The sequence below is a fragment of the Polyodon spathula genome, chromosome 9 (assembly GCF_017654505.1).
Source record: "Polyodon spathula isolate WHYD16114869_AA chromosome 9, ASM1765450v1, whole genome shotgun sequence".
In the NCBI taxonomy this organism is placed as follows: Eukaryota; Metazoa; Chordata; class Actinopteri; order Acipenseriformes; family Polyodontidae; genus Polyodon; species Polyodon spathula.
This window is the reverse complement of record NC_054542.1, coordinates 11,647,847-11,719,935: the sequence shown is the minus strand read 5'-3', so window position 1 is coordinate 11,719,935 and position 72,089 is coordinate 11,647,847.

The window sequence follows — 72,089 nt, the reverse complement described above, 5'->3', positions numbered from 1 at the left end:
CTGTAGTTGTTTTTTGATTGTTATCGTTACTTGTTTTATTGGCTCTATTGAATTACTTTCACATTTTTTTGTGGCGATTTAAATGAGATCCTAGTGATCTCGTTCTCTTCTAAAAGTAATTTATCCTGAAAAACTCTGCTGAAGCTCTCCTGAAAATCCATCAAGTACATTCCCTCTATATTATTACTTCAAGAAGACATCGTGGAATCAAGAAACTCTGCTCGTGAACTTAAAAATCTTTTCACCAGAAACTCTGAGAACATTTACTTCACATAGCTAAATTGGTACTTATAAGACATTGGTAAAGACATTAGTAAAAATTGCAACTAAAAAACTATAACTAAACTAATAATTGCTGGAAAAAGAATCCTTATATCTACTTGAAGACAAAGACTTTGGTTAACTTTCTTCAAGTTAAATTCTTCAAAACTGCTACGCTGTTTATACAGAACCTTGGTTTGGAAGGATAAAGGACATCACCTTTTATTCAACTTTATTTCTACAAAGATCCAGACAGGATCAGATTGAGAAACAATGGTGGATTTGTTTTTACATCTGAGACTCCTGTTCATTTCCCCTTACATAAAGTATGGTAACTATCCAATTTATTGAATTTAACACTGTATAAAATAGGAATTAATTTTGTTTAAATGTTTCTGATGAAATGTGCTATTAATACATGTTTGAGTATACTTTGAATGTCAGTTCTGACAATGCTTATATACATTTGTATTGAATGTTTGTATCTTCTGAATAAACAGTCATTTTGTTTACTTTTCAAGATTTGTCTGTTAATTTTTGTCTGAAACATAAAGCACTGATATTAGCATTTTTGAACCAAAAATGTATTGGTCTTTGTATTTACATTGAATTGGTTTACTAAGACACAATATTTATTTGAAATACTTATTACTGTGTTTGAATTTAGTTTTCCCCTTGACATTTAAAATTAAATGTTAAAAAATACCTCACACTACAATTGGGCATGGGTGAAATTACAAAACATAATTGGCAACTCTTAAAAAAAAATGCTTTGAACAAAGCATTTGGAGCTATGTATGAAAATACATATCACTCAAGGGATGGAATGGTTATTCAGCGTGGTCAAGGTACCGGTAGCCTTTGGAAAATAAGGTACAATGAAATGAAAAGATGCTCGGTTGACACACTTAGTTTTTCCTCCATATTACACAAGCTATTTACATCTGGTTCATTGTTTACAAGTCATGCACCCTCTCTGGCTACATCTAAGTTAATTTTGAATTTACCAACTAATCCATATCTTGCTCCCTCTGCTTTTAACCAACTCTGAGGACACCTGTTTTTTTATTCCCTGGGAATCGTATTGTTTAAAAGCATTTGACTGATCAATCTGATACACAGTGAAAACTAGTCAATTAGACACTAAATAGAATACTTTGAATCTGACATGTACCTGTGGCCGTGCGCCCTGCCCCTGTGTGTATCTCTGATGTTGTCTGTTAATATAAATGGGTCTGTGTAGCACAAGTGATTTAAAATATATAGTTTTATTTAGGCACGATGATTGCACAATCACTTCACGTGCAGATAAAGTATGTAATAGTATGTGAGCACGGGGATTGCACAAATTAGTTCACGTGCTGGGATTCAAGTGAATAATTAATTAGTAATTGAATCCCAGCACAACTGTATGCTTAGTCACTCACTCAGGGTTGGCTGTTCGGTGAGTAGAGAATGAGAGAAAGAGGAGGAGTAAAATAAAGTAAATTAAAAATAACAATTGTTAATAATTGTAACATTTTGTGCTGGAAGCACCTGCACGGCACTTGTTTCTTTGTGTCACTGTGTTTGTTAGTGTCTGTCTGTTTTGGCCACCCCGTCATTTAATTTATCAAAGTGTTTTTGTCTGTTTAAACCTTTTATTTTTGTTCATTTATAATAAACCAGTGCAATATCGCCATTCACCATTCACTTCCTACTCTGTGTGTTTCTGTTCCGGGTCTGACGTCATCACCACCACCAGTCATCCTGTTCATAGCACTGTATCTAATTCTAGACATCTGTAACCTTTTTTTTAACAAAAAAGTTTTTTTTTTTTTTTTTTTTTTTTTTTTTTTTTTTTTAAGTATTTGCAACTTCAGAAGTTAAAAAAATAAACAATACAAAACACATTGACAATAACCCTTAGTGGCACAGTATAATATGATTTTGTAGTTAAAAAATATGGTGCAGACCCTCACATTTTTGCACTTTTTATGGTAAAGATGCAGTAAATAAGTTGAGAAATTTATAACATTATAGTTTGGAGAGAAATAGGCCCCCGGTTGTCATGACAATTTGATGTTAGAAATAATGAAATTACCTGGTTACCATAGTAACACCAGATAAGTTTTGGGGGAGACAGCTCTCCTGAATTCCTAAGCTTTGAAGGCCCCTGAATAAGCAAAATATAGCTGAGCATGCTTGCACCTGGTTAACAAGGTTGAATGTTGGAGAAGCTGTTCTTTAGTCCAGTGAGTTGTACAGTCTGTAAGAGAAGAGGGAGTGTGTTATCAACACCTAACAAGCAGAGTCAGAATAGCGGAGAGCTCCCTAGAATATTTGTTAAAATTGTGAGAAACTTTAATAATACAAAAAGATGTAAAGAGAACTCGACCAACTGGATCGCCGCAGAAGAAAGAAGGAAGGCCAACAAACTTATGCCAATAAATTAATGAACTGATTAGGCCTGCTGACACTGGTCAAGTTTACAGCAAGATTTCCTATGTAACGAGTGAGGCTCGGTTGCCTAATCAGGAGCACAGACAATTTTACAGCAAGTCGGCCTCTGACACAAGTGGAACAACAGATGACTGACTCATACCCTGCATCGACTCTGCAAGACAAAAATTGAGTATTCCCAGTTCAACTTAAAGAGATTTGATAGAATCTATATGTGGGAATGTAATGTGTGTGTGTGTGTGTGTGTGTGTGTGTGTGTGTGTATATATATATATATATATATATATATATATATATATATATATATATATATATAATCGTAAATCTCGAAAAACTACTCACTTCTAAATCTTTTGTAGTCATTTTTGTATTACTTTAGTATAAATACATGTTCATTTGGATTCACATGTTGTTTTTTTCTGACTTTATGTGAACGAAAAGACACACATTTGCCTGTTTTCCCATTGGAATAGTGATATTTTGAAATATCACTGTCCTGGTCACAAAAGCAAAGTTTGTGGAGAATAATAGCCATTTTCTATACTTTTGAGACATAAGCAACTAGGAAATAACACTTACTACCCAGGAACAAAAATTGTGTTACATAGTGTTATCTTTCTTATTTTTGTACCATATTAACTCACTTTGATAAAATGTATAGATTATATAAACATGTTGTGTTATTATTCAACTGCGTTTCATTTTCTGGATCTTCAGCTTGGAAGTAATTGATAATTAAAAGTGCTAATGAATTAAAATCATTACACATACCAGCTGGTTACTCTTGATTGGGTATTGTACATTTATTTACTTAATTCTTCCTAAAGAATATCATAAATGTCTGAAAACGTAATAAAAGCAAAAGGACGACACAGGAAATATTAAAGCCGTACTGCCAAAATTTCTCATGAACTTTAAATTAAATAGGTCTGTCTGTTTTTGATGAAGATTGTTTGCTAAATTACTAGCAATTTTGTATTTTGCTTTGTTTTATTTGACATTGTTTAAAGTTTACTAAATGCATGTCCCTAATTTGTTACCTGTGACTGACTGTAGTTTTCCACTGTAAACCAATTTGTAGAAGTGATGAAAACGAATTTTAAGTCCTGCCCTAGCTGAAAATTGCATTTCAAAGAATGCATGATGGAACTAAGTGAAGGAGGACCATGTGGTGTCCCACGTTGAACTCTTGGTTCAAAGCTGTTAGCTTCCACAATGAAAAATTTAACACATACAAAAAGTTCACACAAGAAGAGACTGGAGATGAAGAAGGCGTGCTGATCCAGACCACAAGACAATGTCTGGTTGAAGGTTAGTGGTGGCAATCTCAGGTGGAAAAATAAGCCGTTGACCAACATCTGCCAGCATCTTCCAGTTGTCCTGAATGAGGGTTGGTTTTAACACCTTTTCTTGGTGGTTGCTCTCCTGGATGGAGGAATATTGTCTTATGTGTGTAATGCTTTGATAGAACTGGTGGCAACTTATTGGTCAAGTTACGTTTGTCTTCCAATGCTAGGGCCAAACATTGCAGCACCTGGTTATGGCACCAAGTAAACCGTCCTTGGCTAAGACCCTCCTTAGATTCCTGTCAAAATGTGCCTTAATGTTGCAGGTGATGAACACAAAGGACAAATATGTTTCATGAGTTGTATGCCTTATTTTTTTTCCCAAAAATTTGTGTGTGTTGTTTAATTGGCCAGGTATTTTTCATCAGAGATACATTGAATGTCACTTTCCAAAGTTTTTTGAAAACGTGGGTGCATTTTTGAGGTTGCAGATTTAATAAGCAGGCTTTAGCCTAATATTGAAAAATAATATTTTCTTTTTTTTCACCTCTACATTACAACAATTACCTAACATCCACAAATAACACTGAACTAATAATAGTATGTATTGCAGATTTGTTGTCTTCTCTGTTTGATTTCAGCATACTTAGCTGAGCTCATCATGCTTTACTATGCACTGTATAGAAGTAGCCCCCACCACAATAATCCCCAAAAGAACTAGTAAATAAATAACAACAAATAAATACATCTTGAAGATTTGCTATTTGGTCTGTGATCTCCACTTCACTATGTATATTAATTAGGGATGCACCGAATCCAGGATTCGGCTCGAATACCTACATTTTCAGCAGGGTTCGGATTCGGCCGAATACTTAGGAATCGGTGACCCGAATCCGAATCCTACATCCGCCCAAACACATTTTTTCCATTTTAATACATCCCTACAATGTGTGCAGTTCTTCAAATAAAAGACACAAATCCAATATTGAATGTAAAAGTTGTATTTAATAACAGGTATTCAAGAACAAGAACATGTATGATGAACTCTGATACATAATTTTAATGTGCCAATAAAAGTTGAACCATTTGGGAACTGCTGCATTTTATTAAAATAATTTTAAAACAATTTTGTAGTCTATTTGATAGGTGTTACACACATGGTGCATTTAAATCAACGTGGGGTTTGTTTCACAGGGATTCAGGTCACTAACAGTTTTTCTTCATAGTTCTGAGATCAGTTGACACGGATTGAAACATAATAAAATAGTGGGTTATAGCAAAGATGCAGCTCTTTCTTATAAAGGTAAACTGTTTTATATTTTGACATTTCTCTTGTGGGGGGAGGGGCTAGCAGTAAATTGTGTAAGTTTCAAAGTAAAATCTTATTCAGGGATTGTTGTGTGAAATTTAATTACTTTAAATTTAAAAGGAAGTTGATGTGGAAGTAAATAAGGCAATTACTTCACAGAGTAATTTTAAAAGGTCCTTTATTATTTCACACACACACACACGCACGCAGTTACATACACAGATGCTATACTGCGAATAACGATATCCCTAACGGGACACAACCCAACAAGGTTACATACAAAGATTATATTAATCACAGATCAATACAATCCATGAGACGCAACTGAACTAATTCTTACCCTTCCAAGCGGATCGGGAGAGCCCTTCGATCCTGGTAAGAGAAAGCAGCTGTCTCCAAGAAATTACCGAGCAGGACTGCGCGCTAATCCTCACGGCTGACTCTCATCAGAGCAGGGGAGAACCCCGTCCTTTATAACTTACCAAGTTAGGCTTTTGCATGCGAGAGAGTATTTGGCCAGATCACTCCCTCGAGGCTCGGCCCTCTGAATAAACTATTCCTTTCCCTAGAACATTCTAACCAAAACAAGTTATATAAACGTGACAAAAACAAGTTATATAAGATATGGGGTTATTATAGGGCAAGGGCAAAGATGAACTCGAACGCATTTCTAGAACTTTCTAAAACACACTTTTTTTTTATTACAGGGATATATTTCCATTCGGTAATAAAAATACTATTAACTAAAAGGCTCAAAACTATAGATTCTGCACATCCCTTGTTAGTAGCTGCCAGTGTGTTTTTTATTCAATGGTTTCCTTCAGTTTTGTTAACAATTTTTGTAGGATTTAGTATTCGGTTCGGTATTCTGCTGAATCTTTTGAGATGAAATTGGTATTCGGCTGAATCCTAAAAAAAAAGATTCCGTGCATCCCCAATATTAATCACCCCATTTCATTCATGTGATAATAAATACATTCTTGCGCTACAAGAATTAAATTGACACTGTGGCAGGCTGGTGAGTGGATAGAGGCCCAGAGACAGACTGCAGTTCACAAAAAATACGAATTTTATTATAAATACACAAAATAAACATACACAAGGGCAAAACAAAGATGTTTAAACACAAATACCTAAACAAAAAGCAAAACTTACAAAAAATAAAGATTCCCAGGCTGGGCAATGCCTTCACTGGATGTAGAATTCACAAAACCAACAAATCAAAACCACCAACCTGCTTCCTCAGCTCCCTCCTCCCAATAAGAAGTAGAGGCCTCCTTTTTTATGTCAGGTGGCTGGGCGCTGATTGATCATTAATTAAGTTAATCATTTAATCAATTAATCAACCCCAGCCACCTGAACATAATAAACCCAGGCAGGGAGGGGAAATTAACCCCATCACTGCCAATTTAAAAAGACTTTTGTTAGAGTTCATGACATTTTACTTTTGTTTGAGAAAAAATTATCTTGTTAGATAGAACATGTTTCATTCACACAGCGCACAGGGAGTAAAGAATTTAAACGGCAATGGAGAGTCAAGAAGCTCAGCTAATATTTCTTAGTGTTGTGTGTATGGTTAGAACTTTTCTTGGGCTATTCAAGTTCTTTTCTGATAATGTGTTAACAATAAAACACAATAGTGTATCTCATGGGCAATAATTTTAATGATAAATGTTATATTGTACCACTTACCATGAAATGAAAATACTGTTGTTCAGTGTTGGAAAATTGTGTTTTCATTTGTTATACTGGATTACAATACCACAGTTTTATTACTAAGTCCTATTAGAAAACTACATATTTTGTGCATATTTTTTGTAGTTAAAAAAATATAACCTCTAGTACTAACTAGCTAATTCTTACATCCATACACTTTATGGATATACGTTCCCAAAATACAGATTATTGTAAAAGTTTTTGTTTCATATTAGGTTATTTGGGGATTTTAGCCTTTTTTCAAAGTTATTCATTGTGTACCTGTGCGTGTATTTGTGAAACTAAATTTGTTAAAAAAAAAAAAAAAAAAGCAATTAGCATACACGTTTTTAACCACTTTGCAGACTCCATGGGCTATGTTCAATTCCCTTAGTGGTAATTGGTTAGCCGCAATCAGCCATGTTTGATTTTGCATTATACAACTGGCATTCCATCATTAAACTGCACCACACTCCATACACAGAGAGTCAGGTCCTTTGCAAACCTGCCAGACTTGTCTCTGTTTACTTACACAGCTTGATTGATAGGCTGTTTGCTTTGAAGAAAGTGGCTCTGATTGGTGTGCCGATGTCACTTTCTCACAGACCCACATTCCTGTTTTTTTTTTTTTTTTGGTAGAACACAAACTTTCTATGTGTAGGAAAACACAACTATCTAATACATGTAAGTAATGAATTTTGTGATATTCTAGATTTTGGAAATGTGTTTTTTGGACAGACATATAATGTAATAATCAAATGTAGAAAGTAGGGGATGACATTGTTTATATGCATATTTGATTCCTTTATACAGTTAGATCTATATTATAATAAATATGTAAATATGCTGAATGGCTATTTTTGTATATAAGCTAATTTATATAATGTATATGTTTGTATTGTTAAAATGGTAATCGCACTATTTTGCATTGCCAAAGGAAACAGTACTAGTGGTGTATAGTTTTTTAAAATACTGAATTTACATTTTGCATTTGTTGTTCCCATGAAGGATTTCAAAATCAAATACGAGCTCACTTTGTATTTAGTCAACTGGTTATTTATTGCAGCCAGTGTTACATTTTTGTAATGTTAGTTTAAACAGGAGTGGGAGTAAAGAAAAGCCAAGATGGAAAGTGTATGGTGCCGAGAACACTTTTAGCAGTTTATATATTAACAGTAGCCTATATACTACAAATTCAAAGCAAATATGCGTATACAACCAACATAAACAAACACAGTGTGTACAATAGTTTCAAAAAACATTTCTTTATACATCTGACAGAAATACAATGAGTTCTGGTTGTAAATCTCCCTCTCGACCTGTGAGGGGGCTAAATAGCGAAAGGAAAAGTATCTGGACGGGCTGGCCTGACAGTTCGTTTCCGAAGTCAGGAGGTCGGTCAGCCTGGATGGAAGCGAGACTCTGTTGCGGGAACGTATTGACCTGGAAGGTAAATGAGGTAGCAGCTGCAAGCTATAGATGCAGCTGGAATCATTTACCAAGGGATCATGCAAAGTAGCATAAAAGAGGCTAGAGAAATGCAAATCTTTTCCTTCGCTTGTGTTTGCGCTTTAACCTGGAAGGACCGAGAGAGCTGCAGTAGTGACTGCCGGAGAAATAAAAAATGAACATAAAAGAATATTTGTGAGTGTTGTGCTTGTTTGCATTGTCTGTTAGTAACTATCTGTGTTTATTGAACCACCAGACAGCTAACACGTATCTGGAGCTGTCACCTTGGGCCAGCAAAAGCCGGATCATCACTGCACCAATACAGTCACGAAATAACATTGTTTATCACCCAAAACGAGCACGATCACACACAAAGGACTGGAGACCGTGTGCCGTATTATTCTGGGGCAGATATGTCTGTGATTATTGTTTGGGATTGTAACCCTGTTGTTTTCTCCATGCAATACACATTGTTGTGTATTGCCGGGATTTATTATTTGGTCGCCAGACCCGGATTACAATTAAAACTACTTTCCCACCAGATTACAATTGTTTGTGATTTCCTTTGCATGTATCACCTATACAGCTGGTCACAATCACCGGCCAAATTGCCACACATGGTGTCAGAACACAGGATGGATCGCAACACACTGGCAGGACATAGATGAGAGAAGGAGGGAGGAGCGCTACACTGAGCTCATTGAGCGGGTAGGGCTGGCAATGTCCACAGCGCCAGCTCCTACCGCAACACCCGTTCTGTCGGCACTGAAGGCTCGGGCGATGAAGATGTTGACGGAGGACGACCCGGAGATGTACTTGGTGGCATACAAACAGCTGGCTACTGCGGCTTGGTCAAGAGAGTTCTGGGCGAGCCAGCTGGGTTCCTGTTTGATTGGGGAAGCTCAGGCAGCCTATCAGTCTATTAGTGACCTCAACCCCGCCAACTATGACCTGGTTCGCGGCCTCAACAAGGAGCGATTACTGTATAGAGTAAATCTAGCCGCAGGCACAGGGCAGCCTGTAACACAGCTGTAACACAATTATTGGTTCCCCCGTCTTGTCGGACCGAGGTCATGAAGCTGGCACATGATATTCCTTTTACGGGGCACCTCAGAGCTGAGAAGACAAGAGAGTGGATATTGGCTTGATTCTATTGGATAGGTCTTCATACTGACGTGTCGAGATATGTAGACAATTGCCCAGACTGCCAGCGACTAGCACCAGGTCGAGTGTGCCCTGCCCCTTTGGTTCCACTGCCGATTATTTACACCCCCTTTGAACGCATTGCAATGGACATAATGGGCCCTTTGCTACCTTCTGACTCTGGGTATACGCATATGTTAGTAGTGGGATATTATGCAACACGATACCCAGAGGCAGTTCCATTGAGATCCACTAGCGCCGCTGCAATAGTCAACAAATTAGTACAGATTATGGCCAGAGTAGGGATCCCCAAAGAGATTTTGACTGATCATGGAACCAATTTTCTGTCTAACACGTTGCAGTAGGTATATAAAATATTGAAAATGCGTCCCATCAGAACGTCTGTTTATCATCCACAAACAGAAGGTTTGGTGGAACGCTTTAATCAGACCTTTAGGTCGATGCTGAGACGATTTGTAACACAAGAGCAAAAACATTGGGCATCACTTCTTCCCTACCTCCTTTTCGCAGTGAGAGAGGTGCCGCAGAGTTCGACAGGGTTCTCCCCCTTCGAGCTCCTGTACAGCCAACGGCCTCGCAGAATCCTCGATCTGTTGAAAGAGGGGTAGGAGGAGCACAAAGGCTCGTCCAAAAATGTAGTGAAGCATGTGCTCCTACTAAGAGATTGCCTAAATTGGGTCGGTCGTTTGGCCCAGGTCAACCTCAGTTCGGCTCAGCACGAACAACAGCAGCATTACAACAAAAATGCACTAATTTGAACCTTTCGACCAGGAGACAAGGTAATGCTGCTACTTCCCTCATCAGAATTGAAATTGTGTGCTAATTGGCAAGGGCCATATGAAATGATTCAGGCTATAGGGAAAGTGAATTTTGAAATTAGACAGCCCGATCACCATAATGAACGTAAAATTTATGATGCAAATTTATTAAAGCCCTGGCAGGCAAGGGAGGTCTTGTTCATAGCCCCAGGCAATATAAATGATGATTTAGGCCCCTGTCCAAAGACTCCTAGCACAAAAATCATTTTGATGGGGGAACAATTGGTTCCAGATCAGCAACGGGAGCTGTGTAAGGTTATTGAGGAGGTCAGCGATGTTTTTTTCTGACTTGCCCGGCAGAACTAATTTGGTTGAATATTACATTATCTCTCCACCAGGTGTCACCGTGCGAGTGATTTCCTTTGCACTGCATCACCTCTACACCTGTTCACAATACAAAACAAAGTGCAAACAGAAACTAAAAAGAAAACAATTTAAAAAAAACCCAAAAGCTGTTTTGCTTGTTTCTTAGCTTATTGTAATAATTTGTTACCTCTAAGTCACCGTGCATAAGGGCAAAATATAAGCAACTTATGACTTAGAGGTAACAAGTTATTACAATAAGCTAAGAACCAAGAAAAACAGCTTTTGGGGTTTTTGAAACAATCTTTAAAAATGTATCTATAAATGTGCTGGCTGCAAAAAGAACGTAACAAGCAGACAAAATATGTTTATATTTTTTTAAACAACCTTGAGTGACAAATTCAGCGAAATTTTCAAGTTTTATAAACCTTTTAAAATTGTTGACATACTATTGAAAAGGAATATGAAATTTTCATATTTTGTTGCCTTTAAATCAATAAATAGTATACACGACAAACCTTAAATGACAAATTTTTTTTATTTTCTTTAAATTTCTAATACTGCGTAGAAATAATTATTAATTATTAGTAAATTGTAACAGCATATATGCCACTGACTCGCTAGGTCAATGTACAGACTAGTATAAGCATAACTCGAACACCAATCATGAAGTTGGTATTTGTTTGACTGTTGCCATATAGAAAACAAATGCATGGCTCTGATAAAAGTATGACTTTATAGCGTAACACTGTAAGGAAAATAAAATGCATGTTTTTCAAGGAAAATTGCAAGAAGCTGAAAACAACTTTTCGTTTTTGCTTATAAAATCAGCTCTTGGCTCGCCAACACTTGCCATTGCTACAGTACACATTCCAAACACACTCATTTTTCACAGTTCACAAAATATTTTTAATAAGACAGAAAATCGTCTATAGACAGAACACTCCCACAGCTGTTTAAAGTCTTTTGATTGTGTAGTGCCAGGTTTTTTTTTTTTTTGTAGTTTGACTAAATGGAGTTCAGGTTTTGCGTGTAGCTTTCTCTGTTCTGTTTGAGTAGAGCGCATCCCAGTCCCAGGTTCTGTATATGGTATGTGTGTGTAAGTGCAGACAGTCTGTATGATGTGTTTGCTGTTAAGTTTATACTGTGCATTTTAAACTTCACAAAGTGAGTGTGTTATTTTGCTATGTCTCAAACACAGCTACACTACACAAAGTAACCCATTTATAATGACTTTTATCTGGTAATATATTCCCTGTTCAATGTGGCTACTATATTTGAATAAACAGTGCTTTTTTTGAAAATCGTGAAATAGTTTGTTTTATAAAAGAGCTATTCAAAACAGTTGTGACCAAGTTCAGTTATAAGGACAAGCTGTGGCTGTAATAAATTAGATTACAATTAGATTGTAATTGATTACAATCCACACACATTATTGTTGTAGTTATATATATAATAATATATTATATATTATATAATCTGTTCATATTAAAGTGAGAATAACCTTTATAATTTTATTTTTATATTCCTTTAAAGTTAGAATATCTAGGTGAATATAAGCATTTGCTTTTAACTGGTGCTTATGAGCCAAATCCTGATCATGTTAATCTGTTGTATTATGTTTTAGTGAATAAGGCTTCCATCCTTACTTTTTATATGTTTTATTAATGTATTAGGTTTGTTTATCCATTCAATAACTGGATCAGTGTTCCCAATTGTATCACACAGGTCTAAAAACACACAATCTGCCTAGTATTCTGTTTTGTCACAAGATTTATTTGGGATGGCTGTTAGGAAACCAATTTTATTTTGTCATTTACTTGAACTAGAAAATAACCCACAGAACAGAATGTCTGACATTTCCTCTATCATATGGTAAAATTGCCATCAGCCCCTTAGTAGTGTAGATTGCATAAGTTTGCAACACAGTTGTAAACTTTTAAAAGCAGGAAAAGGGAAACGGATTTTGGAAGATCCAGCACAAGGAACCTAGAACGCGAATTCAAACAGAAAGAAACTATGGACGAAAGAAAGGAAGAATTGGTAGGACTTGGAAAAGGAAACAGATATGGGACTCTTGTTGTAGGGTAACTACTGGTGGTTGGTGGTTAACCTATTGATCTGGACTGTGTTTACATTCTGCCATTGTGTTTATTTTCCTGTTTTTTTTTTTGTTCTCCCTTTTTGCTTTGGATTACTTTTCTCTTTTTACTTGCTACGCTCTTCTTACGCACCCTTTATTTTTGTGGACATTTATTGTTTTGTGCTGTTTTTAGAGACTACTTTTACAAACCACACAAGACGTATTGGAGGACTTTTAACAGTTGTGATTTTGTTTTATTTTTTTGAATTGTGTCATTAGTTAATTGCTGCATAAAATTACATTATCCTACACGGTTAGTGTTAATTGGACTGGAATGTGTTGGAGGGATCTTTTCAGGGTCGACAGGTGGCCCCAGGAGTCCTACAACCTGTGGAGAGAGAGAGAGTTTATACTCACCGGTTCCATCATCGAGGGTCTTGGTCCAGGCTTCAGGGTTTCCAGGGCTTTCATCCAAGATTGCTTTCAGTGGTCCAGAAAGTCGCCTGGTCCCGGATATGGAGAAAGATATGCAAGCGACAAAAGCATCATCTTACTTACTGTTGTATGTGGTCCTGACAGCCTCCTTCTTGTCTTTTTCTTTTTCTCCTAGACATCTCTGGGATCCTCATCATCAGCTGGTGGCCAATCGCAGACTTTTCTCGGCAAGGAGGATTAGCAGCGTTTCTGGCATGTGGGATGGTTAGCAGCAGGACAGTACTTGCCTTGGATTACACACACTTTATTTCTGGACTTGCTGGTTCAGCTAAAAACGAAAAAAAAATTTGTATTACATTTTTTTAGAGGTTTTACCCACGGTAAGGGAATGCCCTGGTTTTAGTTTTTGCAGTGTTGTGTGTTTGTCTCTTTTTTTTAAATACTTTACACTGTGGAGAAACAAAAAAACTTGTTTTAACCTATTTGGTTCTCCTGAGTGTGTGTTGGATCCCTGGGAATCAAAATAACCTGTCTAGGGAAGGTTGTACTCATTCGGTCACAAAGGCTTTCCTTCATGGCGCGTTTTTACTGCCTTGATGTTGCAAACTGAGTGAGACCCTTTCTGGGCTCTAGGGTGTTGCAGGCAGCATGCCTGTACCGTCAGTAATCTGGAGCCACGACAGCTTTGGTACAGCTTCCCATTTGTTAATGGTTGTCATTCCATTGAAAGGGAACGTTTACCATATTACCATAACCCTGGTTCCTTGAAAAAGAATGACAACTATTACCCTTCGAGGTCGTGTCCCCAGCTGACCTCTGATTTCAAAAGAAAATGGCAATATGCTACTGTGAGGACGTCACTCTTTAGCAGGAGGTGGGAGGGACTCCCTCCTCACAGCAGGGCCCTGATAGGGCAGCATTTTTATATATGATCAGTGATTGGCAGTCAGAGAGACCTCTTCACAGTCGGTAATGGTTGTCATTCTTTTTCAGGGAACCAGGGTTATGGTAATAACCTCAGGCTTAAAGAGCATGGAAAGCAAGAGCGAACATGTGGGTCTTGAGAGTTGATTTAAAGTGAGCAACAGTGGTAGCATCACGCACCAAAGCTGAGAGAGTTCCAAAGAGTCAGAGCCATGAAGCTAAATGAGCGTTCACCAAATGTGGTGCACTTTTGCTTGGGGATAACAAGCAGGCCAGAGTCGGAGGACCTCGGTTTGTGGGCAGGGTCATAACGGGTCAGCAGGTTGAAGAGGTACTCAGGACCTGTGTGATGGGCATTGTAAGTGAGCAGGAGAGTTTTGAAAATAATCCTGAACTTTAAAGGTAGCCAGTGCAGCTGGACAAGACGGGGGGTGATGTGTTCACGTTTTTTACCTCTGGTAAGGATCTTGGCAGTGGCATTCTGGACTAGCTGCAGTCGGTTTATGGTGCATGCCGGAAGACCAGCATATAGAGAGTTGCAGTAGACGAGTCGAAAGGAGACAAATTTATGACAAAGTATCTTGGCATCTGGTTGGGAAAGGTAAGGACGGACACTGGAGATGTTTCGAAGATGGTAGAAGGAGGATTTGACCACGGAGGACATGTGGGCATCAAGGCAGAGGTTGCTGTCAATAAGTACACCAAGACTTTGTACTATGAGGCAAGGCAGCAGTAGATAGTTTCTGAGGTTCAGGGCAGTTATATTTAGATTCTTAAGTTGAGTTTTAGATCCTACTGGAAGGAGTTTGCTAGTGTTCAGCTGAAGAAAACTGTCAGACATCCAGGCCTCGATATCTTGAATGCAAGCCGAGAGCTGGACCATGGCAGAAGGGCTTCCAGGGTCAATGTCGTCAGCATAGGAATGAAACATGAGGTTGTGATGGCGGATAAGGTGACCCAAGGGAAGCATGTAGATATTGAAGGGAAGGAGACCAAGAACAGATTTTGGGGGACACCACAAATGACTGGGTTTGCAACACCACTGCGTCCAGCATAGAAAACAGACTGCATGCATCCTGATAGGTATGAGGACATCCAGGAGAGACAGGTTCCAGAGATTCCAACATACTTCTGAAGGCAGTCAAGAAGAATGCCACGATCTATGGTGTGAAAAGCAGCTTGCAACATATAGCTACACTGGTGCAGGACGCTGTGACTGATCTGATGGTTGGAAGATTTCCTAGGCACCGTCTCCCTGAAAATAAGTTAGCAAGGCTTCGGTTAGCAGTTCAACAATAACAGAGAGAGATGGGTTAGAGATCTGAGGGAGTGTACAAATGCAATACCTATTGCTTACTACAGCTCCCAAGGGGATTGTTTGCTTAAGACACAGGAAATTCCAGCGTGTGGAAGCAGTACTAGAATGCTCTCATTTGTTTAAATGGCAATCATCAAGACATGCACTGACTGTGCACTTTGATTTGCCAGCTACACCGTCTGTCATTCTAAGCGCCTACTTTGAAATGAGCGTGTTAAGGTGTAGGCAAGCTTTTGCTATAGGTGTACTGTGACAGTTACTAGTGGGATGCAAGAGGAAAACACAATGGGTATTGTGCACAAACCCCTGATCGAAGGCTGAAGTCTCCGCAGCAGGACGAAGTGGGTCTGTCTGCAATGCCTTCCAGTGAGTCCAGCTGTGCTGAAGCAGGAGAGGGACGGAGCTCAGACTCGAAATAATAAGTGCAAGTTAGTTCTGTTCAACTATCTAATGTTTTGTTCTATGCATATAATTTTTACTCATAAATGTATGCTATACGTTTATGTTATACACTTTTATAAGTTGCTTTTTCTACGGTTTATTTGAGAGAATTTGTGTATCTTTATCTTTACAAGGTATAGTTCTGCTATAACTAAACCTTATTTCAAATAGAATGTTGGTAACCATGTTTTGTTGCATGTTGAATATGACAAACAGGTTTTTGCTAAACGAGGCGTTTCTCAAAGGCGTAAAAAGTCCTGTTTGTTTAAAGCATAAAAGTCGATTTCACTGCTTGAATTGAAAAATAAAGATTGAAAAAAAAAACCCTGGTGAATTCTTTCTAAAATATATGTCGATATTAATCATCAATTTCACAAAATAAAAATCGAATAGTAGCAAGCCTAATTTTAATGTAAAGACGCAAACTTCTGTAGCTATGTATGTCGTTGTGTGTAAAATAAACACTGGGGGCTGAATATGCCTAGACGCCAGCACCATTATCGACCATTATTAAGTTCCACAATCTTGCGGTTTTTATATTTATCGCTTAGTTACTAAATAACAGGAAGAAAATGTAATTGTGACAGACTGAGCATAGTTATGAATGCACTGCAGCTCGTATATTACGTGACACAAACAACCTGAACATTAACCTGTTAGATTTTTTAAAATTGAATACCTTTATAATTAAAGCTGTATGATGTATTAATAATTACATTTCAATATTGATCCATTGCCGTCTTGCCTATCACAGGTTCAGCTTTCACATGCTTGGATGTGTTTACGGAGTTACATAACCACATTGGTAACATGATACGAAAAGCCGGCCCTAAATGTGCTTTGCGTTCATATATATGTAAAGGCTGGCCCCGATCGGGGATTGCAGGCCCTAGGCCACATCGAAAAGGCGGCCTAAATCTGGGGCTGCCTCAGATCGCAAGTGTGAACAGGGTATTTGACAAGGGTGTGCAAAGGGGTGTGATAATACAAGGTCCAGACCAAGGTTTTACTCCCAAACTGTCCGTGCTTATTAAATTCCACAACAAAAAGAAATAAACCTTTTAAAAAATAAAGCAGATCCCCCCTGTACCAGCAATGCTATTGGTGAAGCAAAAAGATGGCAGGTTTCAGCCACAAACAAAAATAAACAAATCAAAACAAGACATTGATTACCACAATTCCTCCGTGTATGACACTGCGCCCTCGGTGCACAGCCGGCTCTATTGTACAGCAATATCGGCACTATGCTTTAGTGCGAGAGGTCCCAGGTTCCCCCCCCCCCGCCCTCCACCTGTGTGTGGATTGCCTCGCCCTGTGTGATGTGCCTGCCTGTGGGAACTGAGGTTACCTACATTGGTGTCAGAGTGGACGCAGGTACCCTGGAATGTACTCATCGGACTGTAGCTTGGTGAACAAGTCTTGTGGCAGGCAGGGGAGAGTGTAATGTGCACAGGGGAAGGCAGCAGCAGGGCTGGTAGGTGACGTAATCAAAGACATAAACCCGATATACGCTCCTTACATGTGTGATTACATCTCCTAACAGTCCTGCTGCTGTCTTCCCCTGTGTACACTACTATATTTTCATTTAAATGAATTTCAAGGGCCAGCAAAAAACAGACCTTTTAGGAATTCGTAAATAAGCCAAAAACTATACATTGATAAGGTCCTGTACATTGATAGTAATGCATATGCAGTTCCACTGCGGTGATAAATCAGATTCTATTACATGAACAGTAGAGATACTGTTTGCTAAAATAAATAAAGTTTTATTTAAATAGTAATACTTTCAAAACAGTAAAGCCCATGCAACATCAGGAATTTTTTGACCAAGTTATTTGTAAGCAAAAAAACAAATTTGTGTCAGCCAGAAATTATACAATTGATAGAAATGAGAACTGTGTAGCATAATGTTTTGCCTTGCACCTTACCAGAATTTGCACAAAAGTTTCTAAATTAGCAAGTGGAAAAATAGCTCTGTCTGTATTACAAGTGACCAAATTGAGTGCTGCACTTTTTCCATTGATTGATTGATTTGCACTGTTTGTTATATTTTTGCTGTGATTATTTGGTTGTTTTTATTTGATATTCATTATTATGTTCAGTTTTTGCTTTGTGTGTTGACTATTTTGTTATTACTACACTGGTAACCAAATGGTAGACAGACATCTCATGTCTCAAGTCTCATGCATTGGGCATGAGACTCACACATTAGCACGCTATCTCACGATCACACGCATTCCTAAGCTTATATAATGCGTTTTCAGTACAGTACTGTGGCAAAGTGGTTGATTGTGTACAGGTGCAGAAGTAATGCAGTGCAGGAATAAAACAGACAGAGATTGTAATCTGGTATGGAAAAGGGTATTTTTATTTTATAATCCAGATCTGGTGACCAAAACAATGATTACACAGCAATGTGTAATGCACAGGTTAATAATAACGGGTTTGCACGCTATCTCACGATCACACGCATTCCTAAGCTTATATAATGCGTTTTCAGTACAGTACTGTGGCAAAGTGGTTGATTGTGTACAGGTGCAGAAGTGATGCAGTGCAGGAATAAAACAGACAGAGATTGTAATCTGGTATGGAAAAGGGTATTTTTATTTTATAATCCAGATCTGGTGACCAAAACAATGATTACACAGCAATGTGTAATGCACAGGTTAATAATAATAATAATAATAATAATAATAATAATAATAAATAATAATAATAATAATAATAATAAGTCCCAAACAATAAACACAAGTATCTCTCGCACAATATACAAACACAGTCACCAGTCCTGGGTACGTGCTGTAGTGCTCATGTTTGGTGATACAGTTGAATGTGCAACAATAATGTAGTGCTGTTCCAGATTTTATGCTGGCCCTTAGCGACAGCTTCGGAATGTGTTAGCCGTCTATGAAAACACAGATAACAATTATAGACAAGACAAACACTCACGATATTTCACAAATACTGCATGGGTCCTTCCGGGTTATTTTTTGGACCCAAAGCAAGGAGCAGATTATGCTTCTTCATCCCCCTTATATGCTGTCATGCATCACCCCTTGGTAAACAAGTGCAGCTGCCTTTACAATCTGCGGCTGCTACGTCGTTTCCCTTCCAGGTCAATACTTTCTTGCAACGGCGTCTTCTTCCAGACTGACCGACTTCCCAACCCAGGGAAAGGACTGTCAGTCCGGTATATCCAAAGAACTCTGTTCTCGCTGATTAGCGCCCTCACAGGTCGGGAGGGAGATTTACAACCAAGATTCATTGTATTTCTGTCACAAGTACACATTTCATTGTCCCGGTAGCAGGCAAGCCATCAAGGAGAAAAAGATGTCACTCGTCATCTGGAAAGTGAAATACACCACACAAATAGCAGAGCAGTGTCTTAACAGCCACAAATTCCTTTTGTACCTGTGGCAAATCCCCTCACTTATAAAGTAAATTGAATATGTTTAGTAATTATGATTACTGTTGTCATGAATTTATTATTGTTAAGTATTAACCCTATTCAGGACATCTGGGTTCCCCAGCAGTAATTTGTTTGCTGATTTTTGTTTTGGTAGTACAATAATTTATCTTTTAAATTTTATGAATTATTTTTTTATTGGGTTCAAGATTTTCTTTTTTCTGTACAGTTAAATATTAATGAATTAAATTTAGCGGATGCATTTTTCCAAGCCAAAAGCATTATTAAAATGCAGTATGTTACATATAAAAAGTTACAAAGATAGAAACTTGAAATCCTTCTATCACATAAACATCAACTCACTATTTGCATTATATTAACAGACATGCTTGTGAAAATCTGGATACTATTTGCATGTCTTAATTGTCTATTAATTTCACATTTTTATATTTAATTTTAATCAAATATTCAATCAAATATATCTATATATATTATTTTTATATATATATATATATATTATATATATATATATATATATATATATATATATATATATATATATATACACCTTGTTTATGTACACAACATAAATGTTTTTTCCCTAGATGACACGTGCAGAAGTGAAAAGTACAACCCTGCTTGCACAGCACAGTATTCCTCTTGTGGCTGCAAATCACCTGAGCCTACTGTTTAAAGATATCTTCCCCGACAGTCAGGTTGCCCAACATTATGTATCTGTGCAAGTCAACACGTATGCTGAATGGTGCCATTGCTCCCTAGTGTCTTGTGAGGCAAATGAAGATTGAAGCCTTTTCTCTTTCTGTTGATGGCTCTAATGACGCAGGCTTAGAAAAAATGAACCCACTGATGGTGAGGATTTTTGATATCCAGAAACATCTTTTTGTGACGGCACAGTTACCTGACTTACGCCTCACTACTGGCATCATGCAGCCACTGCACAATACATCTTTTCAAAAATTGATGAGAGAATGACATTACATGAGATACCATGGGATAACTGTGTTGGGTTTTCTATAGACAATGCCAGTGTAAACATGGGTAAGAATAATTCAATTAAGCCTCGGGTTTCAAAGTAAGAATGCATTTGTGTATTTCATGGGATGTCCGTGTCACATCATCCACAATACTGCTACTGCTGGTGCTTCACAGTTTTTTGGTAGTGAATCTCACTCTTTGGGGCTGTAAATCTCATTCAGGCAAACCTTGGCATCTCTGGGTAGAACCGATTGACATTCTGAGGAAGCTAATTTTATCACCTGTTACCCATTGCCTCATTAAATTACTAACTATCCTATAAAAGCTGTGTTGTTAGCACAGTGCAGGCAGAGAGCAGGGCAGATTGTGTTGCTGGAGGAGGCAAACCAGGAACACATATATTGACTTTACTACTATATTGGAGTTATGAAGTGTGTCAAATAACATTATACTGATTGTACATTATTATTGTGGTGGTCTGTATATAAGACAACCTGCTGAAGTATCATTAGAAACTCAAAATTGGGATACAATACGTTGCAACACAACTGCACTGACAGTGGCTTTTGTTCTTTTTGCGTGTTACAGCAGGTACCAGGGCCTGGGGTTTTGGGCTGACCCCGAGTTGGAGAGTAACAGTGGGACAGCATTTGTGCCAGGGAGAAGCCGGTCCCGGGTTTTGACCGGGCCTAACTGTGTGGGGCTAATCTATAGCGAAGATGACAAGGGCCATTTTTGGCCTGGAGTGATACTGCGAGCCAGGACACAAGGAATACAAGGTCGAAATATCGTGAATTAGCCGGGCTAACGGGGCCCTCCCTGGCTATTTGTGCAATTTAACTTGTTTTTAGATAGTGTTAACATAAGCTAATTTTAGGAAGAATTGCTATTTTAGATAGATGTCATATTTATAGTTTTAGTTGGGATTGTATTTTTATTGTGTAGATTGTTATTTCAATAAAGATTGCTGTGGCCATTGATTGCAATAAAAAAAGGAAGCTTGCTCATCTGCGTTGTGGTCCTTCATCTGTTCATCTAGGGGGTTGGGTTGGTGTCATGGAATCCCAAAAGAACCTGTGAAGAGAGGGTGGAAAAAGGAAGTGTAAACTTACGTACATATAGTTAAGTGTTTGGTTTACTGTCACCCTGCCAGTTTGGTGCATTAAAGCATGTGATGTCTCTGTGGGATTTCTATATCAAGAAACTGAAGATCAACACAGCCACCCTAGGTCCCCTATTTATTCTGGCTGTCAAAATTCAGCATTTTAAACAGTGTCCAGTAGAGGATGTGCATACAACACACAGTGCCAAATAGTGATAAAGAGTCAATCAGAGTCTGTTTCTGCCTGCCACATGGCACAGATCAGGTACATCATCCAGAAAGCCTCACATTTTCCAACTCTGGCCCATCTTGCAAAGAAAATGTCTTGTATTGTGATCAACTTTTTGTTTCTTTTATATTGCGACCAATTGCCTGAAAGGGTTTCCTGGATGTTCCATAGTGTTTCTGGGCTTCAGGAAATTGTAATTTAAATTGCACTGCTAATGCATCCCATAGAGACATATTAGATTCAGAGACACAACCAGGAAGGAGATGCTCTCCAGGGATGCTACCTAAGTAGTTGTCTTTCTTTTAAAGACTGCTGTCTCTGCATGTTTCTGTTTTGTGTGAACTAATCCACGAACAGTCCTGTTCTAAAAAATAAATGAATGCAGAATGATTGCAGAATTAATGTCCAACAGCATTTATGAATACTGCATGCATCTACAGTATATTTCATTGACAAAAACAGACTTTGAATAAAACCTTTTTGAAAGGTTTGCACATATATCCAATTTATGAATGCTGAGTTTTCAGAACTCTAGTATTCTAGACAGCATATATGTTCAGAACCTCAGACTGCTGATTTCTAAATGCTATGCACTGTTAGAAATAAATGTGACACCTGTTAATCTCCAGAAAAAAGTGGCTGTATATTTGTAATGGAATAATAGATGCTTAAGCACACCCTGTACTAAACAGCAACGAATAAAATTGACAAGTGACATGCTGTCTTGAAATATTCCAGAAACGATTGAATCATTTAGAAGTTTTACAGTCTGTTGTAAATGTAAGTAATTTGATGACTACTGCAGTGTGCTAGTCTAGGACCTGTAATCAATCAAGAGAAACAGAGAACTTTCTCAGCCCCACACAGCAGGTGGTGTCACTTGTCTTGGTGATGAGGTGATTGGTTACTCTTTAGAGTCTGTGGGAAATTAACGCAGCTCCTTAGCTGTCATCTACACAGCTGGCTACTGCTCAGCAGTCGACACTGGATACAGTCAAGTCTCTGGCTTCTTTAACCCAAGTGCTCCTAACAGGAGGTGACTGAAAAATGGGCATAAAATGCTAATTTTAATATGTTTGAATCTGACATTGACGAACAAATTCTGTTAAATTGCAGGGTTTTTCACTTTAGCTTAAGTAATTTACTTTGTGTCACTTTTTTGTTTGCAGATGTTAGTTGTCATTTTTAAGCTTGCTGCCGTGCTTGTACATAAGTTATGCTAGACAGGTAAAAAACAAATTGAATGCTTCTAATGGTAAATGACAGTGCAAAACTACTTTGGCATCATGCAATGTTTTTATCTTGCCATTGTCTCCTATTCTGTCTAACTTTCTGTGAACAAATATTTGTCAATGCCTCTACCATTCTGCTTTATTTTACATATTTTTGCAAAATATGATTGCAATTATTTTGTTGTTTTTATTAAGCTATCCCTGGTCAGTAATCAGTTTTGACTCTTTATTTTCATTTCACATTGGTTATGCTTCGGGTCTTCCTTTAAAAATATCTTCTGAATTCATAACATCTGCTGCTAAATTCCAACCTGTTCAATCAGAAACATTTAATTGCTTCCTGACTTCCAAAGTTCATCATTTTGATTGGTTCAACTGTCCTCTCAGCAGGTCAGGTTCAGAAGGGCAAGAGCAGGTTTATGAATATGTAAGACAAGCCCCATATAATGACAATAAATTAATAAATAAATAAATACTTAATTTTGGTGGGGTAATAAAACCTTAAGCAAGAACTCTGCACGCTAAGCAACACAACAGCATTTAGACAGACAACAGATTTCACTCCCTAGGTTATCAAGTATTCAGTGTGGCAATGTCATGCACATTTTGAGTACAAACATAAATATTGATATGGTTGGAGGTACGCCCCTGTATATCTTGCATCTTTGCTCTTACTGGGCAGGAGTCTGTAAAGAGGATGTTATGATAAAAAATTGCAATCATGTTAAAAAGATATTTCAAGAATACATTCAACAAAGCAGAAAGATAGGAAAAGTAAGTGTTGTGTTTTAAACCCCACATCCTGTTTCCTAACACTTTCAGATTTATAAAGAATCGCAATATACACAGTTGCAGAGGACATGTTCTGAAATGTATTCTTCAATTTTTTTTTCTCTTGAAATAATGAACTTAAATGGCTCTAAGCAGTAGTTGTTAAATGATTAATGCATTGGTAAATGCATAGATTTACAATTAATTTGCATGTCTAATAGATAAATAGTTATTTGCTTATTACAATTACAACTGAGCAAGGGTGTATTACTATAGAGGATGAAGAGACCAGATGTACTATTTATTTAGCTTCTTAATATAATGCACTGCTTCACATTGCAAGACAGTAGCTTAAAGAGAATATTGCGGGGTTCCAAAAAATATAGCATTATACGTCCCCACGTGTTGCTACAACTGTTTAAATAATGTACCTGTATTTTTTCATGTAATTGTTAACATTCTGACATAGTCTAACACTTTCAACTTTTTAAAGTCTGTTTCAAAGCTCTTTTCAAAATGTCCGTTCTAGTGCACTGGGGTTTGAGATCTGTCCTCCTAAATCACTGCAGGAAGAGTAGTAAAAAAATAAAAACATAACAAGTGCTCTGGCTGGATCGTTATTGCTGTGTCACCTGTTTGACAATGTGGGCAATAATCCCTACATTATCAGTACACTAGAGTGGACATTTTGAAAAGAGCTTTGAAACAGACTTTTTAAAGTTATGTTTAAAAAGTTGTCAGGATGTTAATGAAAAGACAAATTACAGGTATGCTATTTAAACAGTTGTAACAACATATGGGGACGTGTAACACTGTATTTTTCAGAACCCCACTACTAACTCTTTAAAAACCTGGATGAGGTGGATTGCCTCAGACATTTGTATATTAGCTTGGGAGGAAATAGATGTCTGCATCTAAGTAATATAGCAAATCTTTAATTTCCACATGTTCTATTCTGTTTTTGTTGGGTTGTCATAGGGTTATATCTCCAGGAAGAACACATACAAGATTAGAATCCAGTTTATAGGCTTGTTAGGACTATATGATCTATGCAGATACAAGGGAGGTAAATACAAAATGCTTAAAATAGTTTGAATGTACACTTTGAAGCACTCAAATTGCATGCATACGAAAAGTACTACAATATAATTAATGCATAAGTATGTATCTACAAAATACATGTATATCTATTATGTTAAGTGATTTATCTAACAAGTTTTATATACATTATGTCTTTTTTCCCAACTAATTCTCGCTATTCTCTTGTGCAAAGCCTTTATGTAACTTGTTTCTTTTTTTGAATGTTCACTTGCACAAAGTTGCGTGTATTGTAATAATTACAATTTGCAACAAATAACAAGCAAACATCCATCACCCTAGCAAGTTTGTATGTATATATATATAAAAAATGTCCTGCCTGTTTTCTACTTTTTATTGGTTTTCCAGCAATTGTGAAGCACCTTGAGATATTATAGTACTGTATGTGAAATGCACGTTCTGTTCTTTCCTTACAATTTATGGTCCATTTGGCCTTACTATAATTCAGATAAATCTCTCAGATGCACTGTACACTTTTGAAAGGTCAGGAGTACTTGATAACTGGCTTCCCATGAGCTTTTCAGTCACTTTGTTTTTTGGTCTGCCCAATATGAACCATTTACATCATGCAGCTGAATATATCCTCATCGAACCACATGGAACTGTTTGGAATCACATCTGTTTATTGGTTTTAACTTCAACTCTAATTTGAGTGTTTTTACCTAATCAACCCCCTGAGATTGTATGCTAGGAATTGTATCATTTAGACAACATATTGTTAATTCGATATTAAACACATTTACACTAATAAAGAAGCGTGCTGCTTTTAATCATTTCTTTTATCTTTTGGGAATAAACAAATAATTTCCCCTTTTGGTAAAATGTTTTTTAACTGTGGCTTTTAGATACTTTAGTGCATAAGCAGTGTTTTTGGGATAGATAAAACAAACAGACTTACTTGGCTTGTACCTCAGACTAAGAACTAAAATTCCAGATTTTTTTTGTGTGAAGGACAAGCAGAATAAATAGTTTCAAAGCAAATAATCATTTGTTACTACATATTTCTAAAAAGTTTTGCAGTTTTGCAGTTTTATTTTATTTTTATTTTTATTTATTTATTTATTTATTTATTTATTTTTCAAATTTCAACAGCATCAGTTAGAAAGGAAACTGCCTGAGCACTCTATACAAGATCAAACATTCAGCTAAATCTGTGGTATCACCAAAACTATACTATATAATGTAAAGGCATTTGACAGAGAGAGAAGGAATTAGAACTGTAACTCTCCCTCCTGACCAAAAAGGGCACCTTGTAAGGTTGGTAGTATGCTTCCTCCTAGATGGGCAGCCTAGGCGGAAATCATAATCAGGTGTTCATATTAGGGGGAGCACGTACCTACAAGTACACGAACGGACTACGGGGCATACAGTGATTGGAGAAACCATGGTGATGGGGTGATTGTAGGGTGGAGTTTTGTGGTACAAAGAGGAAGCAGCTACATCAGTACCAGGCCTTGCGCTGAAAACATAAACATGGCGTTGTTTTGTTGTTACATGTTATCTGTTTGTGTATTATAAATGAGGAGTGAGGAACCCAGGAGCTGCCACCACAGAGCCAGCACTAAACCCTGAGCACTATCTTCACTGCACAGCACAGCACAGATACAAGCACCACTTTCCCCAGGATCCAAGGAGCATAGTTTCGTGCACAGAGGATTGTGGTTTAGGAGTGTGTTTTGTTGGGACAACGACCCACAGTATTTGCTTCCTCTATACCATTGTTGGTATGAATTCATTGCTCAATGTCTCAGCCTGGAACAAAAGGGCAAACTGTGGCGTCTGCTTCATGAATTCCAGAAAACCTTCGCAGGACGACCAGATGGGGGTCGGACCAGCCTGTTGCAAAACCAAATCGACACCAAGACGGCCCCCCGAAGCTGGGAACCACCTCGCCGCCTCCCTCCTTTCCTACGCAAAATGGCTGGAAGCATTATACCGGAGTTGCTGGATGCTGTCGTCATCGAGCCATTTGACAGTCAGTGGGCAGAGGCGGTAGTCTTAGTTACAAAAGAAGATGGCATCCTACACTTTTGTGTGGACTACCGATGTTGAATGCGGTAACCAAGAAAGATTCCTACCCACTGCCCTGGATTGAGGAGTCACTCAATCTGGTGTCTGGATCGTCCTGATTCAGCTCCCTCGTTCTCCGCAGTGGCTACTGGCAGGTGGAGCTCATGCCGGATGCCTGACCAAAAAATCTAATTGCCCGACCTTCTCTCCTGGTCAGTGGCTGTGGCAGTTCCGGGTGATGCTGCTTGGTCTGTGCAATGCCCCTGCCTCCTGATGAAGAATATGCTCAGTGGGCAGGGGTGCATCGTTTACCACACCCCCACTATAAGAAAGCTGTAGCATATTTCAATTGGTCCTACAGCCGTGCGGAGCACAACTATTGCATGGTAGCTTCTGGCGGTAGTGGAAACCGAACTAAAATTGCTAAAACGGCTGCTGCAGTTGGAGGGGCAAGTGGCATGCTGGCTTGAAACACTCTAGGCTTTTGACTTTGCAATTCAAAATTAACCTGGAGTGAAACACGGAAATGCAGACGCGCTGCCCCAGAGACGTGCAGTAAAGCAGAATGCATTCACTGTGGGAGGCCAGAGCAAGACGCTGTGGGAGAGGACAGCGAGGTTGTACACATCTGGGAGGTGCAGGCGGTCACCCCGGAAGAGTGGCGCAGGCAGGAAGAACAGGATCCCGACGTCAACTGGCTGTTGCACTGGAAAGAGGGAGCCAGGCGAACAGCTTGGGAGGAGGTGGCTCCCCTCTCAGAGGCTGTCAAGGGCTTTTGGTCACAGTGTCCTCAGCATCCGAGAGGGTGCGCTATACTGGCGGTGGCAGGAACCAACCAGCAGAGAGCAGTGGTGGTAGATTGTGATGCTAGCTCTGCCCATGCACACCATGCTGCTGGTAAATCATGGGGTCCCTGCGGTAGGGCAATTCAGCATCACAAAGACTCTGGCACGCTTCCAGGCTCACTTTTACTGGGGGTGATGCCGGTGAGATATTGAAATCTTTTGTCACCGCTGTGACTAGTGTACAGCGAAGAATGGGAAAAGTGAGCATTCCCAGGCCCCCCTCCAGCAGTACCAGATTGGCGCGCCAATGGAGCGTTTCGGGGTGGATGTCTTGGGGCCCTTCTAGAACACTGATCAGGGTAATCACGTGGTGCTGGTCATCATGGATCACTTCACGAAATGGCCTGAAGCCTACACACTGCCAGAGCGGAGGCTCCGATGGTAGCAGGTGCTTTGATGGATGGTTTCATCTCCTTGTTCGGGATTCTCCAACAGCTGCACTCTGACCAAGGGTGCAATTTCGAGTCCCAGGTATCCGCTGGAGCGTTTAGCGATCTGCAAGACTAGGACCACCCCGCTGCACCCCCAGATTGACGGCCTGGTCGATAGTTTTAACTGGACGCTGAGCACACAGCTGGCCATTGTCACCAGCACGCACCAGTGTGACTGGGACCTGCACCTGCCACTGATCCTGCTTGCTTGCTCCACCAGTTGCACCCGTGCGCTGATAATGATGGGTCCCCTTTGCGGAACTATGTCAGACCAGGTCCGACATTACATTTTCCCTTTCCAGTCCGATGTATGTGAAAAATACAGCGAATAATGTATATGAAAAATACAGCAAATAAGGGGTGGGGCTTGGCTGGAGATGCAGTATTGATGTCGCTTTTGCCATGCAATGCCTTTTAAACCTGTTTTATTCTGAAAAAATTTAAACAGCACGTATAAAATAAACAGCGCATTTGAAAATAAGTTGGACCAGACCCGCCTGACAAGTGCTGAGTAAATGGACTGCAAACGGTTAATACACCTGCCGATATATTCTTTGGACAGCCACTGGACACAGAGAAACCTCCCGGGCCAGAGTACGTCCAGCTACTGCAGGACCGGCAGGACAGCACCCATGCTTTGGCCCAGGAGCAGCTGCAAACCATTGGGATCCACCAGCACCGCCACTATGACCTACAGAGAAAGGGGCGGGACATTGAGCCATCGGAACAAGTGTGGGTATACAGTCCACAGAGAAGGAAAGGTCGCTGCCCAAACTCGAGTGCCCCAGGGTTAGCCCCTGCACGGTAATGGAATGACTGGCCGAAGTGGTGTAAAGGATGCAGCTAATTGCGAAGAGTCGGCAGGTTGTGCTGCACCATGATCGGCTTGTCTCATACCAAAGACGACAGCCGGACACCCCTTCATCTCTGCCAGCAACCTCATCATTCTCTGCACCCCAAACGATAAAGGATTCAACCACTGCAGTGTCACCATCTACAGCAGCAGCAGGAACTGTTCATTGCAGACCTGCCCGATACCAGGATTAATTGGGCTGCCCACTGAACATTTGTGTTCTGGACTTTGTTGTGAATGCAATGCTGGGATTTTGGATTGTGTTGTTATTTCACTGTTTGGTTGTTGTTCTAGATTGCATTTATTGTTGTGCTGTGCATTTATAGTTGTGGGATAGGACTACTTTGGATATGCCAGGTATGTAGTGTACGGGGCTAGGTTGGGTAGCCTTTGGGGACAAAAGGATTTAAGAGGGAGTCAGTGTGATGTGCATGGGGGCACTATGCAAATTAGTTGCACAGCGCATAGGACCATGGGTAACCTGTAACTGGGAAAAGGAGTAATTGAACGTTGAGGGGGGCTGTTACAAATGTGGGAAGAGATATTGTGTGTAAACATAGGGGACACAAGGTTGCGGTGGTTTGAAGGCGAGGGCCGGTGGTCACCGTGAGAGCAAAAAGTGTCTGCTTTTACTTTTTTTTTCGGCTTCTCTTGGCTCCTATCAGTCTCACTCGGCCATTAAATGGTTTTCTCAGCTTTTTCCGGAGAAAAAATGGAAAAAAAAAATGATGATGTCAGACTCCTCGGTCACTCCTCGTTTATTCAGAATTGGGACAGCCACACCACAAGCAAGTGCAAAGATTAACAAGCATCGAATTAAATATATGAGACGCTGGACCTCATCAATAGTTGAACCATACATACATTAGTCTATGTTAGCATGTCAGGAGAGGGGACGACCCTGTCACCAAGGCTACCAAAGGTTTTCCCCCTAAAGGTTTTGTTTTTTTTCCCCCACTGAGTAGAGGGTCTTCACATAGTCAGTAGCAAACCAGTTACTAACCTTCTTTATTTATTTATTTATTTAATTGTTAATTTATTTAGTGTTTTTTTTTTTTTTTTTTAATGCATTGGCGGTTCTTTTGTTTGTCTGTACTTGTTGGAATCTCTAGCAGGGAGCCGGGGGTCCATCCTTTTGGGTGGTTAGTGAGTTGCCCTTCCCCGACCTTTGTGCAAGACAGTTCTACCTACACTACTCTCTTGTGTAGCTAAACCTTTTAGCATCTCATGCGTTATCACTCCCCTCACAACCCAAGGATCTAAGCTTAATTTAACTAACCTTGCAGAAGGATCTCTTCCTTTGTAACACAGGGCAATCTTATAATTTCAGGTTCTCTGGGGGGGTGTCTTTGCCCCAGCTTTGGAATTCTATAATTCACCTCATTAGCATCTTGGAATTGATGTCCTTTTTTCAGAACACTGGGGAAGACCTTACAATACTTTTTAAATGTTTTGTTGAACAATATGTATGTTTGCGGAAATTACAAGATATTGTTTCACCAGTGATTTAGTATGTTTTTTTTTTTTTTTTTTTTTTTTTTAGCTGACTGCCTTTCTATTTTGAAATTCATCAAATATTATATATTTTTAGTAGTAGAGACTTGAAAATTGTATTTTATGGTTCAGGACACTCAGGATAATATTATATAATAATATTACTTTAGTAGTACTAAATAGTACTTTTTAGTGTTTCTTTTTTACTCCAGTTAGTAAAACAATCAGATTTTTAAAGTAATATTGAGTAGATTTTGGGGTTTCAGAGAGGTAAAAGTACAAAAACAGTGTATTCTGTTACCTGAAGGGCCATACAACAGTTTTGTTGAATTTTGTTTTAGAACTGAACGTATATTTTAAAAATAAATCCTGAGAACACCTCTATTATATAAACTGATTCACCTGAATCAGATGACAGTATTTTAACCAACAATTCATCTAATCGTCTTGCATCTTGAAATGAAATTATATTTATATTGTGTGCATATCAATTTCTGTACATAAACAGTAAACATATACACAGAATATTCTATTATAAAAGCAGCAAGGACAATAAGCAAACATAGTAGCATTGCAGTGCCATAAAAAACAGTTATTCTCAGGATCTTTACAAGCAACAATGGACACTGCCCTCAATTTATTTTCTCAAAATAAATATTTACAAATTAAATAGTTCTTCATTCCATTATTATCAGTAATAAGGGAAAAAACATAACACATATCAATTCACATATCATTATCTTCTTATATCCGCTCATTTCTTGATATTTATAAATGTTGTAAAAACATATCTATTAAAACACGGGACTGAATAAATGCTCTAATATAGTTATGAGTCAAATAGATCAGATTTACAGTACTTTTCCATATCTTTCTTATCTCTAAACAAGTTCCTGTGAAGTTTTGTTTCTGCGTCCTGCTATAAACTGTCTCCTCCCTTTTAAAAATTAAATTCCTGTATGGCAGAGCAGAGCTCTGCCCTTTATAGATTGGCAGGGATGGGGTTAAATTCCCCTACCTGCCTGGGTTTATTGTGTTCAGGTGGCTGGAGTTGATTGGAATAATTAATGATCAATCAGCACCCAGCCATCTGACATAAAAGGAGGCCTCAGCTTCCCATTAGGGAGAGGTGGGAGTTGAGGAAGCAAGTTGCTGGTTGTGCTTGAGGGTTTTTGAATTTTTTCTGCTCCAGTGAAGGCATCGCTCAGTCTGGAAACCTTTATTTTTGTAAGTCTTGTTTTGTGTCTTTCTATTTGTGCTTAAATACCTTTGTTTTGGCCCTTGTGCCCTTTTATTTTGTGCTTATTTATAATATTTTTTTGAACTGCAGTCTGTCTCTGGGCCTCTATCAACTCTCCAGCCTGTCTGATGTCACATGAAAAAATAACTGAGTGTGAAATTTAATCTGTCTTATATCCAATGATATTTCCAGTCTGCAAGGTAAAGTATTGTGGTCCAGTAAGTCAATACATTGAAGTGGAAAAGAGCTGTCATCACCAACTGTCTAGAGCTAGTAGCTATTGGGAAGTATTAATCTATTATCTGTTACTCTGTATTAGGACTAGTTTATATACCAGGGTTCTTTATTACAAAAGCTAAAATTGCAGATACGCAAGATTGAAAGGTCGCTGCTATCTGTACAGGGCATTTGTATCCTCTAACAAACATTTTTTAGACATTCCATAATACAGGAACAAGGAACAGATGATTCTGATCAGATTTCATTTTGGCATTCGTCAGAACTCTGCCCATTTCGCTTAGTGTCAAAGTAATGTTTCAGATTTGACAAGTGAGTCAGAGTGGGGGATACAGATGCAGCTACTGTACATCACTTGAAAATCCTTCATGCTTTCCAGACACTGGCCAAATATGCAAAGTAAATGTTATGTACCGTGATCAATGTTTTGTTATGATCCTATTTTCTGTTGAAGTGGAATAATAAAAAATGCCATTTGGGGTTTTATTGTACACTTATTTTGTTTTGGTTAAATTTGATAGCTTAAAAAGTAAAGTACACCCCAGTAATGCTATTACTTGAATGTCATTTGGCACTTTGTTTATTGTGAAGAAACTACAATGGCAGTGTGGCAAAGTGGTTGGTAAGGGGAACAGGTGTAGCGGTGCAGGAGTGATGAACAGACAGCAGTGATGCAGTGAACAAGGTGCTTTAATTCATAATCCAGGTCTGGTGACCGATAAATAACTCCAACTATACACAACAATGTGCATAGCGCGGGGATAACAAAAGATGGGCACAGTCCCGAACAAACGCAAGATGTGGTCACCAGTCCTGGGTGCGTGCAGACGTGCAGGTGCTCTGTGCAGACACAGGTTTGTGTGGAGTGCAGTAGTGCTCCGGATAGTGCTGACCCTTTTCTGACAGCTCCGGAGAAATGCTTTAACAGTCTATAGTGACAAAACGCACAGAACACGTATTTCTTTTAATTACTGAGTTCCCCTCTCGCTCCTTCGCTTTCAGATCATTTACCTAAACTAAGGAAAAATCAGCATTACCCTGGCCCCTATATGTAATCCCGCATGATATCTAGGTAAACGGTTGCAGCTGCCTTATTACTTGCAGCTGCCTCTCGTTTACCTTTCAAATCAATACGGTCTTACAACAGAGTCTCGCTTCTTTCCGGGCTGACCCACTTCCCTGACCTGGAAACGAACTGTCAGGCCAGCCCTTCCAGATACTTCTCCTCTCGTTCTTTAGCGCCCTCACAGGTTGGGAGGAAGATTCATCGCCAGAACTCATATTTCCGTCGCAGGCAGGCATAAAACAAAAAGAAAAAAGCAATGTGTACTTATACTGTTTTCTTCCTGAATTACACACAAGAAAAGTGTATAATTAAGTTTGACATCCTCTGCTTTATAGTTAATTCAGTGGAGCAAAGTAAAGCTTTCACAACTTTTTCTGGATTAGTTTTACGTATGATATAGTATTGTAGGTTGCTTTAATTTTGTTAGATTTAGCTGGGAATTGGGCAGCAGGTGATTGAAGAGGAAAGTGAAAAGTAGTTTTTGTATTTAACTTAAATACTTTAGCTTCGGTATTCTATCAATTTATATCAATGTATATAACTGATTAACCTATTAAGTTTGACCTGTTGGAGCAATACAAAATAAAAATAAAGAAAATCTTGCCAAACACTAGATTCTTGACTCCTGTTTGTTATGAAGGGCCTGGGAAGTTGAGAGGTGCTGCTGTATGTTTGTAAACTAGAAACATTTAGATTTTATTATAGAAATAAATGAAATTTAGAAGTGCATTTGTCTGTGACCCTCCTGAGTCCGTGCAGGGGTGGTAGCGGTAAGCTGAGCTAAATAAAATATTTGGACACTACTAAATTGGGGATATTTAACAAACTAATTTGTGACTACTAAATTTATACCAAAAAAAGCCAGTAAACAAATTGAATGTTGACAGGAATGCAATAATTTCACATTCTTTCAGATTCTCAACTTATTTTATATGTAGATGTTGGTGTTTACTAAGTTATATTTTGACAAACTTTTAATATCCTTTACAGTTCCCTACCTTGGTAACCTGTAAATCCAATAAAGGCTTTAAGTTAATGACAGACCTTGAATAATCAGCCACAAATGTTTAGTCCCATTGGTGACCAGTTGATTCATGTTTCATTTTATAATTTCCCAATTAATAATGCTGGTACTACAACTTAATTTTACAATTATGAAATTAAGTGTATACGTTTCTTAGATGTGCAGTAGTTCTGTTGGGTTGTAGGAGTACAAAGAGCATCACAATTTGCAGACAGTACAGGACTACAACAACCAAACAGAGAGTTTGTAAATCGCGTGAAAGTATTTAAAAAAATGTACAAAGGAAATCAATGTTTACATCCAGATCAAAATTTGCTATTTGTGGCCATTTGTCAGGTCTTTTAAAATGGTCAGTATTAGTATTTTGGTATCAATGGTTTTATTTATTGTATAATGCTATGTTTGGTTTTCCCTTGCTTTTTTATAATATTTTTTGGTGGCCAAATGAGGCAGGCTGCACTTGTTGTGCTGAAAAACCACATGATTGTGGCACTTGCTTGTGCTGTAAGGATGTAGTGATAAATAATGCATGGCAGAATGCCAAACAGTAAAGAGAGCAGGTTAATCTCACCTACCACCAACTCATCTCATCCTAGTTTTCTAATCTGTTCTGGCATTTCTATTATTCTAAACTCCCCCAGGGTGGGCAGTATTGGGAAATACCGGACCATTGTTGGGCCTCTACACCTTGGGCAGTCAGATATTGCCCAATACCGCTCACCCTGTCAGGTCTTATTGCTTACATCCAAACTCACCCACAGTATTCCTAGACACCTTCTGCTGAATGGTTAAACCTTCACAGTTTACTATTGCCCCATTATTTTGACGTGAGGTGGTTCAGAGACTGCACTAAGCTGTCTTAACTCCTGTATAAAATGCTATGCCGGTACTGAAGCTCTATAGTGGGTGTGGATTGAAGTATACCAGACACTGATGTTACACATTTTTTTTTTTTTTTTTTTTTTTCTTTTTTGCCAAATACAATGGCTGATCAAGAACAAGGTAGTAACTGGAGTCTGGAATAAGTTAAGGAATTTTATGGGCTGATGAGAAGAATTCACAAATAGAAGGGATGGTGCATGATGTTGTAATTTATGGGCGAATCTCCATTGCCATGAAAACAATTTGTTAATTGACAGGTTTGAAAACAAGCATGATCCCTTTGGCTGTGTGAAAGGGTTATGACGGTATTATACCGGCATAGATTAATGCCTTCCGTGCTGTGTGAATGGCTATTTTAAGCAGCGCTGCGCAGGACCAAGCTATGGACTCGCTTGCTATCTCATCGACAATATCTTGCTGCTGTTTTGGTGACTGCTTTTTGCATCACCATTATGAAGGCTGTTAGCACTATCTAACAAGCAGGTGTCCCTCAGTCTTGTGTGTGGTACTGGCTGTGGTTTTTCCAGTGGCTTGTACAGATGAGCATCCCTATGCATTGCTACCTGCGATGACAGCAAACCGATGTGCTCCGTTCCTGACCCAGTAACGACTTGGTACCTTATCACATCAACCCAGTGCTAAAGCTACAGAACTCGTAACGGTCCGACCTGGTACCATACCGTAACGACCTGCTAAAGTCACCGAACTGGTACTGAACTGACCCGGTACCATACCCTAAAGGTACCGAACTGACCCGGTTTCTACCTGGTCCTACACAGCCCACTACCGACTGGTGCTCATGTCCCCGGTCCGGTACCAAGCCGGTCTTGTTCGGGTTTTGATCCGTCTGGTTGCTATCTATAAGCAGATTGAGGCAGCACCTGTACATCGGTGTACTGTACACTGCGTTACTTGCTTCTTGCATCATGCCTGGGTTTTATCACCGCAAGACATGCAAGGCCAGTCTGCCTATTAAGGACAAGCACGACTAGGCTGCACTTGCCGCAGTTTCTGTGAGTTTTGTGCACCTTTCTCAAAGCAGTGGCCTACAGAAGGCAAAACAAGCCAGTTCATCTTTGTATCATCTCTCCTATGTGTCCCCCAGTGTACCAGGATTTTCTTTTTGAAATCCAGTCATCCAGCGATCATCCAGATGCAGCTGCTGCTGTTTCCTGGCCGATGGACACCCTATATATGGTGTATGATGCAGAGAAGTTGGGCATGGCCCATTTTCCACTGGTGGAGGCTTCAATTACCACTCCTGTCCAAGAACGCTACCTGCCCCAGCAAGCAGTGCCAGGTCTCAGAGGGGTGATCCTCAAGTGTGCCTATTCAGCCAGTGGGTTTGACGCATGGCTAGGCAATTATAATAGTATTCTGATAGCCTACAAGTCCATTTTTTTCCCTTTTGGAAAAGGTTCAGGAGATTTTTGCCTCCCAGGAATCGACCCACTGTTCCCTCTGGCTCTCCATAATAGGAGGTGGGGTCCCACTAGCAGTAGACTCCTTGGCACACCAGTGGCAGAGGCAACTGTTACATGCCTTCCCCCTGCTCGCCCTGCTCCCAAGGGAGACCTTATGACATATCGAGCCTTTAGCTCTGGGTCTGCCCCCTTATCGGCTGCATTTAGTAGGGTTATTGACACTTTATAAAATGCCAAAGCAGCGTCCACACATTTCCAGTATGGGTAGAAGCAGAGTGTCTTTCAGACGTGGTCTGCCTTGTGGGGTTTGACCCTTTGACTTGTCCCATGGCAGTAGTACTGCAATTTCTGCAGGACCTGTTTGACAAGGGGAAATCCCTTACATTAAAGGTCAAAATTGATTCTGTCTGACCAGGTGCTAAGCTTCCTTGGGGGAGGGGGACAATTTTTTAAAGGGGTTATGAAGGACATTGTTCCTCATAGGAGGTTAACCTTGGTGCTCAATGCACTCCTGAAGCCTCCATTTGAGACTATGCATTCAGCTGAGCTGAAATATTTAACAGTCAAGCAACTATTGGCTTGCTCTCACCTTTGCAAAGTGGGTGAGCGAGATGAAGGCATTCTCCATATGGAAAGCCTAATCCATTTTTACAGAGGCCAGGTCAAAGGTTATGCTCTGTACCAATCCTGCCTTCTGCCAAAGACAATCTTGGAATTCCATGCCAACCAGGCTGTAGAATTGGAAGCTTCCTTCCACCTCCTTTCCAGTCTGACAGGCAGCTGCAGCTCCATATGCTCTGCCTAGTGCTGGCCCTAACATACTACGTTGGCAGGATGAAAAGTTGGAGGCAGTCTGAACAGATAGAAGACACAGTCAGGACTGCCTATGAGCTTGCTCAATTTGCTCCAGGGCCATGGCAACTTCATTGGCTTTATTCCAGGGTGCATTGGTCAAGGACATTTGCAATACGGCAGTGTGGGCTACACCCATACCTTTATTAGGTTCTATGGACTTAGGTTGTGGCTCTTCAAAACCTTGGTTTTAGAATTAGAAGTGTTAAGGGTGGCTTTCAAGTCATCCTTTACAACACAGGAATAGAGGCGAGTTTCTCCCTCAATTCTTTAGCCCTAGCTACTTGTTACAGGGGTTCTTAATGGTAACGCAAAAGGCAGTCTCGGCTTATCACAACCCCGGTTCCCTGAAATATAAATGTAACCATTAACCTTCAAGGTCGCTGCATCCAGGATTGCAGCAGGCTTGAAGGAAAAATGATGCTGAGGTCTGTGAGCACTGTCATTTGATGCCCTCGGGGGCGGGTCATGACTGCGTCACAGGCTCGGCTGAGCAGCATTGGTATAGAATATTCAAGTTTTGGGTCTTTAGGAGATAAACACCAATTAGGTATGGTTACATTTCTATTTCAGATGACCAGGGTTATGATAATAACCTAAGGTTAGTCTATATGCTTCTGCATAACTCTGCTTTAAATTTATAACTCTGCTTTCCAATTTTCAAACAATACACTGCATATTTTACAAATTAATGTTAATTAAGCATGGTCTAAACATGGTTGTACAATCATGGAATGCACACAGGATCCCATGTTAGCTCCCAGTGTCTAACACAATAAAAACACTTGTTTTCCACAGTGTAAATGCATTTTAATTTCATACAAAACTATATTTATTCAACAAATAAAAAGTTGTGAAAACACCAGACTTTTTTTCACCCATTTCTTCTTGACATCCTAAAATAATTTGTTGTCCAATTAATTTGCCTCTGTTATCAATTCACTTTTAACTTTTTTCCAGGTAAAGGGACACCAAATTCACTATCACTAAATGGGTGTGCAAAAACAATTCCAGAGGACCAGCACAAAGTAGTATCCTCGCTGAACAGGGTGTCAATTTTCTACAGACCCTTTTCCTTCAGATGAAACTAAAGCAAATGCTGAAAGAGAAAGTGTTGCCCATATTCCAGAAATCTCTATTTTACTAAAGTGCTATTATTCACCATTATTGGCCTTTTTAAGCGGCCTTGGAACATCTAATCAATGTAACATGTAGGAATGTCCAGTAAAGATTGTGAATGACTCAAAACAGCATCAAAATAAACATTATTTTGCCTCAGCCACACTTATTTCTGAATGTTCAACACTGAATTAAACAAACATTTCACTTTCTTTTTTTTTTTTTTTTTAATATTGGAAAACAGGCAATACTGGAACAACCAACAATTATAATAGTGTAGAAATAAACTGTCAATCAAGTACCAGAATAATATGTAACATCTTAAAAAATTACAAAATATTCTCTCAATGCTGACTGCAACTGAACAAGCAGCCTTTTTTCAAAACATTCAACAATATCTTAATATAAAATCCATTATTATTCTTATTATTTTTTTTTTTACAAAACTACAAATAGTCTAAATTCAACAGGTTATCTGAACCAGGACCAGTTTTACTCTTTTTATTTAGCAACATATCACTACATTCCAAACTGTAAAAGAAAATCCTCAGTTAACTTTAATGCAAGTACTAAAGGGTTAACTGTACCGTAACTGGTTGTATTTTGATTAGTAAAACCTGAAGTCCAGTCCATATTAAGCAGGCCCAATGTAATGTGGTATGACCAGAAAAAAAGGACTACTGAAGACTCTGAACACATCACTCTACTATTATAAGCGATTTAAGCAACGATAGTGCACCATATAAACCTTTGACCTTGTGTGTTATTCCTTCTATCCTCTGCCTGACATTTGAGGCCACTTTTCCACAAAGACCTTGCAGCCAATCAGGATTTTGTAGCACACTGAAAACATCGGTTCAACCTGCAAGTGAAATAATACATTTCATTGAGTTGGTTAAAGGAACCAAATGAAATGTTTGCAACTTCTATTAAAACTTAAACAACATGTTTAAGATTGGTACTATCAAGACACTGCTGTGGCTTCTAGTAATGCTAAATATGAGTAGTGATGCACTCTGCATAAAAATAACTAGATAAACATGAAATGAGTTTCATGTATTTGCACAACACTGAAAATGTTAATGATGACACAGAATAAAAATTTGCAAAAAGATTAATGTCAATTACTGATGTGTCAGTATTTTTTGGCACAAAAACACTCATGGGATGGTGTCACAAAGACGGCTGGAGTGGGTGACGTCAGACCAAAACAGGAACCAACACAGAAGAGACAGAGAGAGGTGGAGTTTTGGTGAAGATGAGCGCTTGCTTGCGCTCAGCATTTAATAATTAAACAGAGCAGAAAATAAAAGGTTGTAAGACAAACAAAACACAGGACACGGCACTTTAGCCAAAACAAAGAGACAAACAAAATGTATTAACACTAAACAGACAAAGAAACACTTTACGTGTTTACTTTTCTCCTCTCCACACCCGTTCTCCACTCACCGAACACACAACCCAGAGTGAGTGAAAATATGTTGCTTTTATGCAGCTGTACCGAGACTCGATTGCAAATCAATCATTCAATTGGAGTCTCGGTACAACCGCACATGAATTAATAAAAGTGCAATTCCCTGTGCTCACATATTATTACATTTTACCTGCACGTGAAGTGCTGTGCAATCCTTGTGCCTAAATACAAATATACATTTTAAACACTTGTGCGCATAACCCATATATATCCTGTGTATTTTATACATAAACACCAACATTAACACACTACATACAACATAAAACACCAAAATACACACAGGGGTGGGGCAACATTGCCACAGATGGACACAAATTGTACTTGTGGTCTTCAGCTGGCTTCTATAAGTCACAAACCTTTGCAAGCTAAACAGGTAAATGTATCCTAAGCTGAGTAGATTGAGAGGCTGTCATTATAAGGGTTGTTTGGGAGGTGGCAAGCTGTGTCAGTTTTTTGATGGAGGATGCAACACATTGCAGATCTCAAACTGCCAATACCACCTCATTAATCTTTTCTATTAAATCCTGTAGGCCTGTAGTGTCAGAGAGAGAGAGAGAGAGAGAGAGAGAGAGAGAGAGAGAGAGAGAGAGAGAGAGAGAGAGACTAAAGGTGAAATCAAAGTTGACATATTTTAAGTATATAATGCCATTGCTCTGTAATATATTTTTGCTGTATTTCTTTGAACATCCCTATAGCCCTATAGATGACTAAAACACTATGTTCCTCTTGCAACTTTTTAATTGTAATTAAATTCAGGAGACCCTCTGGAGTACAGTCAAACCTGTATTAAGAGACCACTCAAGGGACAGTCTAATAGTGACCTCTTAACACAGGTGGTCTCTTAAAAGAGGGCCCATAACTTTATTTGCCTCTGACATGCTTTCCTGTAATTATGTATGTCTTACATACACTGTAAAAGCCAGAAGATGTAATATGAACAAAAGGAAATATGTAATTTAATAACATATATTTAGATAATGCATTTACAGAACAAATTAAATTGTGAAAGTAATGAATGCTTGCCTGTCTCAGGTCACACAAAATGTTTTAAATCCTTTGAAAATTTCAATGCCAATCTTTTTCGATTACCGTGCTGTGGAAGGGGTGTGGGTAATTCACTGACCAGGAGACAGACAGGTGTACTTGGAAACACCACACAGGTGCCCAGCTTTATTTTGGACCGGTTCTTATTTTTCTCCAGCAGAGGGCACTGTTGACCGTGGGCTGCCTATCAACGATGATAGACAGCACCACGGAAATACCACAGCTGGTACACGAACAGCAAGTGCACTCGCAGGTGCTCAAAGAAATAATAATGAAAACAGAAGGCAAAAAGAACAAGGGAAAAAAAAACAGTAATAAAACTACAAATAAAAGGTGCTGCACTCGGCAGCGTTATCCCGGTCGCCGCTACCCGCACGACTCGGATCACCGTCCTATTCTATCGGCTATCTAGCCTGCTCTTTTACAATACGCCGGGGTCTACCCAAGGATTCCCCGCTCTCTCTCTCTGTCTCGCTGTGAATCTTTATTTTTCTCCCGGCTGTTTCCCGGTCCTGAATCAAAGCTTCCACACTCTTGGCGCGTCTAAGTGGGCAGACCTGAGGAAACAACAGAGCGTTATTTTATAGGACCAACAATCACCCAAGACCCGCCTCTCAGCCATTCAGAGATGGGGAAAGTCCACACACCCACTTTCCCACCTCCCCGTGTCACTGCCATGACTCGCAGGCGGTTGTTGGGCGACTGCCGCCCTCTTCCTGCAGCCCGTGAACACGCCAGCGGGGTCAGCACAGATCTCTCCCTGTTACACGCGCATATTGTTTTCATATTCTTAGTATGGCTTGAATGTTTCGGTACTTATTTTCCGTTGAATGATTTGCCTTAAGCCACCACATCCTAATTATGAGAACATTGTGTTAAATTAGCGAGAAAGAACAACACAACACGAAACGCACACATTGGAAGCTACCTATTCCCAGGCAAGTGCGAGAACGAAATATAAGTTAAAGTAGCATCTGGGGGAACTGATTAATGTCATGACTGCGCTTGTGTTCGAATAGTGAAGGTGAAACACAATCGGCAAGTCAACCAGGACATCAAAAAGAAGAAACTTTGTTTAGTAATTAATAGTTAAAATTAATATATTGAATCGGCTCAAAACACAGTCACGTGAACAAAAATAAAAACCTAAAACTTCAAGCCCTAGCCAAAAAAGAAACCGGAGGCGGATCTGAGCAATACACATAGTCCCTTCAATACAGACATAGCACAGACATAAACAAACAAGAGAGCTGCTTCCGCATCCAGCGCTCAAAGAAAATCACAGACATTTCCCAAGCTTTTAGAGATGTTATAGTAATAAAATAATGACTTGGATAGCATTATTGAGGAATTTGGTGATCAATCAATCTATTTATATAGAGCCTTTCATAGTGGACCACCATCACAAAGCGCTTTACAGGATGCAGTAACAAGAAAATCCATAATACTTCAAATACAGAGAAATACATAATACATGATATACAGTAAAGAAAAAAGCATAATATATTAAATACTGTGGAAAGTGCATAATACATGATAGTAGCTTAATACATGAAATAGTACGCTAAATACAGTGGAAAGTGCATAATACATGAAATAGTACATTAAATACAGTGGGAAGTGCATAATACATGATAGTAACATAATACATGAAATAGTAGCAGCAACACAGCAGTTAATAGCAGATATCAGGCTTAAAGAGCATGGTAAGCAAAAGAGAACAGGTGGGTCTTGAGAGTTGAAACAAGTAGTAGGGACACAGCTGGATATGCAGTACTGACTGTCCTGTTGATATGCAGTGCCTTTTAAACCTGTTTTATAGTGAATAAAATTACTTTTAAACAGCGTGTGTAAAATAAACAGCTTGTGTGAAAATGAATTAGACCTGACGCACCTAACAGGTGCTGAATAAAGGGACTGCAAAGGGTTAATACAGTTAAAGAAAAGCACAAATATTATTGGGAGGAATTTAAGTCATCGCTTAGACTAGGTGGTCACTAAATAAAGATGATTGCATGAGCAGGTTTGACTGTAATTGGAAGTCAGAAGTCTCCTAATAACACAATCCTGTTTTCCAGTTGTCTTCCTAGGGTGTCTTGTAAGTGGGGTTATGTTCCCAATAATGGTGCAATGTGTACCGCTCTGAACTCCTAGAAGGTTTTTCCTTTAATGTTCTTTAGACTGCTATTTTCTTTCTGAAAAGCTGTTATTAGGCTTTATTTTGACTTTGTTTTAGTGTTTGCTTTGGCATTTTTCAAAGGTCATAAATGGTTGTAATCCTAATATCTACTAGATACACAGGAGAAAAAATTCAATTTGATGTAGTTATTACTAAATTATGAACAATATGTTGCTTGGCAACTCAAAAAAATAAATAAAAGTACACCACTTGATTTTGACATTTAAACCCTACATTAAATTTTCTGCCAATTCATTGATTGGATTTGATCGATTAATTTAACATTCTTCACAATCTTAGCAGTTTTGGTGTTGGGCTGTGTTGAAAATTTCAAGCTACAGATTTAAAAAGTAGAAAATGTAGTAATACTATAATAAATTGAAAACTCATGAAGTTATTAAAAACACTGACATGTCCTTATGCTTCAGTAACAAATATTTGAAGCATATTAATTACACAAAATATTAGTTTGGAGTATGATTCTGCAATTCGGAGGTTCAACCACATGTGAATGATCTGAAAATTAAACACATTTGCTTTGAAGGGCAATAAAATTACCCATAAGAATTTGATGTGGCAGGCTTGATGGTAACAGAATAAACTAAATACATTTCACAGTAAGTGACAAGATCATTGATCACAGAATATCATCGAATAATCTGCATGTTGTAGTAACTTTCAATATTTTTTTCAATTTCTGTTTTATTTCTATTCAAAGTGTGACTGAACATATGATTGTTCTTTTTTGATACTTCATTGCTTTTGCAGTAACAGTGTGCATTGACAGCAAGCAGTAAGTCAAGCATTCATGTTTGACAGTCAGGCATCACGCAGCTATAGGAAGCATAAAAATACATCATCCAAACAACTTTTATGTTTTAATTCACACAACCTTACAGTACATGTTTTAACAACAGACCCAAGGGGGTTTCTTTTTTACATATTTATATTAATTTCATGCACACTTTTTGTGTTTCAATGTATTCATGTTTCACAGAAGTGTTACATTTTAAAATGTAAACAACATGGTCTAATAATGGCTTGCTTTAAAAAAAAAATAGACATCAGAATTATTACATTGCATCATTCCAGTTTTTTTGCAACATCTTTTATTGCATGTGGCCACTACTAAGAATGCATGTTGTGCCAATTAATCTGAAATTAGCACAGTCTTGAGTGAATCAAACCAAAATATAAAGTGAAATAGAGTAATATTTTGTATTAAGCTTTTTAAAAGTGCTAGTAGCACAAATATTTTTGGGTGTACTTGTACTTGTGAGTATACAGGCCTTGTAAAACCTTGGTTTAAATTCCTATATCATCACAATTACAAGATACATACTCAGACATTGAGCATGAACAAAAGTTGCAATGTAAATGCCATTGCACACAAACTTTACTCCAAGAAAACGGATGCAAAATATTTGTGCTTTAACATGACTTTGTAAGTCCTTTTTTGAAAGGCTGGTTTAGATGTAAAGAAACGCTCAAAGTAACTTTGACTTCCTCAATGAAAAGTATTACAAATGAACAGGTGAAGTGAGAGATTGACAGCAAAGGAACATGGCCTGGAGGACTAACAATGCGCAGGGGACCAGGACCTGCACTTTTTCAGGAGACTGCAAAGGGGATGAAAGATTGAAAAGAAACAAACCCTGGATCTTAGGAATGCCAGGGGGAGTTCAAGGTACTAATGTGTGCAGCTTTCTATGATATTTACTGCTCCTTGATACTGCACTTGAGACACTAAGGGCCTTTTTCATCAAACATTTTACACATGTCTTAAGTGCCTTATGGTTTCAGTAAATTAAGCAATTGAAATGCACATAGATGTCATACCATACTAACATTCAGGCATTTGGTCTTGGCTTACATGATTAAGAGAAATGTATTTTTTTCCCACCACCAGTGGAAGCTTCGTGATAACAAAGGTACTGTACAGGCAATTGATTTGAAACAGTTTCCTTGACCAGCATTTTTTAAAGGAAGTTTTAACATTTCACATGGAAATTCAAATTGATGATAAAAAGTATATCTGAACAAATAAATCATATTAAGGTTAGTGTATTGTAAGTAAGTATAGATGCAGTGCAAATAATTCAAATTGCATTACAGCCAGACAATTATTTTGCACAGTGTCCTAGGTAAGCTTACTCAGCACACACAATTATGATAACGAGGTTCTCAGTGAGCGCGTCAATCTATTTAGTGGCCGCACTTGCGGCCCAGAGGTGACGGAGTTAGGAGTGCAGAGAGCAGTAGACGCTGTATGACAGTTGTGGAGCGCAAAAATGCAAACCTAAACAATTATGTCAGAGTAAGGGCAGCAAAGTCCTCTTGGCGCACAGAAAAGAAAAGAAAAGTTTTCCGAGGAGTCCTTATGGCTGAGGTCACTCAGCATGAAACAGAGTTGTTTGGAAAAGCCTCATCTAACATCATTTATGCTAGTATCCTTGGAAATGATATGTATTGGCCTGCCCTTTTCAGCATGACATCCAGAAATTTGCCTAGCACTCGTGGATTGGGCTATCCTTCCAGACATTCCAACGGTGGTCTGAAAGCAACTAGAGGCAAAGTAGTGCAGAGAACGATAGGTTGCGGATGCAACCCCGGTTCCCTGAAAGAGAAAATAACCATCAACGTATGGGACATTGCCGTCAGGCAGTAGGGATTGGCTGAGCTTTATAGCAAAGCTGCCGATAGGCCTCTGCTCGAGCTGCCGTGTAAGCCCGCCCCCCTGGGAGCTTACTATACGCAGCGCACAGAGACTCTCTTCCTCTTTTGCTCTTCGGGCTGAGAAGGCTTCCGGAGCGACCTCGCGGGTTGATGGTTATTTTCTCTTTCAGAGGACCGGGGTTGCATCCGCAACCTATCGTTCCCTTTCAATTTGAAAATAACCATCAACGTATGGGAACAGTGTACCCAAGCCGTCGCGAAGGAGGATTCTCGGCAATAGGACAGACTTACGTCATAACGCAATTGCGTAGGCAATACATCTAGACATGTGCGGAGCTGCGCCTCAACGTCTATGCTTGCAATGACACATATCGTAAGTGGAATAGTAAACACCATACTGGCATCCTAGGGTGCCATAGGGTGTCGTACAGAAGCTCCAAATAGTGGAGCAGAGGAATCCAGTATGTTTAACTGGTTTATCCAGTATGTTTAACTGTTTAACTGCGCAAATGTCAGACCCCGGCACTCCGTTAAAGAGGGCCCAGGGTGTCGCCATACCCCTAGTGGAATGCGCCTTCAACTGCCCTGGTGGTGGAAGGCCTACAGACTCATAAGCTAATTTAATAGCATCCACTATCCAATGAGAAAGGCATTGTTTAGACAATGGCTGACCCAAAGTCTTAGAACCATGGCATATGAACAACTGTTCTGTTTGCCTCACAGCCGTCGTATGGTCAATATAACACCTCAATGCCCGCACAGGGGAGAGCATGTGTAACCGTTCTTCCTCTGGGGAAGAAAAAGGAGGAGGATGGAACGCAATCAACTCAACTGGCTGGTTCATGTGGCACGGGGATATGACCTTTGGTAAAAAGGCTGGATTTGGACGCATGGAGACCTTAGAACCGTCTCCTGCGAAATGAGTACATGAAAAATGCACTGTGCATGTAACTCACTGACACGTTTAGCTAACACCACTGACAGCAGAAATGCAGTTTTAATAGACACGAGCCTCATATCCACAGTGTGGAGCGGCTCAAATGGTGCCTTGGTAAGGGCTTCTAGCACCACATCAAGGATCCATGACGGTAAACTGGTCGTCCTTGGAGGTCGCAAGTGTCTTGCGCCTTTAAGGAACTGAGATGCCAGAAAATGACAACCTGGTGATAATCCGTCAATGCGTACATGGCAAGCTGATATGGCGGCTAACTACACTTTAAGTGTAGAGGGAGATTTCCCTTCATCTAACAGTTTCTGTAGAAACTGTAATATTACTGCCATAGGACAAGATATTGGGTCATGGCCCCCCGCCAGACACCAATCTTGGAACAACTGCCACTTGTACGTGTACTGCGACCTGGTAGAGGGCGCTCTAGCGCTCTGAATGGTCGAGATCACCACTGTCGAAAGCCCTAAGGCTGGCAGGCGCTTCCGTTCAGGGGCCAAGCCCATAGTTACATGAGCTTGGGGTTCGGGTGCCAAAGCCGTCCTTCGGCCTGGGACAATAGGTCTGCTCACAGGGGAAGCTCCCACGGTTGACCGTGCAGTAACTGCACCACACTCGGGAACCATATTCTCCTAGGCCACTGAGGAGCGATCAGAATCACTGTCGCTTGCTCTACCCTGACCTTCTCTGAGAGGGCGGGGAGCATCGGAATCGGTGGAAATGCAGGAGGACTGGCGTCCATTCTTAAGCTAGTGCGTCAACTCCTAGGGGGCTGTCGGGGTCCCTCACCGAGAACCATAGGGGGCAGTGCGTGGTCTCTTGCGAAGCGAAGAGATCTACTTGCGCTGTGCCGAACCATTCCCAGATGCGCTCTACCACCTGAGGGTGGAGACGCCATTCCCCTGCAAGAGGGCCTCCTCTGGATAGTAGGTCCACTGCTTAATTGGCTCTGCCCGGTAGGTGAACCACGCACAGAGTGGTCAAACACGGCTGTGCCCATAGCAACAGCCATGCTACCATTTGGTGAAGGCGGGGGGACTGTAGACCGCCCTGGCGGTTGACATACGCCACAACCATGGTGTTGTCCGACCGCACCAACACGTGCTTGTCTAGAAGCACCGGCAAGAAGTGCAGGAGAGCGAGGTCCACTGCTCTGAGTTCCAGAGCATTGATGTGGGCTGACCTCCAGTGTCCTGACCACACTCCGCGGGTCCCTGAGCCGTTTCAGACTGCTCCCCAACCTTGGTTGGAAGCTTTGGTCATAACCACTTCCCTCCGGAAGATGGGACCCAAGCGAACGCCCTAGCGGATGTTTGACGGAACTTTCCACCAGCGTAGTGCTTCCCAGCAGGTTCGGGATACCGTCAACCTGCAGTGTTTGTCTCTCCGCGGATGTAAAGCGAAGGCATTGAACCAGGCCTGTAGAGGTCTCTGGTGTAATAAGCCCAAGGGGAGGGCTTGTGAGGCGGAAGCCATCAGCCCCAGCATGCGCTGACACAGCTCCATGCTGATTGTTTCTCTCAACTTGAACAGGGAGAGACACCGTTCCAGCGAAGCAACTCTTTGTGTCGACAAGGTCGCTTCCATGGACACTGAGTCCAGATGCAACCCCACGAACTCGGTCTGTTGGCTTGCCACGAGGCGGCTCTTCTCTGAATTGACCTTCAGACCCAGCCACTGAAGATGGTTCGTAACCATCACTGTGTGTTGTGCCAGCTGCTCCTTCGACTGCGCGCAGACGAGCCAGTCGTCCAGATAGTTCAGCAGTCGGACACCTTGAGCCCGCAAAAGAGCTAAAATGGCATCCATACATTTGGAAAAGGTTCGAGGAGCTAGAGACAGACCAAATGGGAGGACACAAAACTTGTACACCCTGCTCTGGAATGCGAAACGCAGATACTTCCTGTGACCCGGGCAGAAGGGAACGTGAACGTACGCTTCTGTCAGGTCCACGGTGGTAAACCAGTAGCCATGTCGGACTGACTGGATGATGTGCCTGTGCTTTAGCATCCTGAACGATAACTGCCATAGGTATCTGTTCAGTATTCACAGATCTAAAATAGGGCGGAACCCGCCGTCCTTTTTGGGCACTAGGAAGTATTTGGAATAGAACCCCTGGTCGATCAGAGCAGGGTCTACTTGTTGAATGGCACGCTTCCTGAGCAGTGCCTGTATCTCCACATTCAGAGCTGAGGACTGAACTGCAGTTACGACCACCCCCCTGAAGGGGGGAGGCTTTAACCGGAACTGAAGGGTGTACCCAGTGGAAATGGTCTTGTGCACCCAGATGTCGCCGCGCGTTGAGCTGGGCCAATCTTTCCAGCAGCTGGCTGACCTTGGTCCACAGAAGGGCACTCAGGTAGGTTTCTAATTAGTGCCGCCTGGTAAACTGTCAGTAGACTGGCTACATTAGACAGTCTGACAGCCTCCGTGGCCGCAGAATACCCTTTTTTAAGGTATCTCTGTGGTCCTGCACTGTTTATTAGGACACGCTGGGTCCTTAGTAAGCCCAGACAGTGTTGGTGTTTTCACCAACGTGGCGAACGCAGCGTCCACCGGTGGAAAGGACGCTAGGCTGGCATCGCTGGCCCCCTGCATAGTAAAGGCCGAACCCTTGTGAGATGTCGCAGGAGCAGAGGCCGGAGCCCCCCAAGTAGACTGCACCTCTTTAACAAAGTCTGGGATTGCTGGGAGCATCTTGGACTGATGGGACTGGGCTGAAGGCGACTCAAACAGAGATCACCGGGGAAGCTCTGTCTGGGGCCAATCAATACCCAAGTGGCGGGTTGCTCTGTCAAACACAGACCACATAGGGTCATCAGTGTCCATCAGCTCGGACTCAGCTTCCTGATCCGAGTGGTGGGAGGCTACCTCAGCCTTTACACTGTCCCCTTTCAGGATGTCCGAAGCATCTCTGGAGATGGCATCTATATCCCAGTCCTTCTGTGGCTCCATTGGAAGGGAAACAGCCAATGGAGATTGTGGGGGGGTCACTGGTTGGCCCAGTGGGCTGCTCTGTGGCTCGAGGCATTGCAGTAGCCAGAGACATAAGAAGGGACTGCTGTTCCATCATGACCTCCATGAATTGGGACATCTTGGAGGTTAATTCCACCACCTCAGACCTGTATCTGTGTCGCCTGTCTCGACGAGGGGAACGAGAGCATTCTCTACGTCGAGGCGACCTGGAGTGAGACCTAAACTCCCGACGAGGACATGCCCTAGAAGGGGAGGGGCTGCTAGCCCAAGTGTGTCTGGTGGGGGACCTCTGACCAGCTGTGATCTGGGAGGCCGGGCTCGTGGAGAGCTGCAGTCACCCTGGCGGCGTAGCAGTGGACGATGGCGGGGCTGAGACAGTGTGGGAAGATCCCGATGAAGGGGAGTGCCCACCTACTGACTTCTTGGCCCTTTGTCGAAGGGCGCATGTCTGAAACCCGGCACAAAGATGGCAAAAAGCCCTATCCGCCAGCGCGGATGCGGCGTGCTCCGGCCCAAGACATGCCACGCACTTCTCATGAGGGTCACTGGCAGGCAGCTTTGCCTGGCAGGACGTGCACCGGTGAAAGCCCGACATCTTGGGCGAGCAAGACACAGTAAACATCGACCAAAACGCCAAGCGTCGAGTGTCGAAAGCGTCAAGTGACGAGCGGCAGAGTGCTGATGCGTCGAGCGTATAGCGTCGAGGCGCTGCACGCCGAGCGTCGAGCATCGAAGCGTCGAGCGTTGAGCGTGTAGCATCGAGCACGTGGTGTCAAAGCGGCGGGCGCGTAGCATTGAGGCGCCGAGCGTCGAGCCCGTGGCATCAAAGCGCTGAGCATCGAGCATATAGCGTCGACGTCGAGCACTGAGTCCCAAGCGCGGAAGAGCTGCACCGATCGCCGAAGCGCTGACACCTCACAGAGCGAGTACCGAGCATCGAGACGCTAGCACAAGACGCCTAAGCGTCAGCTGACCCGCCGAGCGGAGCCGCTGGTGCTGGTACAGTGTCTTATTTGGTGTAATACTTACCTTGGTGCTAAGGGAAATGTGCTTGGTGGTCGTCTTCTTTTGGTGAAAAGATGCGGTGGGGAACACACAGCAGTGGAAGATTCTAGAGGGCTGCAGAGCAGACTCCACACACACACGGTCTAGCCAGGCAAGACCGAGGATGCAATATGCATGTGGCCAAAGCCAACGACGTGCGTCCTAAAAAATATATATATATATATATATATATATATATATATATATATATATATATATATATATATATATATCTCTAATATATACAACCCAAAAACACACAATATAAATACTATTTATAATAATATAAATAATAGGAGAAGACGAAGACCACGAGGTTAAACAAAAACGCGATGCCGAAGCAAAGCGTGAGGGATATATAAAGTAATATATTAAAATATATAACAGAATTATATAACCCAAAACCAATAATAATAGCGTAACTGAAATAAACTCGGAGAAGGGGAAAAAACCAGCTTCTCAAGCCTAAGCTTAGTGAGTACAAGCAGTACGAGCTCTAGTACCTACCGCTACCGATGCTGAAAACAAAAGAGGAAGAGAGTCTCTGCGCGCTGCGTATAGTAAGCTCCCAGGGGGGGGCGGGCTTACATGGCAGCTTGCGCAGAGGCCTATCGGCAGCTTTGCTATAAAGCTCAGCCAATCCCTACTGCCTGACGGCAATGTCCCATACGTTGATGGTTATTTTCGAATTGAAAGGGAACACAGCACTTTCACATGTTCAGGGTTAGCTGTCCCTAGATTGATGCTGGGGTCTAGCTCATCCCTCAATTCAGCTATTAGGTCTAGGATGACCTGAGGAGTGAGACAATAACGCTTTAGCACCGTCCTGAAGCCAATGACAGGTCTCTGCAGGGGTGTGCTTTTATACATCTCTTACTTGCTTCTACAATGGTTGGAAACTTGTAAGAAGAGGTGTAAAGTTTTTGGAGGGTCAGCCTATGCAAGGCAAAATCGCATTATAATGTTTGTGCCCGCTTATTATCCAGATCCTGCCCAATTCCATGCTCTTTTCTTCATTTGAATGCATTTCAATATCATTTTAATGGGTTAACGATGGCAAAGTGCCAATTTGATAGCGAGTTCAGAAAGCCAGGTGAACACCATTCTTTATATACGTCACATTTCGAGTGGCCACGTTATGGGGGTTTTGCACCTGCAAATCACTTTATGCGTATCCTTACATCTACCCCTTAACATTTTATGAATAGCATGAAATATCTATTTTCATAATTCCACTTTATTTAAATTTCCTTCTATTTCATTCAAAAGAAAAAGAATGCGCAACAGAAATTAATTTGCCACTGAAAACCCTTAGAGGGCTTCTTTTATGTAACAAAAGCATGTCTCACTTTTTTATGCCACCCAGTGTTGCCAGCCTAGCGAATTTGACTTTAAGGGTTGACTTGGCGACAATTTTTGTCACAAGCGACTAGCTACAAATCTGGCAATTTCCAGAACAGTCATCAGAGAATTTCAGATATAAATTCGCCAAAAAGTTTCGATTACCTTTATTACCAGCGTCCTTTTAGTATCATAGTCACTCCTTTTAGAATCATTGTCAGGGTAAATGTTTTGATTATCCTATATTACCAACGTCCTTGTCTTGTGTACCCCCAATATTATCTTACCGATAAAGTACTTATTTTCAAAATCATTACAGTAATACAATCCACTTTACTAAAAATAAATACTTGCTTTTAAAGTTTTACCATACAATTACAAAATAAAAATGTAGGGAAAAAAAATTCATAAATTCAGTTTGACATTTGGGCCTGTTTTTCACTTGCAAGTCTTCTGGGAGGTAGTGAAGAGACAGCAACAATTAAGCCTGGCTCCACATTGAGTCGGTTGATGTCAGTCATGGCAGACACTTCACAAAGATATGTTGACCCACATGACAACAGGACATCCAAAGCTTGGTTACCAAGGTCTGTGTACTCCTTTTGCACTAAGCATCAGAACTGCGTTAGAGCAGAGTCATTATACTTCATTTACAGACCACGGTCTGAGGACAGCTCAAGCAGATTTTCTTGTTGACTGGGAGAGAGTTTACAGCTGCTAACACCAGGCAGAACAAATGGGTTTCTTATCCAGTCATACTGTTTTGCCTGCTCTTGAATGTTAGAGAATTATGACCAGAACTGAGATGACAAATGGGCCAAATGGTCTGTTATTATTGCCTGAATTTTATTCTGCTCAATTCCCCCTGGGCCGCCTTCATGTCAAGCAGTGGAAAACAAGTAAATCTTTGTCTACACATTTGGATTTCCAGAATTCCGTTTTGTTTTTTTTTAAATACAGAATTAATGTTGTCATAAACATTCAGAATATTATTATCACGACCTTGCATGGACAAATTCAGATCATTCAGCTTACTAAATATACCTGCGAGATAGGCAGGTTAAGCTAACCACATGGTACTGTCAAACGCTGAGGCAAGAGTGGACGAATGATCAACAAGAAACATGTGAACTTCTGTGCGTAGTTCAAACAGTCTCTTTAGGACTTTCCCTCTCGAAAGCCAGTGAACATCCGTATGTTTCAACAGTTGATGTTGTTCCGCCCCCAGCTCTTTACAAAGAACGCGAAACAGATAAGCATTGAGTGGCCTAGACTTGATTAAGCTGACAACTCACAGATTTATTTCAGCTCACAGCTCATCTTTTTTTAAGCAAGCGCCTCTCTGTGGATTATAGTGCACCCACTGCACCGAAGGATTTTCTTTCCTGATTAGCAACAAGGCCATTCACTCTCCCCGTCATTGCAGCAGCCCCGTCAGTGCACACACATCTGCAAAAGTTCCAACTCAAATCATGTGCTGAAAAAAACCCATCAATTACTTTGAAAATTTCTCCTCCTGTTGTGTTAGTCTGCATACTTTTGCAAAACAGTATCACATTATCATCACATTCAGGGTATCGAACGAAAGCAATTAGCTGCGCTCCTCCGCTAATATCGAGTTGAAATCACATTTTTTTCACCTTCTTAAGTTTGTCAACAACTTGAGAGTCTATATCCTCAGACATGTCTTCAATTCTATGAGAAACATTGTCATTTTATAATGGCTGCTTTCTTGAACGGCTGCTTTTTTATCGAGCATGGTTTGTACAAGCGCTACAGCCACAGGCAGAATAAGATCTTCTGCAATCGTGTGTGGCTTCTTTGACTTCACTACAAGAATGGAGACAACATAGGAGGTCTCCAGTACATTTGTTGAAATAGTTAAAGCTTGTTTTCATTTTCTTACTAACATGCACAGCGTGTTTTGTCTTCAAGTGTCGTTTCTTTTTCATTTTTTTTGCTGTCACTGCTTTCACTAAAGCCATTACAACTGCTTTCACTAATGCCACCGCTACAGGTTCTTTCAGCAGGTCTTTTTAAAAACGTATCCATTCTTTTACTTCGCTGCTACCACACCACTGAAGCTTACTGATCACAAGCAGCAATAACTGATTAAAATACTTGCCCAGTACATGCATGTTAATCAGTTATAACTTATACATATGTTACGTTACAATGATATAGAGCAGTATAAATAACAAGAAAAAATCTCACTCGAGTCTTTACAGGGACAATTCATGACACCATTTCCATTTTTTTTTTTTTTTTATTATTACTTATCTTAAAAATTATCAAAATGCTTCATGTACCCCCTGGAAAGCCTTTGCATACCTTCGGGGTACGTGTACCCCCGGTTAAGAACCACTGACCTAGATGTTTCAAACCAACTTTAAATGTGAAGTTGAGTGCTTAACCCTTCCTTTAACTGTAAATACTATCAATAATTTGTGAAAACCTATTGTAACATCAATACAGTCTTACCAACGTAATATTTTAAAGACAGTATTTCCGTTACTGTTTTACTTTCTGTAAATATGAGGCTACCGTCTTTATTTTTGTACACATGAGAGACATGAAATTACTTCTTAAAAAGGCTACAAGTAATGTTTGTTGTTGTTGTCATATATGCTAAGATTATAAATATATGCTTTAATATGTAGTTGTGATATTGCATGAACTTATCTGTGTTTCTGTTGTCAGGATTTTTTATTGTGACTCCTCAATAGAGACATTTTCACAGGCTTGAAATAGCGAGAGCGAGGTTGTTTTATTTTTAAGTTTTGTTTTCGTAGTTACACATGTGACAAACTTTTCCGTGTTCTTTGTGGTTTGCCAATGCAGCAGTTTGATTCTGATATTTCAAAATGCACCACATAGCATACTACATTTTATGTTGATATATCAACATCAGTTAAAATGTAATTCGACCTGCAAAGCTAAATGTTTATTTTTTTAGGCTGTTTAGTTTAGTCCAGATTAACCATTTTCCAGAGTGGACCAAATTTTGTGTGACACTGGCACGCTGGCTCTCTGTATCTCCCCATCCACTAGCATTCCGTTACTGTACTTCTTACATTTAGGAATACACCACTGCATATGTGTAGTTGTTCGTGTGTCTATGTACTATGATTGCTTTGTGACTTTTGCTTTAAAATAGCGACTTTCAGCCACCCGACTCCTTTACATGAAGTCTGGGCAGAGATGTTTTTAAATGAAAGTGAGTTAATTAAAACATACTTAACAGCAAGGCAACATACATGCACAGAAACTTTATGTCCAGATAGTATCAAACTACAAGAGTTCATGCAACAGAACATGCTACTTCAGCCTTGCGTTAGATCATAATCCTGCATGTATATATTTTTTGTCAAATTTATGTTTACATACCATACATAAAACAAAAAATTGTATCCGAAAAGCTCCCCTTGATCCTTAACTAAATAAAAAATAAAAAACAGCATTAGCACTAACATTTCAAGTACTACACATACATACTACTGTTAGAAACTACAAATAATGCATCAGTAATTGTAGAATTAGGAGATAAAAAAGTATTTACTTTTGATTCGTTCTTGTCTTAACTGCAGGCACTCTTAGTTCCCTTCAGGCTTATGAAATGCATATTTTTTTGTTGTGTCTGTTTGTATTCAGTGTGTTGCAGACCTTTCTAAGATAGTGTCCCTTTTTAACTTTATTACTCAATCAGGCTGTAATTTACGGTGGCCGAGAAGTACAAAGAGGTAGCAAATCTACACAGAGACATCACTGCAACCAGGCGACTGAAACGGAGCGGTAGCATCAGAGAAAGGGGTGGTGATCTCAAAAAAAGTGCAGGTGCATCAAAAAAGAGGCAGGCGCATTGTTCAGGAAACATCATTTAGAAATCGTCTGACAGAAGTTCAGTTTTATGCCAAAGTTACGTTTTATTTAGTTTTTTAGGGTAAAGCAATGGAGAATGTTGCCATGTTTGCTAGTTTGCACGCGGTATGTGATTGTTTGATGTGGAAGCCCATCTGAGTAAAAAATGCGCTATATAGGGTTACTAAATTACTACACATACTTATTTGGCCAATCAAGTCACTGAAAATGAAATGAGAACCAGTGAATTTAAAGAAAATAGTATGTGTAATAAATTATCCAATTAAAAGTCGTCTTACATCTGCCATTCCCGCCCAATGTGTGGCAGTATATGGACTTGGCATTGGGTAAAGTCTAGTGAAAGATGGATAGACCCAGACCCTCCAAGACAAGTATCAACCAGTGGTTTCAGAGCCTTAGAAATCCCATTAATTCAGTGATAACCCCACTGGAACTAATATGTGATTTTAAACACGTGCTGAAAGATCTGACATTGAAGATTTGGCAGATTTCTTGGGGGCCATATGATAACTAATGAAATGTTGTCTGTCAATGTTGATTTGCATCAGACTCTGTAAAGCGGTCTCTCCTAAAGATGTACAAAATGTGTTCTTCAAAAGGTTCATCCACACAAACTGTGGTTGGTCTTGATACTAACAGGGAAAGGGAGAGTTTTCCAGAATTCTGGAATTCTTCTGTCTGGTATAAATATATGAAAACCTTTTCAGGCTTTTCTTTGTGTGTTTCTACCAACACATCCAAAATTCTGTCATGGCGATACAAGAAAAACTCATCTTGCACTGTCTGATGGTTAAAGAGTCCAGAAAAGTATCTGTCTACAGTGGCTGTGATGTTGCACACATCCATGGGTTTGTTTTTTCTCTGTGAAGGTCTAAGAGGCTAAGTTTTGCGAGGCAAAAGGCATCTCTGGAAACCTCTTCTGTACTGCATTTCCTGCAAGAAGTTTTTCTGCACTGCCTTCACTTGCTTTTTCTTCCAAGAAGCCCTTCTCCACAGCTTGTGCTGCAACCTTATTGTAATCATTGCTTTGGAATGCTACATCTTGAATACTTTTAAGGTTGTCACAAGTTAGAAGTGATTCCCAAGGAAGTTGAATCTGATGTAGCTGTCAATCTTGCATTATGCAGTGTAAGGATCTCAACAGGGATCCTGCAACACTGTGTTTAGTTTGTACAGTACATGGAGTTCTCCATGAAAAAAATAAACATACATCTGGAAATCAGCATCTGAGACTGCATTATAGATTTCAGGTGCCTTTTTCTTCTTCTCATATGCACAAAGGATCTTATTTTTCTTGCTCAAAGAAACTGACGGTTTCTGGCTGTAAAGTAGCAATTCATTCAACACACATGGCAAGTGACAACCATCTGATTTTGTGCTACTGAATTAGTACAGTATACTCAGAGTTAGGTTCTATTAGTTCAATTAGCTGTCTGAATTTGACTTTACTCATTAGGCTATTCAGTATGTAGTTGAGCACCTTTGTGACAGTAGCTTCCACAGAACCTGGGATGTGTTTTTTCAGTGCATCCTTTGTAGCCAGTACCTCACGATGCACGAGACAGTGCTGTGTAAAGAGCCCTTCATTCCATTCACTTATCATCAAGGCAGAAGCACCATTTTGTTTACTAGCCATAACCTAGTAAACATAATATATTATTTTGCCATCATTGCTGCAAGTTGAAGGGATGCCTCTGTCAGATTGTTTTTCTTTTCATTTAAATACAGTTCTCTTATCTTTTGACCATTGCTTCATTTCTTAGTGGTGTTTGTCAAAATGACGTTGTTGTGAAAACTTCTTTACTGAGTTTATTATTTTTTCACAAGCGTAGCATTTACAGCATTCTTTGGATTTGTCATACATCATGAAGTATTTCAACTCTCAATCACTTTTCCAAACCCTATGGCAATTGCCATGTTTTCTTTTTTTTTTTGGCACTGCCCCACCTGAATCCTAACCATCTGTTCCCTGCGGAGTATAAGCAGGTGTCTGGGAGGGTAAGACTGACTGCCCTGCGCTAGTGGTGGCCTCTGTATCATAACTGTGGCTGGCCTACACGGTACAAGAAAGATACTCTCAAATACTGGCTAAATATAAATGTAATATTTAAAATGTGTACTCTTCCTTGTTTCACAATAAACTATAAATGTTTTATCTATATTTTGGTTATGGTACACATAACTCGCACATTCAAAATAAATATATATATTTTTTTCTCATTAAGCTTTAATATGTCATTTTAATAATAAGGGGAGGAAAATACAGAAATTATACATTTATTTATGAAATAGAGATCAAAATGTATTTTCAGGCGGTGGACGTCGAATGTAGTAGCAACTAGTGGCCGCTAGAGGGTAGGAACCAAAATAAGCTGTGGAAATAATACTAACACAGTTAGGGTTAGGTTTAGGGGTTGGGTTATATGGTTTAGCGAAGATTGAAGTTGCACGTGGATACATAAGTGATGTTGTCAGGAATTGTGATTTTGTGTTTGAGTGTTGCTTTGTACCCTCTAGCGGCCGCTATTTGCTATTACATCTGACGTCCCCCACATGGGTGAAAGGTAACTATGCCATAACATTTGAACTTTTTTCATAAATAAATGCAAAATTTCTGTGTTTTCCTCACCTTGTTAATGTTAAAATGACCCATTATTGTTTTAACCTCTACTACATGTAGGCAATCATTTTGTACAACTTTATTTTTGAATACTTGGCATTTATAGTTTATTTAGCATTAAAAATGGTTATAATGATATATTATTAGTTTACCGTTTATAAATAAAATTAATTAATATATAAATCATTTCGTTTTAGCAAAAATAATCTAGTATCATAGATCAGTAATTATCATTAACCGAGATATCTATATATATATATATTATATATATATATTATATATATATATATAATATATATATATATAATTATAGATATCAAAAGAGCCAACTTCCCACCCATCTACCTCATGACAAATGTGTCCATTTCGAAGAATATTTGCTGCAAAGTATTTTGGAGCGATAGTGGTTGCGTGTTAAGGCCACCGCACAGTGGACTGAACTGATATGACACCAACACATATTTCTTTGAAAACCCGCCAATGAGCAACAAAATCCGCGACAAAATTGAGTCGGGTGTGTGGTGGCCTTTACACACAGCTTGCTGCGACGCGGCTGCTCACTGTTTCCTGTCTGACGTCACATGCAGTGTCAAGAGACACGTGTCAGGTGACTGGAATGATCCAAATGCAGTTAAAAGCGACGGGTGGGGGCGTAGACGGACTTGAATGAAATATCTATTTTTGTATAACTTGTCTTATGCAATTATTTAGATAGTGAAAAATAAAATCAGTTATTTATCCTGGCTGCGTCTCAGGTACTGTTTAAAAAAGCACAAGAGCCTCAAGAGCCCCGGGGGCCGCAATATATTTGTGTAAGGCTGAAATAAATATAATTATTTTTTACCACTGAAAACAGTTTTCCTTATTCTTGATCTTTAAGCGTATTTCATGTCTGAAATTTAAAAGATGTTTTCCAGAAGGTGACTGTCTACTCTTGTAATTACGCTGCATGACGGTAAAATGGCCAGCCACCTCGTAGGTACTACTGTAAAATGACCAGCTCCTGTGTAGAAAATGCATAGTTCATTTACATTTAATTAGATATTGTTCTGATGTATATTGATGTATTCTGATTGGTCCAAAGCAATAAATGTACTAAATATTTGAAACGTATAATAAATAACATGTTTTTGACCCAGGTGGCCTTCCATAGTTTGAGGTAAATTAGTTTGTTATATACAAAATTTCAGTTTTATCTTCATATTTATCTAAAGAGTATTTATATTTAGGAAATGGATTACATAACAATGACCTTCTTAAATAAACCAGAAAACCTTAGTTAAATATTTAAATAAATAAGGAGTTTGAATAATGCTGCAGTATAAAATATATAAAACAAATTGAATTGTCTAAATATACTTTTCAGTAGCTTAAGCTGTTCCTCACATTCCAAATCCTTGCGTTTTTATTTTGTTGTTAATTAGCTAGTATAAGTTCAGGTAAACCTAATCAATACAGACTCAACTGCCTTTTTAAATATTTGACACAGCTGCATCACATCAGGCATGTTTGTTTTGTATGTGTTAGATTTGTTTGTGTTAAATAATATCTTATCCTTTTAGTTAACTTGGATTTTTTTATTTTTTCCCTTATACTTCAGGAACTGAAAAAGTTAATGGTTTTACACTGGGCAATTACTGCTAGTAATAGTTGGTAGCAATTAATTGCCAGCAACTTTTCTAATCTACACTTGCCGATTATGTGCTGGCAAAATTGGAAGTAATTTCATGGCAATTCAACATGGTGCTGACAAATGCAATACATATATATATATATATATATAATATATATTATATATATATATATATATATATATATATATATATATGGTTTCATAGTGAAGTTGAATTTCAAATTGCCAACATATGCAAAGTATAAAATCCTTTGTAGGTCCTCAATCACAGATGAAAATTGTATCTGTTTGGGGTATTGCTGTTTCACAGTACAATATGTATAATAATCCATACACTATGGTATTTGTCCTATATGACATAACATCTTTGGATCTATGTTTAAAACAACCTCCTAAAGGAATTTAAAACAAGCTGTAATTTAAATATTGCAGTATTGTTTTTGTTTTGTTGGGTTTTGTATACTTTATTCCTGGTATAGATTATCTCAACATGGAAATGTGCTGTTAGCAAAATAAATCATAAACTAATCTCAGTTAAAGCATTATTTGTTTTTCTCCAAGTAGCATTTGCAATAACTTTTCAATGTTTTTATCAAACATACCGGTAATTAGTAAAAACCACAATAACAAACTGTGACAGAAAATCAATGATTCTCCCTCCTAATCTGTGAGGTCGCTAAGTAACAGGAACAGAGTACCCTGGACTTCTTGGCCTGACACTTCGTTCCGAGAGTTAAAAGGAAGTTGGTCATTTAGAAAAGGGGTGGAGGTTCGGTACACTAACTCATCGACCCGGAAGGGAAATGGTGTGGTAGCCGCGGATTAGAGGAGAGACTGCAATCGTTTATCAAGTAGTCAAGAGTGATTGTATAAATAGTGGTCGAAGCAACGTAATTTGATCCTTCCCTTTGGTTTAAAAAAAGTAACCTGGAAGGACCTGTGTTTTGTGTATCTGTATTGTTTGTTCTGTCTATTTATTGCTTGCTATCACTAGACAGCTAGCATGTTCCAGAGCTGTCTCCAGAAGCCAGCTCAAACCCAAACAGCACTGCACTTGTATCACAAATAATTGTATTTGCACCACTGGCACTAATTCATGCACTAACAGACTTGTGTGTGTGGTGTGTTTTGTGTGGGTGTATAATAAAAACGGGACCATTATTTCAGGACAAAACCAGGGATTACAAATTATGTAATACATGCTGCTGTATTACTTAGCATCATTTATTGTTTACTGTTTGTTTTGCAGTCAGGCACTGGACATAAAAATATAATTACACAAACTTTGCACCTGGATTATAATTGTCTTTTCATTAATCATCTGCACCTGCACACTATCAACCACTTTGCCACACAAACTTATGTACAACAACCAGAAAAGTAACTTTTAACTAGCTGTTTTATTGCATTTTAATGTAATTTATTTAATATTTCAGATATGGAGATTGAAAACGAAGTTCATCTCTTCGACGCCTTCCAGCTACTGATGCTAGAGTCTAATGCACAGAAGACAGACACAGTCTGCAAAAAAGTTATCCAGTACTGTCAAATATGCTGGCCTGATGAAAGAGGAGTACCTCCAGAGCTTGCACCAATCTGGAGACAAGAGGATCTGAACATGACAGGATCATGGTTCCTACTGCCATGAGGAAGGAGATTTTGGAAATACTTCACAAAGGTAGTATGGTGGCCAGGGCTATCTATCCAAATCTGCTAGAAGGACCTGTGAAGTCATACATTGAAAAGTACACAGAGAACCATTGATGACAATAACTGTTCCAGAACGACCTTGGAAAAGGGATGGAATGGATCTATTCCTGTGGGAGAAAAACGCTTACCTCGTAGTGGACTATTTCTCCAGGAACATTGAAGTGGCAAAATTTTCAGTCACTTCTGCTAATGATGTCATCAAAGTTCTTAAAAATATGTTTGCACGGCATGGAGTTCCACAGTTTGTCTATTCTGATCATGGCCCACAATTTGCAGCTGCTGCCTTTCAAGCATTTGCAAAGGAATTCAACTTTACACACATCACTAGCAGTCCCATATATCTGCAAGGTAACGGGGAAGCTGAAAGCGTTTAGTCTACAGTCAAAGCCTTATGAAAAGAAGGAGCGGATCCTTCTAAAGAATTAATGGCATATCGAGCAATGACACTATGGCGAGGCTACTCACCAGCGCACCTGTTAATGGTGAGACAACTTGGGACACCACTACCACAGTTATCATTTTTGCTGACTCTGCAGTGGCCGAATCTCAGAAAGTTTAAGAGGGATGATGCAAATAGACGGCAACATCAGGAGTATCATAATAACAGATGACACCGTGCTGGTCCACTATCTGAGCTTCAGCCAGGACAGAAAGCGTGGATTACAACAAAGCAGGTCCATGGATCTATGATGCAGCAAGCGACAACACCAAGCTCATATCTGCCGCAAACTGCAAATGGACTGTTGCGATGGATTCGCATACACCTTCATGCAACAACACAGTCTATCGCTGATGAGGCTCATGCACAACAGCCAAATGCTCATCTTACCTGTGATGGCCATGACATTGGATACCGGACCTGTGATGGACTGTTAGACATTAAATATATTCATTACAATATGATTATTTTTTTTCCAGATTCAGATCTCAGAATTGTGGTGTGAGGCGAGAGTGTATTAAATGGAATGTCCAGACAGTAATTTATGTGTACAGAAATAAAATAATTTATTTTTATTTTCTATACACAACAAAAGGATTAAATAACAAACAAAAAAACAAAATGGTGTGAGGGAAGGAGTGCAGGGGTGAAATCCAAAACAAACTGATGACTCGTCTTTAATTTGTCTTCGTGGTGACCATAAACAAAAAAAAGACAAAAGAAATGTTAGTATTTCAAAAATCCCGCTGCACAAAACCAGTCTCTCCCTTCACCCGTGACTCCTCCTACTTTTTCTTTCGGACCAACCCCGAACACAGTAGTACGTTCCCTTTAGTATGTAATGTCCCGCCTCTGTAGTCAGTGGAACACCAATCCCCAACCGACACGTGTCCTTCTCCTTCACTTGACTCCAGTGGCTGGAAGTTACATACTCGTACTTCCGCCCCTCACCAAGGTGCCGCCCCTCAAAAAGATGACTTTTGCCATGGTCACGAGATCTTGGTAAGGGAAGTCCCGAGTTGGTTTGATGCCATCTACTGTCGGGAGGCTGAATCACAGACCGAAACCCCTTTGACTCATCACATATCCCACCCCTCAGAGTGGAGCCGAAGGAACACTCGGAAACCTCTAACCCTTCCCTTTTACCTCCCTCCCGGGAAAAAAAATCAGCATTTTGATGTAACTTACCCGCACGATACCTTATTTGAAAGGCGAAGGGTTGGAGCGCCAGGTACCACCGCGTAATCCTAGCGTTTGAATCCTTCATCGTGTCTAACCACTTTAAAGAAGCGTGATCTGTGATGAGTACAAAGGGTCGTCCCAGAAGATAGTATTTTAAAGATTCCACTGCCCATTTCACTGCCAGGCATTCTTTCTCCACTACCGAATACCTCTGTTCTCTGGGCAGTAACTTCCGACTGATGTATAGTATCGGGTGTTCTATACCATCTCTCTCCTGGGACAGAACCGCCCCCAGACCAGTCTGCGATGCATCTGTCTGCAGGACGAACTCTCGGCTGAAATCCGGGCTTACTAATGCTGGGGCCTGACTCAAATTAGTTTTAATAGATTCAAAGGCTGTCTGACACTCTGCACTCCACTTAATTTTATTTGGAGCGTTCTTTTTAGTGAGATCAGTGAGAGGGGCGGCTATAGTGGAAAAGTGTGGAATAAAGCGGCGGTAATAACCAGCCAACCCTAACAGTGATCTCACCTGGGTTTTCGTGGTAGGTACCGGTGAATCCAACAAAGCCTGGACTTTTGAAACCAACGGTTTCACTCTACCCTTACCCATTATGAAACCTAAATATTTAGTTTCTTCTTTTCCAATAGCGCACTTTGCCATGTTCGCTGTGAGCCCCGCCCTCCTCAGAGACTGTAAGACGGCTTCTAATCTAGTCAAATGTTCTCTCCAGGAAGAACTATAAATGACTACATCATCGATATACGCAGCTGCATACTCTCGATGAGGTTGTAAAACCCTGTCCATTAGTCTCTGAAAAGTAGCAGGCGCTCCATGAAGTCCGAACGGCATAGTACAAAATTGAAAAAGACCCTCTGGGGTTGAAAATGCCGTTTTCTCACGAGAGGCTTTCGTTAATGGAATTTGCCAATATCCTTTCGTCAGATCCAGAGTTGAAATAAACCGAGCTTGCCCCAGTTTGTCTAAGAGTTCATCTACTCGAGGCATGGGATATGCATCAAACTTGGAGATAGCATTCACCCTCCTAAAATCGATACATAATCGTAGTGACCCATCTGGCTTGTCTATTGGTACTATTGGGCTACACCACTCACTTCGGGAAGGTTCAATTACCCCAAGTTTCAACATACACTCCACCTCCCTTCGAACAGAATCTCTCCGACTCTCTGGAATGCGATACGGTCTCTGTCTAACTCTTAGACCTGGCGGAGTGATAATAGCATGTTCGATCAAATGCGTTCTTCCAGGCACGTTAGAAAACACATCACTGAACATTTTAATTAGATTGCTTACCTCTTCACGCTGATCAGGAGTTAATTGTTCCCCCATCGGGACCTCAATTGCTGACTCTGACTCAATTGAGGGTCCAAAATCCTCTCCCTCCTGTACAGGAGATATAAAATGGACTTCCCGTTCTTTCCACGGTTTCAGGAGATTAACATGATAAATTTGACTTTCTTTCCGACGCCCAGGCTGTCGGATCTCATAATTGACTTTACCAATTGCTCGAATAACCTGAAAGGGACCCTGCCATTTAGCAAACAACTTAGATTCCGATGAGGGCAACAATAACAACACTTTGTCTCCAGGTCGAAAGTTCCGAATTCTTGCATTTTTATTGTAGCTTTGTTGCTGCTTCTGCTGTGCCGCTTTGAGATTGTCATGTGCCAATCGACCGACTAATTCTAAGCGATCGCGTAACTGCAACACGTATTTTACTACATTTTTAGACTCCTTTGACTGTTCTTCCCAGCCTTCTCTTATGAGATCCAAGATACCCCGCGGCTGCCGACCGTACAAGAGCTCAAACGGGGAAAACCCCGTTGAGGATTGTGGTACCTCGCGAACTGCAAAGAGCAAGTAGGGAAGCAGTTTAGCCCAATTGCGTTTTTCTTGATCTACAAAGCGGCGCAACATATTTTTCAAAGTCTGATTAAATCGTTCAACAAGCCCATCCGTTTGTGGATGAAAAACTGAGGTTCTAATTGAACGAATTTTCAATAATTTATATAGTTGCTGAATACAGTCTGACATAAAATTAGTGCCCTGATCAGTGAGAATTTCTTTCGGGATTCCCACCCTAGAGAATATTTTTACCAATTCATTCGCTACAGCTATTGCATTCATAGAGCGTAAGGGAACAGCTTCTGGATATCTCGTTGCGTAGTCCACTACTACTAAAATATACCGATATCCTGACTCTGTTCCCTCCAGAGGGCCTACTAAATCTACACCAATCCTTTCAAACGGTACCCCAATAATTGGAAGTGGAACCAGAGGTGCGGGGCGAACTGACTTAGGGGCAGCTAATTGACATTCAGGACACTCCGATACATACTTCCGCACAAGACCATAAACCCCAGGCCAAAAAAACCGGGCCAGAATTCGTTCCTGAGTCTTTTCAGTTCCCAAATGACCTGAAAATGGAATGTCATGCGCCAATCTCATGATTTCTGACTGAAAAGGCCTAGGAACCAATAACTGTTTTACGAGCTGTCCCGTCCCGGGAGCCCGGGTTATTCTATATAATAAGTGCCCAGATACAGAAAAATGCGGAAATACCACCGGTTGTCCTTCCTGCATATCCTTCCCCTCGATATATCTAACCCGTTTCCAAGCATACTGTAACGTGGGATCATTTTGTTGTTCATATCCCAAGTCAATATCTCGGTCCCAATGGTTAGGTACACAGAGAGGAGTGTCTTTTATTACATGACCTTCCACCTCAGTAACCTCGCAGCCCCGGTTACACTGAATACCTACTCCCTTTCCTTGCCGTTTCAGCGATTGGTTTACTTTTGTGTCAGACCCCTCCCCTTGTCGTCTCAGAGTTCCCTCATATTTTTCCACCCGACGCTCTCTTTTTGTTTTTCTTGGGCGGATTTTAGGGTTAAACAGGTCGGATTGCAACGGAAAAATCTCGCCAATTGTTTTCTCCTGTTGCTTTAATTGTCCCCTGGTAGAAACTAAGACCATTTCCCGACCTAAAATACGATCAAAAAACGGCCAGTCTCTTCCCAGGAGAACAGGGTATGGTAAACATTGCGCTACAGCCACTTTAACGCAAGCTGAATAATCACCTACAATAAGTCTAACTTTAGTGGTGGGATAAACCCGAGTTTCTCCATGAATACAGGAGATAGCCACTTTACCCTGTGGCTCCCAGGCTACCCCATCCAAGAGAGCTTGCCGAATCAATGTTTGTGCACACCCAGAGTCCGCAAATGCGTAAGTACTCTTTCCCCCGACCTGTACTCTTAACTGATAAGGGCCCTCCCGACATTCCCCAGTGTTCCTACCTGTTACTGCTGACCAGGATCTTGTCGCCAGGTCCACCTTTATTACTGGACAATTCCTGGCAATGTGTCCAGGCTCATTACATTGGTAGCACACTTGGTTAGGAGGCATCAACGGAGTTAATCTGTCCTGCGAGTCCGCGACCGGCAGGTTAGGGGGATTCTCTCTCGCCCAGGATGGGGCTAACCTCGACCTCCATGGTCTGAAGGTCCGGTTACCCCCTCTGGGCTTCATTGGTTGGTTGGTCCGAGTTAGTTTAGGGGCAGGAGTGGGGTCTGACCCGGCACCTTCGTTTGCGTCTTCGTAGGCCTCCGCCAGGAGGAGGGCATCTTCGAGAGTGGTAGGTCTATTCCTCTTAATCCACTCTCGATTCCCTGGCGGTAGTATAGACGCAAACTGTTCTATAACTATTTTCTGCACCAGTTCTTGGGGTGTATGTTCTTCTGGCCGCAGCCACCGGGTGCACTGATCTAAAAGATATTGTCCCGCAACCCGGGGCCGCATCCCCTTGGACAGCTGGTATTCCCGAAAACGGCGCCGGTATGTTTCCTCCGTGATCCCGAGGCGTGAGAGAATGGCTTCTTTAACTTTGACATAGTCCCCTGCATTCGTGGCCGTCAGGGCTCGATATGCTGCCTGAGCTTCCCCTGTCAGGCAGGGTGCCAATTTCATGGCCCAGTGTTCCCTAGGCCACTCTGCAGCCTCTGCCACTCTCTCAAACGTAATCAAGAAAGCCTCGGGATCATCTTCCGAGGTCATCTTCTGAAGATTAGGCTGAGCTGCAAACATCCGGGCAACCGCTCTCTCTGATGTTGATATTGATAGTTTTTCTACCAGCTGTCCCAAGAACTGGGCGAGCTGTTCCAGGTGCCGTGTCTCTCTCTCCTCTCGCTTCTCCTCCTGCTCCCTAAACATTGTCAAAACTGTAGCTGGATCCATTTTCACTTCTGACACCACGTGTGAGGCGAGAGTGTATTAAATGGAATGTCCAGACAGTAATTTATGTGTACAGAAATAAAATAATTTATTTTTATTTTCTATACACAACAAAAGGATTAAATAACAAACAAAAAAACAAAATGGTGTGAGGGAAGGAGTGCAGGGGTGAAATCCAAAACAAACTGATGACTCGTCTTTAATTTGTCTTCGTGGTGACCATAAACAAAAAAAAGACAAAAGAAATGTTAGTATTTCAAAAATCCCGCTGCACAAAACCAGTCTCTCCCTTCACCCGTGACTCCTCCTACTTTTTCTTTCGGACCAACCCCGAACACAGTAGTACGTTCCCTTTAGTATGTAATGTCCCGCCTCTGTAGTCAGTGGAACACCAATCCCCAACCGACACGTGTCCTTCTCCTTCACTTGACTCCAGTGGCTGGAAGTTACATACTCGTACTTCCGCCCCTCACCAAGGTGCCGCCCCTCAAAAGATGACTTTTGCCATGGTCACGAGATCTTGGTAAGGGAAGTCCCGAGTTGGTTTGATGCCATCTACTGTCGGGAGGCTGAATCACAGACCGAAACCCCTTTGACTCATCACATGTGGGTTTAATGTTGACCTAAAGAAACTGCAGCAATTGTCAGCAGTACATGGGACTGTCAATCAGTGTGGGGATGTCCTTCAATATTAAGGCTAGAGAAAACAACCTGAATTTGCCACAGAATATTCACCAAGCACTTCAAAGTACATAATTCTAAAGGAATGACGTGGATTTTAAAAAACAAAGGGCTTATTAGTTCGCTCTAATGACATACTGTGGTGTGACCCTTTCTCCAATTCTCCTTTCTCCAAGTATGAAAAGTTAAGTAAACAAAGATGTTTAAGAAAATGCAGTCTCATGCCACAGTAGTAGGCATAAACAATATTAAAATATATACACCCACATACATTCTTTTGAATAAATAAACCTTTTATTTTAGCCCTTGTGCCTGTATTTGTTGTTCATTTGTGTGCTTTGTTATTAAATGTGCGCAATAGTGCTTAAACTGTAGCTTCTGTCTCTGGTTCTGCTTCCTGCCGGTAACACTCCTTGTCAGTGACTCTGTCCTTTCACACCCACATACATTCTTTTGAATTAATATTCCATTGCAGGTATACATTTGCTAACCTAGTTTGTAAACAATAAGGACTGAGATAACTACTGTTGTTTTTTTTTTTGTTTTTTTTTAATTAACACAGCATTTTTATTCAGCAAATAATGTTTTTGGCATCCCTTCTTTATCAAAGTCTTTTGAAATGTCAAATCTCAAAAATACATATATATATATATACACAAATAAGCACACCAATATATATATATATATATATATATATATATATATATATATATATATATATATATATATAAGGTATAAACCATGACAGGCTGTGCAGTTCCCTTGATATATACCACGCCTGGGGTGGTGATAAGGCCCAGGACATCAGCCGAGGGCCTCTAACCACCCCAGAAGTCGTATATATCATCGGAACCGCACGGCCCGAACTGGTTAATACCACTTATAACACCTGTCATTTGTGAGAAGAAAAATAGTAACAAATAATTAAAACACATTTAAATTAAGACAAAACCAGAAACTCTTATTGTGTATATATTCGCAGTGTAATATAGTCCCAAATGTAATTAAATTAAATTAATTGTTCGCTTATTAAAAATAAATTGTATATGTTTGTTTATTGTGAATTTCTGCATCGAAAGTACCATCTCACTAGAAACTAGAAGGCTGAGTACAAACTGGATGATGGGTGGAGTTTCAAATTACACTAAGGAAGTAAGGAGAACAGCTGATACAGACTGAAGCCGGATCTTGAAGTGAGTTTGTTAACTTGTTATATGCAAGCATTTACTAAAAAGTTTACACATATTCTAGTACGTTATCATTCTTTTGGATCTCATTTTCTAATTTGACAATCGAACCAGACATTACACATCAATCCAACCACGGTGTCAAGGGACAGTACCTCAGTTTCCCACAGATGTTTAAAATCCAGGCCGGTAATTTGGGGGGTCGTATCTGGCCTTGTCGTTAATTGCTTTCTAAGAGTTTTCCTGACTCGCATGAATACATTACTGCTGGTTTTAAACTTGCTGTCAGCAGAGACCTTCCTGGTGCACTTATTTTATTTATTTATTTATTTTTTTCAGATGGACTGCTGTCTTCCCTCAGAAAGCTGGTGTTGTACCAGTTATGTGGATTTTCATCTCCAAATACATTAAAAGAAATAAGTGAAATGCCACTCATTTTTGGAAGTGATTTTGTAATAATAACAAATGGCAGTTTGTCATGGAATTTAGAATGTAGTGGTGGTAGTGATTTATTTAGTGTGAAGCAGCTCATTAGTATGCAAGCCATGCTATACGCTATATATACGCATGGTCATGTGATGCTGTTTAACCAATCAGAGGTGGTTATTTTTCCAAGCTGTGTTTTATATATATATATATATATATATATATATATATATATATATATATATATATATATATATATATATATATACACTAATGTTCAAAAGTTTTAGAACACCCCCATTTTTCCAGTTTTTATTGAAATTTAAGCAGTTCAAGGCCAGTGAATAACCTGAAATGCTGCAAAGGTAAGCAATAAACTGCCAGAGGTTAAAACAAAAGTTTAGGTTACCAAAAACTGAAAAATAATGTACATTTCAGAGTTATACAAAAAGGCCTTTTTCAGGGAACAAGTAATGGGTTAACAACTTATAGCCGTTCTGCAGCAAAGGAATTGAAATTTGAGGCTAACAATTCCTACAGGTGTCCCAGCTTTTAGTGATTACTTACAAACCCTCTGTCTGTATAAAAGCAGTGTTGGAATAGACTGTGTTACTACACCCTCTTAAGCATTATTTGGACAGTATTGTACTGCATGAATTAGTATATTGCTATCATAATGGTGAGAAAAAGGCAATTAACAAAGGAAGACAGACAGACCATTATAACCCCTAAAAGTGTAGTTCTTTCCTTTAGAGAAATTGCAAAGAAAGCCAAGGTGTCAGTGAGTACAGTTTCCTACACCATCAAAAGGCACTTGGAAGCTGGAGGAAACTTTGACAGGAAGAGGTCTGGCAGACCCAAAGCCACAACAGAATCAGAAGACAAGTTTCTGAGAGTCAACAGCTTGCGTGATAGGCTGCTCACAGGACAACAGCTTCAAGCACAGCTTAACACTGGTCGAAGTAAGCAAGTTTCAGTTTCAACTGTAAAGAGAAGACTTCGAGCTGCAGGTTTGACAGGTCGAGTGGCAGTAAGAAAGCCATTGCTAAGATGGCAAAATAAGAAAAAGAGGCTTGCCTGGGCCATGAAGCACCGCAAGCGGACAACTGACGACTGGAAGAAGGTCTTATGGACTGATGAACCAAATCTTTGGTTCATCACGCAGGGTTTTCGTACGCCGTCGAGTAGGCGAAAGGATGGTTCCTCGGTGTGTGACACCAACTGTCAAACATGGAGGAGGAAGCGTGATGGTCTGGGGCTCTTTTGCTGGATCCAGAGTTGGCGACTTGCACAGAGGGAGTGGCACCCTGAAACAAAACGGCTACCACAGCATTTTGCAGCGTCATGAAATACCCTCTGGTATACGTCTCGTTGGTCAGGGGTTCATCCTACATCAAGACAATGACCCAAAACATACCTCCAGGCTATAGCAGAACTACCTCATTCACAACATCATCTCATTAACTTACTCCAACAGTTTATGGTTCATTTTGTTGGACCCCAACAGTTTAGTTATAGTGAGGGGGTACTGTACTTCAGCACGTGTTTAGACTGTCAAACATGGTGTTTAAATGGCAGTGTAGTAAAATCATTTAGTTTATTTGATTATATTATTTTTACATTTGTTTATATTATTTTAGATGCTACCTAGTTCAGCGGTCATACTGTTCAGTATGTCTCCCAGGAATGTTGCCCTTTTTCTTCAAGACACAGATATTTTATTATTTTGTAAAATATTTTTAATACACTTTCCAGGATATTCATGTTCAGGGAATATGCACCACAAATACTGTGCCTGATTAGATGATCGCGTTGGTGGCAGATATGACTAACTTATATGCCATACAGAAGCAGAACAAGGTTTCAAGAGCGTATCTGTGTATGAAATACAAGCCTTAGTCAGCCTGCATCTGGTAAAGGGGGCACTGAAGATCCTTCGAGTGTGGATGTACTGTGATTTCTATATACATCTATGTTTTTTAAGGAGCCCCTTTCCCGAGAGAGATTTTTTCAACTTTGCTCAAAGTTACATTTTATCAACAACTTGGAGAAATCAGAAGAAAACACAGATGTTCTCTTCAAAGTCTGCCCCCTCTATTCATTCGAAAGCACTGTCTGGCTTTTACTCTGGCAGAAGATCTCTGCATAGATGAACAGA